Below are 72,089 nucleotides of genomic sequence, written 5' to 3' on the forward strand. Positions count from 1 at the left end.
GTTTATTTTTGTGTATGGTGTTTGGGAGTGTTCTAATTCCATTCTTTTACATGTCGCTGTCCAGTTTTCCCAGCACCACTTATTGAAGATGCTGTCTTCTCTCCATTGTATATTCTTGCCTCCTTTTTCACAGATAAGGTGATCATATGTGCATGTGTTTATCTCTGGCTTTTCTATTCTGTTCCATTGATCTATATTTCTGTTTTTGTGCTAGTACCATAATGTCTTGATTACTGTAGCTTTGTAGTATAGTCTGTAAGCTGGGGGCCTGATTCCTCCAGCTTGATTTTTCTTTTTCAAGTTTCCTTTGGCTATTTGGGGTCTTCTGTGTTTCCATACAAATTGTGAATTTTTTTGTTCTAGTTCTTTGAAAAATGCCATTGGTAGTTTGATAGGGATTGCACTGAATCTCTATATTGCTTTGGGTAGCATAGACCTATTCAAAATGTTGAATCTTCCAATCCAAGAACATGGTATATCTCTCCATCTGTTTGTACCATCTTTAATTTCTTTCTCAGTGTCTTATAATTTTCTGCATACACGTCTTTTGTCTCCTTTGGTAGGTTTATTCCTAGGTATTTTATTCTCTTTGTTGCAATGGTCTATGGAGTGTTTTCTAAATTTCTCTTTCAGATTTTTCATCATTAATGTACAGTAATGCAAGAGATTTCTGTGCATTAACTTTGTATCCTGCTACTTTACCAAATTCATTGATTAGCTCTAGAGTTTTCTGGTAGCATTTTTAGGATTCTCTATATATAGTATCATGTCATCTGCAAACAGTGACAGCTTTACTTCTTCTCTGCCAATTTAGATTCCCTTTATTTATTTTCTTCTTTGATTGCTGTGGCTAAAACTTCCTAAACTATGTTGAATAATAGTGGTGAGAGTGGAAAACTTTGTCTTCTTCCGGATCTTAGAGGAAATGTTTTCAGGTTTTCACCATTGAGAATGATGTTGGCTGTGCGTTTGTCATATATGGCCTTTATTATGTTGAGGAAAGGTTCCTCTATGCCTACTTTCTGCAGGGCTTTTATTATAAATCAGTGTTGACTTTTGTCAAAAGCTTTCTCTGCATCTATTGAGATGATCATATGGTTTTTCTCCTTCAATTTGTTAATATGGTGTATCACGTTGATTGATTTATGTATACTGAAGAATCTTTGCATTCCTGGGATAAACCCCACTTGACTATGGTGTATGATCCTTTTAATGTGCTGTTAGATTCTGTTTGCTAGTATTTTGTTGAGGATTTTTGCATCTCTGTTCTTCAGTGATATTGAGCTATAGTTTTCTTTCTTTGTGACATCTTTGTCTGGTTTTGGTATCAGGGTGATTGTGGCCTCATAGAATGGGTTTGGGAGTGTTCCTCCCTCTGCTATATTTTGGAAGAGTTTGAGAAGGATAGGTGTTAGTTTTTCTCTAAATGTTTGATAGATTTTGCTTGTGAAGCCATCTGGTCCTGGGCTTTAGTTTGCAAATTTTTAATCACAGTCTCAATTTCAGTGCTTGTGGTTGGTCTTTTATATTTTCTATTTCTTCCTGGTTCAGTTTCAGAAGGTTGTGTTTTTCAAATATTTGTCCATTTCTTCCATGTTGTCCTTTTTATTGGCATATTGTTGCTTGTAGTAATCTCTCACGATCCTTTGTATTTCTGCAGTGTCAGTTGTTACTTCTCCTTTTTTCATTTCTAACTCTTTTGATTTATGTCTTCTCCCATTTTTTCTTGATGAGTCTGGCTAATGGTTTATCAATTTTGTTTTTCTTCTCAAACAACCAGGTTTTAGTTTTATTGATCTTTACTATTGTTTCCTTCATTTCTGTTTTATTTATTTCTGATCTAATCTTTATGATTTCTTTCCTTCTGCTAACTTTGGGGTTTTTTTATTCTTCTTCTTCTAATTGCTTTAGGTGTAAGGTTAGGTTGTTTATTTGAGATATTTCTTGTTTCTTGAGTTAGGATTTTATTGCTATAACCTTCCCTCTTAGAACTGCTTTTGCTGCATCCCATAGGTTTTGGATCGTCATGTTTTCATTGTCATTTGTTTCTAGGAATTTTTTGATTTCCTCTTTGATTTCTTCAGTGATCTCTTGATTATTTAGTAGTGTATTGTTTAGCCTCCATGTGTTTTTATATTTAATAGATTTTTTCCTGCAATTGATATCTTGTCTCATAGCGTTGTGGTTGGAAAGGATACCTGATATGATTTCAATTTTCTTAAATTTACCAAGACTTGATTTGCGACCCAATATATGATCTATCCTGGAGATTGTTTCATGAGCACTTGAGAAGAAAGTGTATTCTGTTGTTTCTGGATGGATGTCGTATAAATGTCAAGTCCATCTTGTTTAATGTATTATTTAAAGCTTGTGCTTCCTTAGTTCTTTTCATTTTGGATGATCTGTCTATTTTTGAAAGTGGGGTGTTGAAGTCCCATACTGTGATTTTGTCACTGTCAATTTCCCCTTTTAATGGCTGTTAGCATTCGCCTTATGTATTGAGGTGCTCCTATTTTGGGTGCATAAATATTTACAATTGTTATATCTTCTTCTTGTATTTCTCCCTTGATGATTATGTTGTGTCCTTCTTTGTCTCTTGTAATAGTGTTTATTTTAAAGTCTATATTGTCTGATATGAGAGTTGCTACTCCAGCTCTCTTTTCATTTCCATTAGCATGTAATATCTTTTTCCATCTCCTCATTTTCAGTCTGTGTGTCTCCCTACGTCTGAAGTAGGTCTCTTGTCGACAGCATATATAGGCGTCTTGTTTTTGTATCCACTCATCCAGTCTAAGTCTTTTTGTTGGAGAATTTAATCCATTTACATTTAAGGTAGTTATCAATATGTGTGTTCATATTACCATTTTGTTAATAGTCTGGGGTTTGTTATTGTAGTTCTTCTCCTTCTCTTTTTTTTTCCTGCCTAGAGAAGTTCCTTTAACATTTGATGTAAAGCTGGTTTGGTGGTGCTGAATCCTCTTAGTTTTTGCTTTTCTGTAAAGGTTTTAATTTTTCCATCAAATCTGAATGAGGTCCTTGCTAAGTAGAGTCATCTTCATTGTAGGTTTTTCCCTTTCATCACTTTAAATATATCCTGCCACTCCCTTATGGGCTACAGAGTTTCTGCTGGAAGATCAGCTGTTAACTTTATGGGGCTTCCCTTGTTTGTTATTTGATGTTTTTCCCTTGCTGCTATTAATATTTTTTCTTTGTGTTTAATTTTTCATAGTTTGATTAATATGTGTCTTGGCGTGTTTCTCTTTGGATTTATCCTGTATGGTACTCTCTGTGTTTCCTGGACTTGATTAACTATTTCCTTTCCCATCTTAGGGAATTTTTCAACTCTAATCTCTTTATATATTTTCTCAATCCCTTTTTATTCTCTTTTTCTTCTTGCACCCCTATAATTTGAATGTTGGTGTGTTTAATGTTGTCCAAGACATCTCTGAGGCTGTCCTCAATTCTCTTCATTCTTTTTCCTTTATTCTCCCCTGTGGTAGTTATTTCCACTATTTTATCTTCCAGGTCACTTATCCGTTCTTCTGCCTCAGTTATTCTGCTATTGATTCCTTCTAGAGAATTTTTAATTTCATTTATTGTTTTGTTCATCATTGATTGTTTGCTCTTTAGTTCATCTAGGTCCTTGTTAAAGGTTTCTTGTATTTTCTCCATTGTATTTTCAAGATTTTCGATCATCTTTACTATCATTACTCTGAATTCTTTTTCAGGTATCCTGACTATTTCCTCTTCACTTGTTTGGTCTGGTGGGTTTTTACCTTTCTCCTTCATCTGCTTTGTGTTTCTCTGTCTTCTCATTTTGCTTAACTTACTGTGTTTGGTGTCTCCTTTTTGCAGGCTGCTGGTTTGTAGTTCCCGTTGTTTTTGGTGTCTGCCCCCAGTGGCTCAGGTTGCTTCAGTGGGTTGTTTAGGCTCCTGGTGTAGGGGATTGGTGCCTGTGTTCTGGTGGATGAGGCTGGATCTTGTCTTTGTAGTGGGCAATACAGAGTCTGGAGGTTTGTTTTGGGGTGTCTGTAACCTTATTATGATTTTAGGCAGCCTCTGTGCTAATTGGTTGTGTTGTGTTCCTGTCTTGCTAGTTGTTTGTCTTAGGGTGTCTAGCACTGTAGCTTGTATGTCATTGAGTGGAGCTGGGTCTTAGTGTTGAGATGGAGATTTCTCTGAGAGAGCTTTTGCCATTTGATATTACATGGAGTTTGGAGGTCTCTGGTGGACCAATGTCCTGAACTCGGCTCTCCCACCTCAGAGGCACAGACCTGACACCAAACCAGAGCACGAAGACACTTTAAGCAAGTCTGACGTCTTCTTCCAGCATTCAGTAGGTATTCTGTCATAGTTATTCCACATGTAGATGTATTTCTGATATATTTGTGGGGAGGAAGGTGATCTCCACTTCTACTCCTCAGCCATCTTGAAAGTCCAATGTAAGCATTTATCAGTATACTGCTTTTGGTGTATCACATAAATTTTGGTATTTTCCCCATTTTCATTTGTTGCAAGATATTTTTTTGATTTCTTTTGATTTTATCTTAACTGACTGAAGTTTGTTTTTTGATTTCCAGATATCTGTGAATTTTCCAGTTTCCTCCTGTTATTGATTTCTAGTTTCATTACCCTGTATTTGGAATATGTGCTTGGTATGATAAAATCTTTTTAAATTGTGGAGAATTTTTTGTGTTCTATCATATAATCTATTCTGGAGAATGTTTTATATTTACTTGAGAAGAATATGTGTTCTGTTTCTATTGGAATGAATGTTCTTTACATGTCTATTGGTTCCACTTCACCCCAAATGTAGATGGAGTCCAATGTTTTCTTATTGATTATCTGTTTGGATGATCTATTCATTTTTGAAAGTGGGGTATCAACGTCCCCTACTAACATTGTGTTCTAGTCTATCATTGCCTTCAGATCTATTAATATTTCCTTGATATATTTAACCTTTCTGATGTTGGTTACATATATATTTACAACTGTTATATCCTTTTTATGAATTGACCCCTTAAATAATGATCATTAAAAAATGATCATCTTTGTCTCCTCTTAGTTTTTGGCTTTAAGTCAACTTTATCTGATATAAGCATAGCACAACATTTGTCTAGAATACCTGTTTTCTATCCCTTCACTAAGCCTATGTGTACCTTTGGAGCAGAATTGAGTCTCTGTTGGCAGAATACACTTGGTTATATTTTTTTAATCCATTTAGCCAATCTATGACTTTTGATCAGAGCATTTAGTCCATTTACACTTAAAGTAATTACTGACAAATACCCTGGCACTACTGTCAAATTCCTGTGGTGGCAGTCACCCAAGCCACTGGCATGTCAAAGGCAGAGAGCAGCCACGGTGGCTGCACCTCCTGGAGTGTCCTGTGGTGCCCAGCCCCATGCAAAATCTTGGACTGCCACCAGGTCCTGCCCACCATCAGCTGCAGAGGGTGAAGTGTCGCTCCAGGACCTTTCTTTAGGTGTTACCACTGTGCACTTGGATTTCCATTCTGGATAGGCAAAGGAAGAAGAGAAAGGCTCACATGAGCAGGAAGGGCTAGAAAGAAGAGGGCAGAGAGCAGAAGCAAGAACTACAGTCTTACAACCTGTGGAACAGAAACCACATCACAGAAATTTAGACAAAATGAGACAGCAGAGGAATATATCCCAGATGAAGGAACAAGATAACGCCCCAGAACAACACCTAAGTGAAGTGGAGATAGGCAACCTGCTCGAAAAAGAATTCAGGATAATGATAGTGAAGATGATCCAAGATATCAGAAAAAGAATGGAGGAAAGTATTGGGAAGATGCAAGAAATGTTTAACAAAGACTTAGAAGAACTAAAAAACAAATAAACAGGGATGAATGATACAATAACTGAAATGAAAAATACACTAGAAGGAATCAATAGCAGAATAACTGAGGAAGAAGAATGGATAAGTGGAAGACAGAATGGTGGAAATCACTGCCACAGAAAAGAATAAAGAAAAAAAAAGACTGAAAAGAAATGAAGACAGCCTAAGAGACGTCTGGGAAAACATTAAATGCACCAACATTTGCATTATCAGGGTCCCAGTAGGTGACGAGTGAGAGAAAGGACGTTACAAAATACTTGAAGAGATAATAGCTGAAAATTTCTGCAACATGGGAAAGGAAACAGTCACCCAAGCTCAGGAAGTGCAGAGAATCTCAGGCAGGATAAGCCCAAGGAGGAACACACAGAGACACATTTTAAGCAAACTGACAAAAATTAAAGACAAAGAAAAAACAGTAAAAGCAACAATTAACATATAAGGGAATTCCCATAAGGTTATCAGCTGATTTCTCAGCAGAAACTCTGAAGGTTAGAAGGGAGTGGCATGATATATTTAAAGTGATGAAAGGGAAGACCTACAACCTACAAGAATACTCCACCTAGCAAGCCTCTCATTCAGATTTGATGGAGAAATCAAAAGTTTGCTGACAAGGAAAAGTTAAGAGAATTCAGCACCACAAGACCAGCTTTGCAAAAAACGCTAAAGGACTTTCTCAAAGCGGAAAAAAAAGGTCACAACTAGAAACAGGAAAGTTACAAATAGAAAAGCTCACCAGTAAATGCAAACATAAAGTAAAGTTAGGAAATCATCCACACACTAATATGATATCAAAACCAGCAATTATGAGAAGAGCAGAGCAGAAATTCAAGATATTGTAAATGAATTTGAAATTAAAAGATTAGGAACTTAAAACTATCTTGTTTATATATAGACTGCTATATCAAAACCTCATGGTAACTGCAAACAGAAAATCTACAATAGATACACACACAAAAGAAAAAGGAATCCAAACACAACACTAAAGTTAATCTTCAATTCACATGAGAATAGAACAAAAGAGGAGGGAAGAAAAAAACTTACAAAAACAAATCCTAAACAATTAACAAATTGCAATAAGAACATACATGCCAATATTTACCTTAAATGTAAACAGATTAAATGCTCCAACCAAAAGACATAGCCTGGCTGAATGGAAACAAAAACAAGACCTGTATATATGCTGCCTACGAGAGCCCTACTTCAGATCTAGGAACACATACAGAATGAAAGTGAGGGGATGGGAAAAGTTATTTCATGCAAATGGAAATCAAAAGAAAGCTGGAGTAGCAATCCTCATAACAGACCAAATAGACATTAAAATAGAGACTGTTACAAGAGACAAAGAAGGACACTACATAACAATCAAGGGAACAATCCAAGAGGAAGATATATTTGTAAATATATATATGCATCCAACATAGGAGCAAGTCAATATATAGGGCAAATACTAACAGCTATAAAGGGAGAAACCGACAGCAACACAATAATAGTGGGGGACTTTTTTTTTTTTAAAGATTTATTTATTGATTGATTGATTGCTATGTTGGGTCTTCGTTTCTGTGCTAGGGCTTTCTCTAGTTGTGGCAAGCAGAGGCCACTCTTCATCGCGGTGCGCGGGCCTCTCACTGTCGTGGCCTCTCTTGTTGCGGAGCACAGGATCCAGACGCGCAGGCTCAGTAATTGTGGCTCACGGGCTTAGTTGCTCCGCGGCATGTGGGATCCTCCCAGACCAGGGCTCAAACCCGTGTCTCCTGCATTAGCAGGCAGATTCTCAACCACTGCGCCACCAGGGAAGCCCAATAGTGGGGGACTTTAACACCCCACTTTCATCAATGGACAGATCATCCAGACAGAAAATCAACAAGGAAACACAGGCCTTAATTGACACATTAAACCAGATGGACTTAATTGATATTTATAGAGCATTCTATCCAAGAGCAACTGAATACACGTTCTTTTCAAGTTCACATGGAACATTCTCCAGGATTGATCACATGCTGGGTCACAAAGCGAGCCTCAGTAAATTTAAGAAAATTGAAATCATATCAAGAATCTTTTCTGCTCACAGTGCTATGAGATTAAAAATCAACTACAAGAAAAAAATTATAAAAAACACAAGCACGTGGAGGATAAACAATATGTAATAAACAACCAATGAATCACTGAAGAAATGAATAGAGGAAATTGAAAGAAACCTAGAGAGAAATGAAAATGAAAGCACAACAATCCAAAACCTATGGGTCACAGCAAAAGCAGTTCTAAGAAGGAAGTTTTTTGTTTTGTTTTTAATGTATTTATTTTATTTTATTTTTGGTTGCATTTGGTCTTCGTTGCTGCATGTGGGCTTTTCTCTGTGGCGAGTGGGGGCTACTCTTCATTGTGGTGTGTGGGCTTCTCATTGCGGTGGCTTCTCTTGTTGCGGAGCATGGGCTCTAGGCGTGTGGGCTTCAGTAGTTGTGGCACGTGGGCTTAGTCGCTCCATGGCATGTGGGATCTTCCCCGACAAAAGCTCGAACCCATGTCCCCTGAAATGGCAGGCAGATTCTTAACCACTGCTCCACCAGGGAAACCCAAGAAGGGAGTTTATAGCAACACATTCTTACCTCAGGAAACAAGAAAAATCACAAGTAAACAATGTAGCCATACACCTGAAGCAACTAGAGAAAGAAGAACCAACAAAACCCAAAGTTAGCAGAAGGAAAGAAATCATAAAGATCAGAGCAGAAATAAATGAAATTGAAATGAAGAGAACAATAGAAAAATGTCAATGAAACTAAAAACTGGTTATTTGAAAACATAAACAAAACTGAGAAAGCTCTAGCCAGACTCATCAAGAAAAATAGGGAGAGGGCTCAAATCAGTAAAATTAGAAATGAAAAAGGAGAAGTTACAATAGACTCCACAGAAATACAAAGGACCATAAGAAAGTACTACAAGTAACTATATGCCAATAAAATGGACAACCTGGAAGGAATGGACAAATTTTTAGAAAGGTAAAATCTCCCAAAACTGAACCTGAAAGAAATAGAAAATATGAACATACCAATCACAAAACTGAAATTGGAACTGTGATTTTAAAAATCCCAAGTAACAAAAGTCCAGGACCAGATGGCTTGACTGGCAAATTCTATCAAACATTTAGAGAAGAGATAACACCTATCCTTCTGAAACTCTTCCAAAGGAAGGAATTCTTCCAAACTCATTCCATGAGGCTGTCATCAACCTGATTCCAAAACCAGACAAAGATATCACAAAAAAAATAAAATTACTAGTCAATGTCACTGATGAACATAGATGCAAATATTCTCAACAAAATATTGGCAAACCGAATCCAACAAAATATTAAAAGGATCATACACCATGATCAAGTGAGATTTATTCCAGGTATGCAAATATTTTTCAATATCTGCAAACCAGTCATTGTGATATGCCACATCTACAAATTGAAGAATAAAATCCATGTAATCATCCTAATAGACACAGAAAAAGCTTTTGACAAAATTCAACACCCATTTATGATAAAAACTCTCCAGAAAGTAGGCATAGAGGGATCATACCTCAATATTATAAAGGCCATATACAACAAACCCATAGCAAACATTATTCTCAATGGTGAAAAGCTGAAAGCATTTCCTCTAAGATCAGGAAAATGACAAGGATATCCACTCTCACCACTATTATTCAACATAGTTTTGGAAGTCCTAGCCACAGCAAGCAGAGAAGAAAAAGAAATAAAAGGAATACAAATTGGAAAAGAAGTAAAATTGTCACTGCTTGCAGATGTCATGATACTATACATAGAAAATCCTAAAGATGCTACCAGAAAAGTACTAGAGCTAATCAATCATTTTGGTAAAGTTGCAGGATACAAAGTTAATACACAGAAATCATTTGCATTCCTATACACTAACAATGAAAGATCTGAAACAGAAATCAAGGAAACAATCCCATTTACCATTGTATCAAAAAGAATAAAATACCTAGGAATAAACCTGCCTAAGGAGGCAAAAGACCTGTTCCCAGAAAACTATAATATACTGATGAAAGAAATCAAAGATGACACAGAGAGATGGAGAGATATACCATATTCTTGGGTTGGAAGAATCAATACTGTCAAAATGACTATATTACCCAAGGCAATGTACAAATTCAAAGTAATTCCTATCAAATTACTAAAGGCATTTTTCACAGAGCTAGAGCAAAAATATCTTAGAATTCCTATGGAGACACATAAGACCCTGGATAGCCAAAACAATCTTGAGAACTTAAATTGGAGCTGGAGAAATCAGGCTTCCTGACTTCAGACTATACTTCCAAGCTACAGTCCTCAAAAGAGTATGGTATTGGCACAAAGACAGAAATATAGATCAATGGAACAGGATAGAAACCCCAGAAATAAACCCACACACCTATGTCCAGTTAATGTATGACAAGTGAGGCAAGACTATAAAATGGAGGATGGACAGTCCCTTCATTAAATGGTGCTGAGAAAACTGCACAGCTATATGTAAAGGAATGAAATTAGCGCATTCTTTAACACCTTACACAAAAATAAACTCAAAATGGATTAAAGATCTAAATGTAAGACCAGATACTATAAAACTCTTTGAGGAAAACATAGGCAGACCACTCTTTGACATAAGTCGCAGCAATACGTTTTTCAATCCATCTCGAAAAGTATCGAAAATAAAAGCAAAATTAAACAAATGGGACCTAATTAAACTAAAAGCTTTTGTACAGCAAAGGAAACCATAAACAATACGAAAAGACAACCCACAGAATGGGAGAAAATATTTGCACACAATGAACAACCAGGGATTAGTCTTCATAATTTACAAACAGCTCGTGTATCTCAATATCCAAAAAACAAACAACCCAATCAAAAAAATGGGCAGAAGATGTAAATGAACATTTCTCCAAAGAAGACATACAGATGGTTAAAATGCACATGGAAAGATGCTCAATATTGCTAATTATTAGAGAAATGCAAATCACACTTACAGTGAGGTATCATCTCATACCAGTCAGAATGGCCATCATCAAAAAATCTACAAACTGTAAATGCTGGAGAGGGTGTGGAGAAAAGGAAACCCTTCTACACTTCTGCAGGGAATGTTAATTTGTACAGCCACTATGGAGAACTCTATGGATTTTCCATAAAAATGTAAAAATAGAGCTACTCTATGATCCAGCAATCCCACTCCTGGGCATATATCCAGAGAAATCCATGGTTCGAAAATATACATGAACCCTAGTGTTCATTGCAGCACTCTTTCCAATAGCCATGACATGGAAGCAGCCTAAATGTCCATCAACACAGGATTGGTTAAAGAAGGTGTGATACATATATACAAGGGAATATTACTCAGCCATTAAAAAGAATGAAATAATGTCCATCTCAGGATGGACCTGAGATTATCATACTTAGTGAAGTAAGTCAGACAGAGAAAGACAAATGTCATATGATATTGCTTATATGAGGAATCTAAATAACGATGCAAATGAACTTATTTATAAAACAGAAGCGGACTCACAGACTTAGAGAACAAACATATGTTAACAGGGGGGAAGGGTGAGGAGGGAGGTAAAGATTCGGAGTTTGTGATTGGCATGTACACACTGCTATATTGAAAATAAAATGCCTTTCCATAAAAAGTAAAGTAGTTATTGATAGGTTAAGGACTTAGTATTGTGACCTTGTTAAATTTTTTAGCTGCTTTTTAGTTCATTTTTTCCTTTTTTCCTCTCTTGCTTCCTTCTTTTGAGAATTAATAGCTTTTCATAGTGTTATACTCTGATTTTTTTTCTGTTTATCTTTTCTGTGTTTACTATAGGTTTTTTTTTTTAATTAATTAGTTTATTTATTTTTGGCTGTGTTGGGTCTCCGTTTCTGTGCGAGGGCTTTCTCTAGTTGCGGCAAGCAGGGGCCACTCTTCATCGCGGTGCGCGGGCCTCTCACTGTCACGGCCTCTCTTGTTGCAGAGCACAGGCTCCAGACGCGCAGGCTCAGTAATTGTGGCTCACGGGCTCAGTTGCTCCGCGGCATGTGGGATCCTCCCAGACCAGGGCTTGAACCCATGTCCCCTGCATTGGCAGGCAGATTCTCAACCACTGTGCCACCAGGGAAGCCCCTACTATAGGTTTTTTTTTCCATGTGTTTGTGGTTAAGTGGAGTCTTACTTAAACATCTTGTGGATATGACAGTCTATTTTAAGCTTATGACAAAATAACTTCAATTGCATACAAAAACTTATCCTTTTCTAAGCCCCTAGATATTTTATTTTTGATGCTGCAATTTATATCTTTTTACATTGTGTATCTATTAATGAATTTTTATAGTATAGCTATTTTTAAATACTGTTGTCCTTAACCTTTTTTCTAGAGGTAAGTAGTCAACACTACACTATATTACAGTATTAGAGAATTATGTGTATTACTATATACTTATTTGTATATGTTTTTATATTACTAATTAGCACCTTCTCGTTTCAGCTGGAAGAACTCCTTTCAGCATTTCTTTTAAAGCAGGTCTAGTGGTGACTGACTAACTCATATTTTATTTGTATTGGTAAGTCTTTATCTCTTCTTCGTTTCTGAAGGACAACTTTGCTGGATAGAATATTCTTGGTTTGCAGTTTTTTTTTCAGGAATTTGAATATATTATCCTATTTTTATTGTCCTCTAAGCTCTCTGCTGAGAAGTCTGCTGCTAGAATTATGGGGGTTTCTTTGTATGAGATAATTTTTTGTCTTGCTCTTTTAAAAATTATCTGTTTGTCTTTGACTTAAGACAGTTTTTATTAATTTGTCTTGGAGAAGATAATTATGGCTTGAAATTTTGGGGTGACCTATTAGCTTCATGAAATTCGACACCCAAATCTCTTCAGTTTGGGGAAGTTCTAAGCCATTTTTATTTAAATAAGTTTTCTACCCCTTTCTCCATCTCTTCTCCAACTGAGACTCCAACGATGTGTAGACTGTTTCTCTTAATTATGTTCCATAAGCCCCTTAGGGTTTTTTCATTCCTTTTCTTGCTTTTTTTCTTTTTGCTCCTCTGACGATAATTTCAAATGACTTGTTTTCAAACTCACTGATTCTTTCTTCTGCTTTTACAGTCTGATATTGTTACTCTCTATTGAATTTTTCATTATTGTTCACCTCCAAAATTTGTTTGGTTTTCTTTTATATTTTCTATGTCTTTGTTGAACTTCTTATTTTGTTCTTCTATTGTTTTCCTGATTTTGTTACATTGTTCACCTCTGTTCTCCTGTATCTTTCTGACTACCTTTAGAACAATTACTTTTTATTCCTTTTGGGCAATTCCTGTGTCTACATTTCTTTGGGGTTACTTACTGAAAGTTTACTGTGTTCCTTTGGTGATGACATGTTACCCTGATTCTTTGTGATCCATGTAGGCTTGCATTTGTGTCTGCACATTTGAAGAAGCAGTCACCTCTTCCAGATTTTATGGGATGACTTTGGTAACAAAAACCTTCACCTGCATTTGGGGGTACACTGGAGATTTCAGCATGTTGTGTCTTTTCTTGTCTAATGGTGCAGGGTGCCAAGTGCAGGGATGTGTGGCAGCTGCAGGTCTAGTGGAGTATATTGTCTTGTCAGTTCAGGCTGTTGGGCTCGACAGAACTGACAACTACTTTTTCTTTGCCAAGAACTGTGAATGGTAGGCAGGGGCTACAAGGGCTATTGGGATTCTCAGCAGCTATTCCAAGTGCAGTGGCTAGGGACCAGGGAAGACATTAGTGGTGGCTGGAGCTGGTGGGGTGCACACACACATCTGTGTGAGCCAGCTGATGTTTCCTGTGTAGGGTGGGAGCTGATGCAGACACAAATGTAGTTGTGGGGATCAGGACAAGCAGCAAGATCTGAGGTTAACTGTTAAGTGCACTGGCAGTTGCTGGGTCTTTGGTTGTCAGCATGCATTACTGTGGCTGCTGGACCTTGCCACGGGGACATGGCAGCAGAGGTTAATATCAAGAGTTAGGCCAGGGGTATGCAGGTGTGTAGCTGGTGGGGATAGCTACATGTGAGCCCAGGGTGCAGGCCAGTGAAAGAAAACAGAATTGATTCTGGGGCCACAAATAGCTGTGGGCCCTTGGCAGTTCTCATGCACTAACATGGCTGCAGGATCTCGCCATGGGTATGAACACTGCAATGGAGGGTGATGATGTGCTTTAGGCTGTTAGTGTACAGCTGCACATCTGGAGGGGCTAGCCGCAAGCATGTGTATGGTGATGGGAGTCAGCTGTGGGAGTCTAAGCTCATGTTGTGAATTTGTGAAGCAGCAGGTGCTTAGAGTGGCTACTGGTATTAGTCACTGGCTCTGGCATGGGGAGGATAGAGCAGGGACGGAGTCAGGTGGTTGGCAACTGCAAACATAAATACCTGCGAGGTGAAAACTGGGGAAATTTGTAGAGTATTTGTGGTGGCTGTGCTGGTCATTGGTTTCTTCAGTGTAAAAGCAGCTGAAGGGGTCTTCTGCAGAACAGGTCACTGAGAACCACGTTCATTCCTGCTGCATGGCTGATACTGGTAGCTTCTGCTTTTCTTCTTTCATCTTAGCTATGCCTATATGTGTCAGCTTTTCAAGTCTCTGGATAGTGTGAAAGCAAAGTTAGTTCTTGCAGCGTCCTGAAAGGCTGGGGAAGCTGTTCGCTCACTCCACTCTCCTTTTTCCCATCAGAGGAACTCTTTCTACCTGGGGAGTTACCTCTTGGTGATGAGCAATGCTGGCTTGGGGGATTGGGATGATGCAGGCAAAATAAAGCTGTTCTTCCTTTCCTTTTTACATGGTTATTCTCAGGATTTTTGTTTCACTGTGTGTTGGAAATTCCTAAGTGGGTTCCAGTCCTCTCCCAGAGCTAATTTTGTTCATGAACAGCTGTCTGTTCATCTTTGTGAGGAGATGAAGTCTGTGGTCTCCTACACTGCCATCATGGTGACGTCTTGTGTATAGTACAATATATCATGTTTATTCACAGACCCAAATATATTTATCTTCTCTGTACCATATAAAAACAAGATGGCAAAAGTATATAAACTTAACCTTAGGTTCAGTAATTAGTGTTTCAGTAGTTTATCATACTTAGATATGACTCAGACACTTAATGAATAACTATTACTTGACTTAGCATAACCCTACAGATGCAAATGAGCAAAAATATTTTGGAAAATGTTTTTAGGCAGACATACTATAACACCTACCAAAGCCATACATCTTCTAAAGTTATTTCCCTGTTACCTTTTTTAAACCTTATTTTGGTAAGAAACCCAGGGAGAATAAAAATGTATGCTAACATCATACTTAATGCTGATAAGTCAGAAGATACAGCTGTTTGGATTAAACCAACAGTACTAAATTAACCTTATTTTCAAAAGATTTTTCATAACTCATGTCAACCTGAAAAACATTTGGGTTTTTTCTTATATTTCTGGTAGTTTTAGGAGTATTTAATTATTTATGCTCTCATTTATCTCTAAGTAGATTTTAATAGGACTCTTTTAAGGAATTTTATAAATTACTTGGGTAATACCATCTGAAGGTAAAAAAATACAGCATATACATAACATAAATAGATACATACACATAGAGAAAAACAGATGCAAAAAGAGATGTTAGAGCTTTCATTTAAAATTTTTGATAATACATCAGGCAACATAGAAATACAAAACTGGTTCATATAAAATAATTGACTCTCATCTTTTTTTATGATGTATATTTTCTGTAACTTTTTTTTAAACATCTTTATTGAAGTATAATTGCTTTACAATGGTGTGTTAGTTTCTGCTTTATAACAAAGTGAATCAGTTATACATATACATATGTCCCCATATCTCTTTCCTCTTGCATCTCCCTCCCTCCCACCCTCCCTATCCCACCCCTCTAGGTGGTCACAAAGCATCACTCTATATTTTTATCTGAATTGTCTTTCTAGCTGAAAGGGGACAAGTTAAGGTTAACTGATTAATATGAGGGCTAATGCTTTTTACTCACAATTTTGAGAAGACTTTTAAGATGATTTTGTCATGATATGTAATTTTTATGGAGTCTACACACTACCTTTTAGGCTGAAGAGATATCTAGAGGCTATCTGGATGTCACCAAAGTATTCTGAGTGGACAAAATATTCAGTCTGTTTCCACTCATCCCTATTCCTTTTACTTTTCAGCCTCAGGTAGTTGCTTTTGGTGGACCTTGAGCCTATTGAGAGGCCCTAAATGAGCAGGAGGCCAAATTTTAAGTGACTGAAAGGAGCTAAGCAGCTGAATAGGGAAGGGAAAGCCTGGCAGGGATGGATGGATAGATAGATGGAGAGGGTAGGGATTTGAAGGGGGACATGTCAAAGGATTCAAGGGAATTGGAAGGGAGATTGAAGGTGGTAAGAGAAAGAAGGAGGAGCAGAAGCAATGGGAACAGAGAGGTCTTAGAAGAGACATTTTGGGGAGATTGCAAAATTCCTTAGGAGGCCAAAAACTTCCAAATTATCCTCAACAAAATCATGCCAACAAGAAAGAGGTGGACAGAGTTGGCAGAACATATAGCCAGCAGGGACTCAAGAAAGGGGTTTCAATTAACTGAGAAGTTCCCATTGGTGAAGCAGTATCAAATAGAGAGAACAGAGTGGTTTCACAAAGAGTCAGGAAAAAAAATCCAACCCAGGAAGGAGGGAGAGAGCCCCACTCAAAACAAGGAGCTTAGGGAAATGCCTTCCAGTCCAGGAGTCAGGGAATGAACCCCAATCAAAACAAGGAGCCACAAGAAGAACTTGCGGCCCAGAGAGTTGAAGAATAATCCCCAATCAATAAGAGAGCCTGGAAGAAAGACTTTTAGCCCAGCAGGTATCTTTTAAACAAAGAAGCCTGGGATTGTAACCCAGCTTCTTACAGAGCTCCTAGGACTCTAATGCAACCTCTGTTTGTCTGGGACTCTACCTCAACTTCTAGAGTATACTCAGAATCTTAAGAATCAAAAACTGTCCTTACCAGCTTCAACAGATGTTTGTCCAGAGCAATGGTTGAGGAGTCGGATTGACCAATGGATACCCAACCAATCAGTCAGAAGTGAAGCCAAAGGCTGTGAAGGTACACACTTAGAGTTCTGAGTGAGAGATCTGGGGGTCCAATGATAAATCTGATCCTATACAAGTTTGGGCACCATAACTGTTAAAGAAAAATATTATTCATGGCTCTTGTTATAGACGGGAAGAAAAACTTCATTAAAAGAAGGACTATTGTGATAAGTATAGGGACCACTGCAATGGGGTCTTGCAGTCAGTGGGGTAGAGAAATCAGGCTCAACTCTGAATACAACAAGGAAAACTGTGAATTTTAAGCCAAGGAACATGGTGATGGTGATGGTGGGAGGGGGGCGGTCTGTGAATGTAAAATCACTAAGAAGAAACATCAGGGTTAAGGAGAGGATTCTGGCTAAACTGACCTAACAGGGTTCTTGTTGAAGGCAGGCCAGGGTGATCAGACATCATCTCGGGGATGATGCAGGAAGAGGAACCCACTTAGATATTGAGGGCAATCAGATATGAAGAATGGGATTCTGGCTAAACTTACTTAGCAAAATTCTTGCTAACATTGACAACGTGAAGATAATTATGAAAGCCCAAAAGTCAGGGCCTAGTTGAGAAGAGATTTCAAAAGAGCCTGGGTAGAGTTTGGTCAAAGAGAGAAGCAAGTCAAAAAAGAGTGCCACGATAAAGATGAAGCTACAGGTAGAATTTCCTTGTCAAAACTATGAAAGATGAAAAGTCTATTAATTAGAGATAAACAGCACTGTGCTGACACACATTTAACCCACGTGAAGTGTAGTATAATGGTTTCCAAACTGCAGTACCAATGGTAGACTGTTAGGTGATCATAGATGATCTAAGGCATAAGGTGTCTCAAAGATATCAGAACAGTTGCCTATGTGTCACTAGATGGTTCGTTACTCTGGGAAATAATTTAATAGTTAAATGCATCTTCTAAAGAAAAAAAACGTAGTATAGGTAATATAAGAGTATGGAAAAATCATGAAAGGTGTACATGAATGAATTAAGGATGGGAATCAGTGTTGTACCAGAAAAAATACTATTATATACATTTTTGGGATACATATGTAGTGAAATTAGAAACATTAGTAGAAAGGGCACACACTGACTTCAGTTCAGGGTCAAAGGGAAAAAAATGGGTAAGGGACACAATAAGGGCTACAAATGTATCTCAAACATTTTATTTTCTTTTGAAAAAATGAAGGAAAAAAGGAGAAGCAACAGCAGTGGCACCTTGGCACAGGAATCAGGAAATACTCATGTAAGGCCTCACTCATTGGATATTACTATGACCTCTGAAACGTTTCCTCTCTCTGGACCTGTTTAATACTCAGTACAAATAAGGAGTTAGACTAGATAATCTCAAAGGCCCAAACAGCTCTAGAATTCTATTGTTCTGTTCTCACCAAGGGTCCTTGTTTGTGTATGCTTAATGCCTTAATTTCCATGTACCCAGTTAATAATAATACTCTTCTATATATCTAACTAACAAACTGACATTTTATCTACCAGTTCAGAATGAGACAGGGAATTGAAGAGAAAGCAAAAAGGAAACATATTATCAAAATATAAACATTGAAACAACTTGGAATGTTGAGGGAAATGGCCTGTGGCATAAGAAGAAGGAAATAGTAGTAAATCGTGCAAGAGTAGTAAACGGTGAAGCTGAAAAGGGAGAAAGGACCCAGGTCATCAAGAGCTTTAGATGCCAAGCTGAAAAGATGGTCCTCATTCAAGAGGGGGGCATTTTATGAGTGTCCTGAGGCAGAGTCCTCCTGGGGCACACTCTCACCTAGAAATGTTACTGAGTCTAAGCTCATTCTGCTCGCCAAACGACAGGCCAATAAGTCGGGTGTTGAGGCAAGGAATAGCAACTTTATTCAGAAAGCTGGGCATCCGAGATGATGGAGGACTAGTGTCCTAGAGTACCATCTTGTCAGGATCTGGATGCTAATTTCTTTCATAGAACAGAGAGGGGAAGCGGTGAGGAAGTAAAGTAAAAAGGCCATAAGTCTTGCAAAATATCTCTTGGTTTTGGCCAGCCTAGGAGAGGGGATGTGATGATTTCTTTTTTTCTGCAGACATTCACAGGAGGGCAGGGTCAGGGTATTTCCCTGTGAGCTGAACAAAGGCACTTTAGTTTAACATTCAGGCAGAGGGGCAGGGTTCCCCAAGGCAGGCCATTATGAATGCCTATAGCTGTAGACAGAACAAAAGCAATGGAAAGCAAACGTCAAAGTAAAAGAAACAGATCCAACATGGAGTCAGATTTTGTTCTTCCCTGCTACAGAAACTGAATTCACACCCTGCACTTTCTCTTTTCTCTGTTTTGCCACACCATCTATTATTAGAGGCCATTTCAATAGAGTTAAAACTTTTCCACAATTGGACAAATGTGAAGCAATGTGTTCTAACTACTTCATTATATCTCAATCACAAGAGCAGGCAGGACCACATATCTAAGACCAAAAAATGCAAATTACCACATACTGGCCCTATAAAAGCTTTAGGACAATATAGGAAAGAGAAAAGCAGGCCTAGGTTAGTTTTAAAGTACCATGTAAACCAGGTACTTCAAAAACAATCACAGGCTTTGTTCCAATAAGTCCCCCTAGGGAGCTCTATCTTAAAAAACAAAACAAAAGCAAAAACCACTCTGAGATGCACAGCAGGTTTGTGCCCAAAGATATTCTGCACAGTTACATACAATGGTACTGCCTTGGGATAGCTCAACATGAAGGAAGTCGCAAGGTAAACCAAGATATACCCATGTGATGGAATGTCACGTGGACATAGTAAATCCCCTCCACCATGAGTTCTGAATACTTTGCAGAGTGGGGGTAGCGGGAGCCTTGGCTATAATGTGGAAAAGGGAGAACTTGACTATTTGTTGGATTAAACAATGAGGTAACCAGATACACTAGCCTTTTAAATGTGCCTTTCCTCTGCAAAGACTGTTCAGAAGCCAGTTGCCTTACCCTGACTGCTCTGCTCTTCTCCCAAGGTTTTGGCAGGCCTTGAGGTCCTATCTTCCGATAGGCTCTTTCCTCATGCCAGCACAGTGAACAAATCTGAAAATGCAGTGGTGCTTGGATGGGGGCCACCTGCACCCCTTCACTAAGGAATCAGAACCTGGGTGAAGTTTGGGCCTCTAAGGGGGAGAAGGGTCACAAAACATCCTGATGAAGGTGAAGCAGAATGGTGTGCACCTGTGAATGTGTGCTTATTAAGGGGTAAGGGCCACACTTTCCTTGGATGTTTTAAAGGAGCTCCTACTCCCAAACAGTTTAAAAAAAGTACAAAGAATATATTTGCCCTTGCACCAATAGGGTGGAATTTGGGGGAAGTGGGTGAGGACTAATAAACTCACTCTGATATTGACCTTTCCAGGCTTTTTTCCAATTCAGAATCACCGGAACCTCCAGCCATGGGACGTGGTCCATAGACTCGACCCCTTCCCCAGGCTGAGAGATTGTCCACCCGAAATAGGCCTTCAACTGGGAACGTGGGCTCTATTGTGTTGTAAATCACTTAGTTTAGGGGGAATGGCCAGACCTAGATGCTAGAGACACATGGTCTGATTGGCTGAGCTGCAGCTTGAGCACAGGTTGATTGGTCTGCTCCTGAATGAACAAACAAAATTAGACATATAGATACAGAGAACAGATTAGTGGTTACCATAGGGGAAGGGGGATGGGGGAAGACGAAATTGGTAAAGGGGTCAACTGTATGGTGACAAATGAAAACTAAAGTTTTTGTGGTGATCAGGCTATAGTGTATAAAGAAGCTGAAATATAGTATTGTATACATGAAACTTATACAATGTTATAAACCAATGTTAATTTAAAGAAATTTAGAGGTAGCCAAAAGAAAAAAAAAAAAACACGTGATCAAGTAACGTTATTCAACAATACAAAGAATTCCTAAAACTCACCAATAAGACAGCAAACAACTTGATTAAAAAATGAGCCAAAAATTTATCAGACACAACACCAACAATGATATACACATGACAAAGAAGCATATGAAAAAATGCTCCACGTCATATGTCATCAGGGAAATATAAATTTAAGCAACAATCAGATACCATGCACACCTATTAGCATGACCAAACTCCAGAACACTGAAAGTAGCTAATGCTGGCTAGGATATGGAGAGCAACAGGAACACTAATTCATTGCTTATTGGAATGCAAAATTGTACCACTGCTTTTGTCGACAGTTTGTGATTTCTTACAAAACAAATCCAACTCTTTCCTACAGTTCAGCAATTGCACCCGTGGTATTTACTCAAAGAATTGAAAACTTATATCCACACAAAAGGATGCACAAGGATGATTATGGCAGCTTTATTTATAATTGCCAAAACTTGAAGCACCCAGGATGTCTTTCAGTAGGTAAATGGATTTATAAACGGTGGTACATCCAAACAATGGAATATTATTCAGCAATAAAAATAAATGAGCTATCGTGCCATGAAAAGACATGGAAGAAACTTAAATGCATATTACTAAGTGAAAAAAGCCAATCTGAGTAGGCTACATATTGTATGATTCCAACTACATGATACTCAGAATAAAGCAAATCTATGGAGTCAGTAAAAAGATCAATGGTTGTCAAGAGTCTGTCATGGGGAGAGGAGGGATGAATAGGTGGAGCACAGAGGATTTTAGTGCAGTGTAAATACTCTGTACAATAATATAATGATGTACACATGTCCTTATACATTTGTCCAAACCCACAGAATGTAAAACACCTGGAGAGAATCCTAGTGTAAATTATGGATTATAATGGGTCAATTTAGGTTCATAAGTTGTGACAAATGCACCACGTTGGTGAGTGAACTTGTTGATGAATGAGTCTATGCAAGTGTTGAGGTGGGGATATATGGGCACTCTGTACTTTATACTTAATTTTTCTGTGAACCTAAAACTGCTCTAAAAAAATAAAGCCTTTACATAAAAATAACTTTTTAGGGCTTCCCTGGTGGCGCAGTGGTTAAGAATCTGCCTGCCAATGCAGGGGACACGGGTTCGAGCCCTGATCTGGGAAGATCCCACATGCCGCGGAGCAACCAAGCCCGTGAGCCACAACTACTGAGCTTGCGTGTCTGGAGCTTGTGCTCCGCAACGGGAGAGACAACGACAGTGAGAGGCCCGCGCACCGCGATGAAGAGAGGCCCCCGCTCGCCGCAACTGGAGAAAGCCCTCGCACAGAAACGAAGACCCAACACAGCCAAATATAAATAAATAAATAAATGAATAAATAAATTTATTAAAAAAAAAAAAAAAAATAACTTTTTAAAGGGGAAGGATATCCTGTCACATGCTACTATATGAATGAACCTTGAGGACATTATGTTAAGTGAAATATGCCAATCACATCACAAAAATACAAATACCATATGATTATACTTATATAGGTATCTAGAGTTGTCAATCTTATAGAAACACAAAGTGAAACGGTGTCTGCCAGTGGCTCAGGATACAGGTAAATGAATTATTTTTTAATGTGCATAGAATTTTAGTTTTGCAAGATGAAAAGGATTTTGGAGATTGATTGCACAATATGAATATACTTAACACTACTAAACTGTACAGTTAGAAATGATGAAATAGTTAATTTTATGTTGTGCATATTTTACCACAATTAAAAAGGAAAGGCATTGTGATACATTGCTACAACATGGATGAAACTTGAGGGGTTATGCCAAGCAATATAAGCTATACACAAAAAGAAAAATATTGTATGATTCTACTGATATTAGGTACTTAGAGTAAGTCAATTCATAGAAACAGAAAGTAAAATGGTGCTTTTCAGGAGCTGGGTGGGAGGCAGGGATAGGGAGTTATTGCTTTATGAATACAGAGTTTCAGTTTGGGAAGATGAAAAATGTTGGGGGATGGGCAGTGATGATGATTGCATATTAAGTATATACAAATGTACAATTAAAAATTGTTACAGACTTCCCTGGCGGTCCAGTGGTTGAGATTCTGTGCTTCCACTGTGGAGTGCACAGGTTCAATCCCTGGTTGGGGAACTAAGATCCCGTATGCTGTGTGGGGCGGTCAAGAAAAATAAAGAATAAGGCTCGGCCCAGGGATGCCTTCCCGGGAAACAATCCAGGACTCTCCAGACTAGAAGCGTGAGAAAATATAAAAGGGACTCCGAGGAGGAGTGAGGAGGCTTGTGAAGCAGCATAAAGGTATCAGCCTGTCAAGACCTTCAAGATGGCAGAGAAGTAAGACGTGGAGATCACCTTTCTCCCCACAAATACAACAGAAACACATCTACATGTGGATACACTCCTACAGAACACCTACTGAACGCTGGCAGAAGACCTCAGACTTCCCAAAAGGAACAGACGCCCTCAGGCGACTTACATGTAAGGGCAGGGCCAAATCCAAAGCTGAACCCCAGGAGCTGTGTGAAGAAAGAAGAGAAAGGGAAATTTCTCCCAGCAGCCTCAGGAGCAGCAGATTAAATCTCCACAAACTTGATGTACCCTGAATCTCTGGAATACATGAATAGACAACGAATCATCCCAAAGTTAAGGTGGTGGATTTGGGGAGCAACTATAGACTTGAGGTTTGTTTTCTGCATCTAATTTGTTTCTGGTTTTATGTTTATCTTAGTTTAGAGTTTATTATCATTGGTAGATTTGTTTATTGATTTGGTTGCTCTCTTCCTCCTTTATTTATTTATTTTTTATATAGATATATATACATTTTTTCTCTTTTTGTGAGTGGGTAGGTGTATGCTTCTTTCTGATTTTGTTTGTAGAGCTTTGCTTTCACCATTTGTCCTAGGGTTCAGTCTGTCCGTTATTTGTTTTTTTAAAACATAGTTTTCAGCGCTTGTTAAAATTGGTGGATTTGTTTTTTGGTTTGGTGAATCTCTTCTTTATCTCCTTCTTTTCTTTTTTCTTTTTTTATTACTTTTTAATTTTTTAATTTTTAATATTTTTTATTTTTATTTTAATTATCTTATTTATTTTATTCTATTTCTTTCTTTCTTTCTTTTTTTCTCCATTTTCTTCTGACTGTGTGGCTGACAGGGTCTTGGTGCTTTGGCTGGGTGTCAGGCCTGTGCCTCTCAGGTGGGAGAGCAGAGTTCAGGACATTGGCGAACCAGAGACCTCCCGGCTCCACATAATAGCAAACAGCAAAAGCTCTCCCAAAGGTCTCCATCTCAACACTAAGACCCAACTCCACTCAACGAACAGCAAGCTACAGTGCAGGACAACCTATGCCAAACAACTACCAAGACAGGAACACAACCCAACCCATTAGAAGAGAGGCTGCCTAAAATCATAATAAGGTCAGAGACACCCCAAAACACACCACCAGACGTGGTCCTGCCCACCAGAAAGACAAGATCCAGCTTCATCCACCAGAACACAGATACTACTCCCTTCCACCAGGAAGCCTAAACAACCCACTGAAACAAAGTTACCCACTGAGGGCAGACACCAAAAACAATGAGAACTACGAACCTGCAGCCTGCAAAAAGGAGACCACAAACAGAGTAAGTTTAGCAAAATGAGAATACAGAGACACACAGCAGATGAAGGAGCAAGGTAAAAACCCACAGACTAAACAAATGAAGAGGAAATAGGCAGGCTACCTGAAGAAGAATTCAGAGAAATGATAGTAAAGATGATCCAAAATCTTGGAAATACAATGGAAAAAATACAAGAAACGTATAACAAGGACCTAGAAGAACTAAAGAACAATCGAACAATGATGAACAACACAATAAATAAAATTAAACATTCTCTAGAAGGAATCAATAGCAGAATAACTGAGGCAGAAGAAGGGATAAGTAACCTGGAAGATAAAATAGTTGAAATAACTACTGCAGAGCAGAATAAAGAAAAAAAAATGAAAAGATTTGAGGACACACTTAGAGACATTTGGGACAACATTAAAGGCAAGAACATTCGAATTATAGGGGTCCCAGAAGAAGAAGAGAAAAAGAAAGGGACTGAGAAAATATTTGAAGAGATTACAGTTGAAAACTTCCCTAATATGGGAAAGAATATAGTTAATCAAGTCCTGGAAGCACAGAGAGTCCCATACAGGATAAACCGAAGGAGAAACACGCCAAGACACATATTAATCACACTATCAAAAATTAAACACAAAGAAAAAATAGTAAAAACAGCATGGGAAAAACAAAAAATAACATACAAGGGAATCCCCATAAGGTTAACAGCTGATCTTTCAGCAGAAACTCTACAAGCCAGAATGAGTGGCAGGACATATGTAAAGTGATGAAGGAGAAAAACCTACAACCAAGATTACTCTACCAAGCAAAGATCTCATTCAGATTTGATGGAGAAATTAAAACCTTTACAGACAAGCAAAAGCTAAGAGAATTCAGCACCACGAAACCAGCTTTGCAACAAATGCTAAAGGAACTTCTCTAGGCAGGAAACACAAGAGAAGGAAAAGACCTACAATAACAAACACAAAACAATTAAGAAAATGGTAACAGGAATGTACATAAAGATAATTACCTTAAATGTAAATGGATTAAATACTCCAACCAAACGACATAGGCAGGCTGAATGGACACAAAAACAAGACCCTTACATATGCTGTCCAAAAGAGACCCACTTCAGACCTAGGGACACATACAGACTGAAAGTGAGGGGATGGAAAAAGATATTCCATGCAAATGGAAATCAAAAGAAAGCTGGAATAGCAATTCTCATATGAGACAAAATAGACTTTAAAATAAAGAATACTAAAAGAGACAAAGAAGGACACTACAAAATGATCAAGGGATCAATCCAAGAAGAAGATATAACAACTGTAAATATTTATGCACCCAACATAGGAACACCTCAATACATAAGGCAAATGCTAACAGCCATAAAATGGGAAATCAACAGTAACACAATCATAGTAGAGGACTTTAACACCCCATATTCAGCAAAGGACAGAACATCCAAAATGACAAATAAAAAAGGAAACACAAGGTTTAAATTATACATCAAACACGATGGATTAAATTGATATTTATAGGACATTACATCCCAAAATAACACAATACACATTCTTCTCAAGTTCTCATGGAACATTCTCCAAGATCGATCATAACTTGGGTCACAAATCAAGCTTTGGTAAATTTAAGAAAATTGAAATCATATCAAGTATCTTTTCTGACCACAGTACTATAAGACTAGGTATCAATTACAGGAAAAAATCTGTAAAAAAAATACAAACACAAGGAAGCTAAACAATACACTACTTAATAACCAAGAGATCACTGAAGAACTCAAAGAGGAAATCAAAAAATACCGAGAAACAAATGACAATGAAAAGACGACGACCCAAAACCTATGGGATGCAGCAAAACAGTTCTAAGAGGGAAGTTTATAGCAATACAATCCTACCTCAAGAAACAAGAAACATCTCAAATGAACAACCTAACCTTACACCTAAAGCAATTAGAGAAAGAAGAACCAAAAAACCACAAAGTTAGCAGAAGGAAAGAAATCATAAAGATCAGATTGTAAATAAATTAAAAAGAAATGAAGGAAACAATAGCAAAAATGAATAAAACTAAAAGCTGGTTCTTTAAGAACATAAACAAATTTGATAAACCATTAGCCACACTCATGAAGAAAAAAAGGGAGAAGACTCAGATCAATGGATTTAGAAATGAAAAAGGAGAAGTAACAACTGACACTGCAGAAATACAAAGGGTCATGAAAGATTACTAGAAGTAACTATATGCCAATAAAATGGACCAACCTGGAAGAAATGGACAAATTCTAAGAAAAGCACAAACTTTCGAGACTGAACCAGCAAGAAATAGAAAATATAAACCGACCAAACACAAGTATTGAAATTGAGACTGTGATTAAGTATCTTCAAGAAACAAAAGCCCAGGGCCAGGTGGCTGGACAGGTGAATTCCTTCTAACATTTAGAGAAGAGCTAACACCTATACATCTTAAAATCTTCCAAAATATAGCACAGGGAGGAACACTCCCAAACTCATTCTATGAGGCCACCATCACCCTGATAAAAAAAAACAGACAAAGATGTCACAAAGAAAGAAAACTACAGGCCAATATCATTGATGAACAAAGATGCAAAAATCCTAAACAAAATACTAGCAAACAGAGTCCAACAGGACATTAAAAGGATCATACATCATGATGAGGTGGCATTTATCCAAGGAATACAAGGATTTTTCAAAATACGCAAATCAATCAATGTGATAAACCATATTAACAAATTGAAAAAGAAAAACCATATGATCATCTCAATAGATGCAGAAAAAGCTTTTGACACAATTCAACACCTATTTATGATAAAAACCCTCCAGAATGTAGGCATAGCGGGAAATTACCTCAACATATTAAACGCCATATTTGACAAACCCCCAGCCAACATCATTCTCAATGGTGAAAAACCGAACAATTTCCTCTAAGATAAAGGACAAGACAAGGTTGTCCACTCTCACAACTATTACTCAACAGAGTTGTGGAAGTTTTAGCCACAGCAATCAGAGAAGAAAAATAAATAAAAGGAATCCAAATTGGAAAAGAAGAAGTAAAGCTGTCACTCTTTGCAGATGACATGATACAATACATAGAGAATCCTAAAGATGCTACCAGAAAACTGCTAGAGCTAATCAATGAATTTGGTAAAGTAGCAGGACACAAAATTACTGCACAGAAATCTCTTGCATTCCTATACACTAATGATGAAATATCTGTAAGAAAAATTAAGGAAACACTCCCATTTACCATTGCAACAAAAAGAATAAAATATCTAGGAATAAACCTACCTAAGGAAACAAAAGACCTGTTTGCAGAAAATTATAAGACACTGATGAAAGAAATTAAAGATGCTACAAACACACGGAGAGATATAACATGTTCTTGGATTGGAAGAATTAACAATGTGAAAATGACTATATTACCCAAAGCAATCTACAGATTCAATGCAGTCCCTAAGAAACTAACAATGGCATTTTTTACAGAACTAGAACAAAAATTTTCACAATTTATATGGAAACACAAAAGATGCCGAATAGCCAAAGCAATCTTGAGAAAGAAAAACGGAATTGGAGGAATCAGGCTCCCCGACTTTAGACTATACTACAAAGCTAGAGTAATGAAGACAGCATGGTTCTGGCAAAAAAACAGAAATATAGATCAATGGAACAGGATTGAAAGCCCAGAGATAAACCCACACACATATGGTCACCTTATCTTTGATAAAGGAAGAAAGAATATACAGTGGAGGAAAGACAGCCTCTTCTATATCTGGTGCTGGGAAAACTGGACAGCTACATGTAAAAGAATGAAATTAGAACACTCCCTAACACCATACACAAAAATAAACTCAAAATGGATTAAAGACCTAAATGTAAGGCCAGACACTATCAAACTCTTAGCAGAAAACATAGGCAGAACACTCTATGACATAAATCACAGCAAGATCCTTTTTGACCCACCTCATAGAGAAATGGAAATTAAAACAAAAATAAACGACGGGACCTAACGAAACTTAAAAGCTTTTGCACAGCAAAGGAAACCATAAACAAGACGAAAAGACCACCCTCAGAATGGGAGAAAATATTTGCAAATGAAGCAACTGACAAAGCATTATTCTCCAAAATTTACTAGCAGCTCATACAGCTTAATATCAAAAAAAAACCCAATCCAAAAATCGGCAGTAGATCTTAATAGACATTTCTCCAGAGAAGGTATACAGATTGCCAGCAAACACATGAAAGGATGCTCCACATCACTAATCATTAGAGAAATGCTAATCAAAACTACAATGTGGTACCACCTCACACCATTCAGAATGGCCGTCATCAAAAAATCTACAAGCAATAAATTCTGGAGAGGGTTTGGAGAAAAGGGAACCCTCTTGCACTGTTGGTGGCAATGTAAATTGATACAGCCACTATGGAGAACAGTATGGAGGTTTCTTAAAAAGCTAAAAATAAAACTACCATATGACCCAGCAATCCCGCTACTGGGCATATGCCCTGAGAAAACCATAATTCAAAAAGAGTCATGTACCACAATGTTCATTGCAGCTCTATTTACAATAACCAGGACATGGAAGCAACCTAAGTGTCCATCGACAGATGAATGGATAAAGAAGTGGCACATATATGCAATGGAATATTACTCAGCTGTAAAAAGAAATGAAACTGAGTTATTTGTAGTTAGATGGATGGACCTAGAGTCTGTCATGCAGAGTGAAGTAAGTCAGAAAGAAAAAAACAAATACAGTATGCTAACACATATATATAGAATCTAAAAAAAAGGGAAAAAAAGTTCTGAAGAGCCTGGGGGCAGGACAGGAATAAAGATGCAGATGTAGAGAATGGACTATAGGACATGGAGAGGGGGCAGGGTAAGCTGGGACGAAGTGAGAGAGTACCATGGACTCATATATAATACCAAATGTAAAATAGATAGCTTGTAGAAGCAGCCACATAGCTCAGGGATATCAGCTCAGTGCTTTGTGACCACCTAGATGGGTGGGGTAGGGAGGGTGGTAGGGAGATGCAAGAGGGAGGAGATATGGGGATATTTATATATGTATAGCTGATTCACTTTGTTATAAAGGAGAAACTAACACACCATTGTAAAGCAATTATAGTCCAATAAAGATGTTAAAAAATGAAAAATAAATTTAAAAATTAAAACTTGTTCAATGGTAAATTTTATATTTTGTATGTTTTACTGAAATTCAAATAACCCTTCGGTGTATTTTTGTTTTTATTTCCATTTCTCTATGAGGTGGGTCAAAAAGGATCTTGCTGTGATTTATGTCATAGAGTGTTCTGCCTATGTTTTCCGCTAAGAGTTTGATAGTGTCTGGCCTTACATTTAGGTCTTTAATCCATTTTGAGTTTATTTTTGTGTTTGGTGTTACGGAGTGTTCTAATTTCATTCTTTTACATGTAGCTGTCCAGTTTTCCCAGCACCACTTATTGAAGACGCTGTCTTTTCTCCACTGTATAGTCTTGCCTCCTTTATCAAAGATAAGGTGACCATATGTGTGTGGGTTTATCTCTGGGCTTTCAGTCCTGTTCCATTGATCTATATTTCTGTTTTTGTGCCAGTACCATACTGTCTTGATTACTGTAGCTTTGTAGTATAGTCTGAAGTCAGGGAGCCTGATTCCTCCAGCTCTGTTTTTGTTTCTCAAGATTGCTTTGGCTATTCGGGGTCTTCTGTGTTTCCATGCAAATTGTGACATTTTCTGTTCTACTTCTGTGAAAAATGCCAGTGGTAGTTTGATAGGAATTGCATTGAATCTGTAGATTGCTTTGGGTAGTATAGTTTTTTTCACAATGTTGATTCTTCCAATCCAAGAACATGGTATATCTCTCCATCTGGTGTAAAGTCTAAATTCTGTCATACAATTTACACAGTTCCAAATGATCTCTTCTTTCTACCTATTGCTCCTGCCTGATCTCTCACCACTCCATCTACTTTCTAGTTTAGCTATATTGTCTTTATTTGTTCAAGTAGTAAATGTTTCTTGCCTTTGGGCTTTCCCATTTTGTTGTCTTTGATTCACACCCTCTTTACCCTTCTCTCTCTCTTTGTTTGGGCGGGTGGGGTCCTAATTACTACTCATCATTCTTCAGCTTTAAATATTACTTTTAATCTGCCTTGTGTCTCTTCCTTTTTGGAATTGTCCTTTCCTGATTCAGTATGACTCTGGTGAGGTTGTCAATCAAGGAGCCTCACCTTCCTCTCCATAGTGGTGAGAATATAATCTTAGGCTGGCCAATCAGAGCGCCCATTCTGGTGGATAGTGATTCGTCCCTAAATTGGTATGTGATCCAACCAGGTTCAAACTGAGTACTTTTTGAGCTACTGATATGGGGAGTTGGAAAAAAAACTGCCTCTCATTCTGAGTGTGTGAGCTTAATGCAATGTAATCCTCATGGTACTGAGGTGCCATGTCTCTCAATATGAAGAGAAAGGCTGATAATGAAGTAACCAAAGGAGTGCTGAACTGAGAGATGAGGAAAGATCTCTGAGGGCAACTTGAGCACATGAATCCAACCTTGCTTTATAAACTTGTTTAATTAACTGCCTTTCCTCTTAGACTGCAAGCTATTGGTTTGCCAAAAGGTTCGTTCAGGTTTTTTGATACATTGACTACCATCTTACTCATCATTATATTTCCAGTATTTTGTGCAGCACTTGTCACATCATAAATATTTAATCAACATATTTTGAAAACCTGAATTATTGTTATCTATGGGGTTATGCTCTTTGCACAATAATATAAATACTCACCAAAGTATTTTTTCTAATATTTTAGTGATTTGATGTATTTAATTTAAATTTATGGTATGGGGGGGAGAACTAATTTGTTATTTTTTCCCATATGATCAGCCACATATTCTTTACACAATTTTATAAATGATTCAGCCATTCTTCACTAAACTGAAATGCCACCTTTAAAGTCCTATATAAGCCTGTGTCCATTTCTGCGGTTTATACCCTGTTATATTCACTTGTGTACATATTTCTACATCAGTAATACATTGTTTTAATTATTGTATCATTATCTTATTTTTTACTGTACATAAAGATCTCCCAAAAAGTAACTTTAATTTTTTCTCTGATTTCTGAAAAATTCATGAACTATGTGAAAGGAGGGTGGGAGGGAGGGAGATGCAAGAGGGAAGAGATATGGGGATATATGTATATGTATAACTAATTCACTTTGTTATAAAGCAGAAACTAACACACCATTGTAAAGCAATTATACTCCAATAAAGATGTTAAAAAAATTGCTGACTTAAGTTTTCCCATTCTCCTTTTATTTTTCATCATACTCTTTATTAATGCTTTTAATTAAGATACCCTATTTGTTTAATACTGAGTATCTTAGAAGTAAATTGGAAAATAGCAAATAGTAAGCACGGCAGCTATCTTGATCAGGAAAACAGTTAAGATGTAGAAGAATAAGGAATACCATATAATAAATAAAAAAACATAGAAATGTTGACAGTAAAGTAAAGAGAAGGTGCCTGGAATTTAATTATTTTTCATATTTTTCCCCTTATCCCCTCCCCACCCCCACTCTCCTGATATTTTCACACTATGAAGAATGAGTGAATGGCCATATGTAGGAAGAAGGTCATACTTTGATACCAATTTTAGTGATATTTTGTATTTGGAATTATTATGAAACTTTTACTGAAAATTCACGATTTACTAGATCATAGTCATATAGAACTAATAGCAAATGAGAGAAAAAATTTATTGGAACATTAATGAATTTATAGTAATTCAAAGTTATACAGCAAGAACTGAATGTCACCAAAAGAGACCATTGACTGGCAGCTGCAGGACCATCTCACAGGCATTATTTTCTTTGGTGAGTTCACCATGATCCAGTCCAGGGCCTTCAATCTTAGAGGTCTACAGCTTGATATGGGTCATGTCCCAGAATCCATCCAAATCAGGGGGTGAAATTTCGCTAATTATATCATAAGACTGAAAGATATAAAAAGAGAAAGACAATTAATTCATTTATATTAAGAAATGCAATTATCATACAAATTAGATATATCTGTTGAGAAGGTAACATCCCAATTTTCCTTCTAGGCAGATTACAAGGGAAGCAAAATTATTAGAGCATTTCTTCATAAACATTAAATCAAAGTCATAAGATGTTGATAACTGGCATCTTGCTTTATACCTGATGTATTTTCCTGCACAATGAAGATTTATCTGTTGCATAGACCAGATGTTTCCATTACCCAAGGCATTTTTCCCTTAGAAAAGTTTTAAGGTGTCTACCTCTGTGTTTCTTATTTTTCTAGACTTCCATAATTGATCAACTGGCCCCATTCTGCCCCCACTACCCCTCAACACATTCTTATATTCTCCAGAAAATCTATATTTATTTACACAAATAATACATGACTATATTTGAACTGTATATAATTCAAACAACATAGACAAAATTACCCTTGCCACCAAACCTTTACTTTTCTTCATTTCTGTCTCTAGAAGAAAACACAAATGTCAGTTTTTTCTAGATCCTTTTCTATGCATTTAAATGTACATATGGATAATACTTACAGTAATATACAATTTTAAAGAAGAGCATTTGAATATGAATTAGATCATGCCATACCTACAATTCTGCAATTTGTTTTAATCCACTTAATAAAATATCAATGATTTTTCATTATCAAAATAGATCTATCCCCATATTTCAACAGCCTCACAATATTACATTGCATGATAGAATAATTTATTTAGTTTTTCCTCTGTTAAAAGGTATTTAGGGGCTTCCCTGGTGGCGCAGTGGTTGAGAATCTGCCTGCCGATGCAGGGGACGCGGGTTCGAGCCCTGGTCTGGGAAGATCCCACGTGCTGTGGAGCGGCTGGGCCCGTGAGCCACAATTACTGAGCCTGTGCGTCTGGAGCCTATGCTCCACAACAAGAGGGCCGTGATGGTGAGGGGCCCGCGCACCGCGATGAAGAGTGGCCCCCACTTGCCACAACTAGAGAAAGCCCTCACACAGAAGCGGGGACCCAGCACAGCCATAAATAAATAAATAAATAAATAAATAAATAAAAAAAAAAGGTATTTAGTATCTTTGCAACTTTTCTTTATAACAAAAAAGTATAATTTGTTCATATATAAGAATGTTTCCATAGGTTCTGTAAATGAAATATGTGTTAGAGTACACAGTTTAAAGTTTTAATGCTGCTAATATACAATAAAAATATACACTCTCATAGACAGTGTATATATCACCACATCCTTCCTAAAATTGAAGATTATGTAAAGTTTTGATTGTTGCAAATATGATGAGCTAAGAATGGTATCTTGAATTGTACTTCCATGATTAATAATGAAGTTAAGTTCATTGATTAACATTACTGGTCATTAAGATTTTGTCTTCTAAGAACTGTCATTCCTTGAACATTTTTCAAACAAGTTATTTGTATTTCTGTATTATATATAAAAGTGTTTTAAGGACTTGAATCAAGATGGCAGAGTAGGAGGATGTGGAACTCACCTCCCCCCATGAACACATCAAAAGTACACCTACATGTGGAAAAATTCTCACTGAAAACTAACTGGAGACTAGCAGAAAGACTCCTATACAACCAAGGTTGTAAGAAAGATACATGCAGGGTATGAAGGGAAGAGAAACAATCAGGTTGGGACCAGTGCTTCTTGGAGAAGACTCAGAGGAAATGGGAGATTACATGGGCATAGACCCTCTCTGGGGAGTGCACAGTTGAAGCTACATATTGGATGACCCGCCTTCAGAGTCTGACAAAGGGAATAGCCCCTTGGCTGGTTGGAGGCTCAGTGAGACTAACAGGAGGGCTGTGGGAAGCCTAGACTCTCTTTGTGAAGAGCACTCGAATGCTTGCTTGCTCCCAAAGCTGAGCAGAAAGGTTGGATTGGAACCATGTAGCTGGCTAAGACATTTCCTGTGACCAACCTAATGTGTGCCCTAGCCTGAATCAAGTGAACACTCTGGCCCCATTTGTTTCACACTGCAGCTCCACACTAAAGCAAAAGCAGCTAGAAATGAAGGAAAAGCTCAGCCATAAGATGCCACAATGACTCCAACACTAAACAGTGTCTGAGCAGGGACTGGGCAGCCATTACTGCTGATAGCACAGACAGCACATCACAGGAAGACCAGATCTCTGACAGTGGCCAGACTGCCACACTCTGTGCCCTGACACTTGCCCAAAACCCACACCATTACCTCTTGCTCCAGCATTGCTCTTCTCTGGGGCTAAAGGAGCCACTGCTGAGAAACAGAAGAACACACACTTAAAGGGAACTGAGGCACCTCAGACTCGACCCTTAGGGCTTCTGTTCCAGCAACTTGAGACCTGACTGACCCCCAATAGGGTGGTGACAGTCACTGAGCAGAGGGGAAGTCCCTCCTCACACCTGCTTCCTGCCCTAGGCCCTGAATCTCCAGCCCCTTCTCCTCCTATGGTGATAGATGCTAGCACACCTTGTGGAAACATGTGACTTGTGTTCATGTCAAATCTAGCTTTACCACCAAAGCCACTGGTCACAAACAGACTGTATCAGGATGTTCACACATAAGGACCCCCCTTTAAGACCGCCATAGATAACTGTTTTACCTAATTTCATAGAGACAAAGAAAAATAAGCAAATTGAGAAGACAGAGGAATTTTTCTCAATTGAAAGAGAAAGAAATAAAACCCTGAAAAAACAACTAATGAAACAGAAATAAACAACTTACTAGCTAAAGAATTCAAAGCATTAGTAATAAGAATGCTAATTGAATTATGTAAAGAATAGATGAACACAATGAAAGTTTTAACAAAGAAACAGAAAATATAAAAAAAGAATCAGTCAGAAGTAAAGAATAAAATAATTGAAATGAAAAACACACAAGAAAGAATGAACAGCAGACTAGGTGATACAGAAGAATACATAAGTGATCTGAAAGATAGAATAATGGAAACCACCAAGCACAACAGGTAAAAAGAAAAACAAATTTTAAAAAATGAAAACTGTTTAAGGGATCTTTGCGATAACATCAAACGTACAGGCATTCACATTATAGGGGTCCCAGAAGAGAAGAGATAGAGAAGGAGGTTAAAAATTCATTTAATAAAATTATGACAGAAAATTTCCCAAGCCTGAAGAAGGAAAGATATCCAGTTATAGGAAGAACAAAGAGTCCCAAATAAGATTGAACCCAAACAGACCCAAAGCAAGACATAATCATAATTAAAATGGCTGAAGTCAAAGATAAAGAAATAATTCTAGGTCATGGAGAGGAAAAGACTGCCGGATGACCCTAGTGCTAGAATCGGGCAGCTGGAGGCCCCTCCCTCCTTCCTGTCCTTGGAATATGCATCCACTTGCCATCCCTACACTAGGAGCCGCCCCAAGGGTGCAGTCCTCAGAGGGTGATGTGTTGCTGAGACCATCTGGATGGTCTGACTGAACCCAATTAAAGTCTTTATATACATTTTAAAATTCTGGCAGCCAGTGTGGAGGTCTGTTCATCTTGCAGTACCCAAGACAAGCCTCACATGTACTGTCCAAGTGACCTAGAAAAAGGCTGCACTGAAGGCCAGCAAGATGGCAGAGTAGAGAACATGAGCTCACCTCTTCTTATTAAAACACCAAAACCACAACTAACTGCTGAACAACCATCTAAAACAAACCAAAAAGAAACAAACAAACAAACAACAACAACAACAAAAAAAAAAAACACTGGAACCTACCAAAAAAGATACCTTATATCCAAAGACAAAAGAGAAGCCACAGCAAGACAGAGTGAAAGTCCTGAGCCTCACATCAGGATTCACAGCCTGGGAGTCTGACAGAAGAAGGAGGAGACCCCAGAGAATCTGGCTTTGAAGGCCAGTGGGGTTTGATTGCCGGAATTCCACAGGACAGGAGGAAAGAAAAACTGCACTCTTGGAGGGGGCACACAAGGTCCCATGTGCACCAGGACCCATGGAAAAAATAAGTGACCTCATAAGATACTGGGCCAGACCTACCTGCTAGTATTGCAGAGTCTGCTGTGGAGGTCGGGGGGGCTGTGGCTCAATGCAGGGACAAAGCAGCAGCAGTTCTGGCAAGTGTCCATTGGTGTGAGCCCTCCTGGAAGCCACCATTTCCTACCCAAGACCTAACCCCACCAAACAACCTGTAGGCTCCAGTGCTGGGATGCCTCAGGCCAAACAACCAACAGGGAGGGGACACAGCCCCACACATCAGCAGACAAGCTGCTTAAAGTCTTCCTGAGAAGAGCCCTGCCTACCAGAGGGACAGGACTCAGCTCCACCCACCAGGAGAAAGGAACCAAACCCTCCCACGAGGAAGCCTGCAAAAGCGTCTTAGACAGCCTCATATACTAGAGAGCACACAACAGAAGCAAGAAGAACTACACTCCTGCAGCTGGTGGAACTGACATCACAATCACAGAAAGGTAGGCAAAATGAGACATCAGAGGACTGCATCCCAGATGAAGGACAAAGATAAAACCCCAGAAAAACAAGTGAGTGAAGTGGACATAGGCAATCTAACTGAAAAATAATTCAGAGTAATGATAGTGAAGATGATCCAAGATCTTGTAAAAAGAATGGAGGCACAGATCGAGAAGATACAAGAAATGTTTAACAAAGATGTGGAAGCACGAAAAACAAACAGAGATGAACAATACAATAATAAATATTTAAAATACACTAGAAGGAATCAATAGCAGAGTAACTGAGGCAGAAGAATGGATAAGTGAGCTGGAAGACAGAATGGTGGAAATCACTGCTATGGAACAGAATAAAGAAAAAAGAATGAGAAGAAATCACAACAGTCTAAGAGACCTCTGGGACAACATTAAGTGCAACAAACATTCACATTATAGGAATCCCAGAAGGAGAAGAGAGAGAGGAAGGACCTGAGAAAATATTTGAAGAGATAATGGCTGAAAACTTCCCCAAGGTGGGAAAGAAAATAGCCACCTAAGTCCAGGAAGTGAAAAGAGTCCCAGGCAGGATAAACCCAAGAAGGAACATGCTGAGACACATAGTAATCTAACTGACAAAAATTAAAGACAAAGGAAAAATATTAAAAGCAACAAGGGAAAAGCAACAAATAACATACAGGAGAATCCCCATAAAGTAATCAGCTGATTTCTCAGCAGAAACTCTGCAGGACAGAAGGGAGTGGCATGATATTTTTAAAGTGATGAAAGGGAAGAAACTACAACCAAGAATATTCCACTTAGCAGGGATCTAATTCAGATTTCAGAGAAATCAAAAGCTGTACAGACAAGGAACACCTAAGATAATTCAGCATCACCAGACCAGCTTGGCAACAAATGCTAAAGGAACTTCTCTAAGTGGAAAAGAAAAGGCCACAAATAAAAACAAGAAAATTATGAATGGGAAAGTTGACGGGTAAAGGCAAATATAAAATAAAGGTAAGAAATCATTTACACACAATTATGATATCAGAACAAGAAATTGTGAAAAGAGGAGAGTAAAAATGCAGGATATTGGAAATACAATTAAAATTAAAAGACCAGCCACTTGGGAAATCCCTGGTGGCACAGTGGTTAAGAATCTGCTTGCCAATGCATGGGACATGGGTTTGAACCCTGGTCCGGGAAGATCTCACATGTCGTGGAGCAACTAAGCCTGTGCACCACAACTACTGAGTCTGCCCTCTAGAGCCTGAAACCACAACTACTGAGCCCACATGCCACAACTACAGAAGCTCCTGCATCTAGAGCCCATGCTCTACAGCAAAGACAAGCCACTGCAATGAGAAGCCCATGCACCTCAATGAAGAGTAGCCTCCACTAGCAGCAACTAGAGAAAGCCCACACACAGCCACAAAGACCAAATGCAGCCAAAAATTAATTGATTAATTTTTTTAAACAAGACCAGCAAGTTAAAACAATAATTTTATATACAGACTGCTATATCAATAACCCATGGTAACTGCAAAATGAAAACCTACAATAGATACAAGCACAAAAAAGAAATAGGATTGCAAAGACAACACTAAAGTTAATCATCAAATCAAAAGAGATGAGAGCAAAAGAAGAAGGGAAGAAAAAAGGCCTACAAAAAGAAATCCAAAACAATTGACAAAATTGAAATAGGAACATACATATCAATAATTACCTTAAATATAAATTGATTAAATGCTCCAATCAAATGACATAGACTGGCTGAATGGATACAAAAACAAGACCTGTATATATGCTGTCTACATGAGACCCAATTCAGATCTAGGGATATATACAAACTGAATGTGAGGGATGGAAAAATGTATTCTATGCAAATGGAAATCAAAAGAAACCTAGAGTAGGAACACTCACATCAGACAAAATGGATTGTTACAAGAGACAAAGAAGGAAACTACATAACAATCAAGGGATCAACCCAAGAAGAAGATAAAACAATTGTAAATATATATGCACCCAACATAGGAGCACCCCAATACATAAGGCAAATACTAAGAGCCATTAAAGGAGAAATCAACAGTAACACATCATCAGTGGGGTCTTTAACACCACACTTTCATCAAGGGAAGTTCATCCAGACAGATCAATTAGGAAACACAGGCCTTAAATGACACGTTAGACCAGATGGGCTTAATTGATATTTATAGGACATTCAATCCAAAAGCAGCAGAATACACTTTCTTTTCAAACTCACACTGAACATTCTACAGGACACGTCACATCTTGGGTCACAAATCAAGCCTCAGTAAATTTAAGAAAATTGAAATCATATCAAGCATCTTTTCTGACCACAATGCTATGAGATTAAAAACCAAATACAAGAGAAAAAAAACTGAAGAAATCATGAATACGTGGAGGCTAAACAGTACACTACTAAACACCTAAAGGATCACTGAAGAAATCACAGGAAATGAAAAATATATAGAGAAAAAAGAAAATGAAAGCACAACGATCCAAAACCTATGGGATATGGCAAAAGCAGTTCTAAGAGGGAAATTTATATCAATAAAATTTTACCCAGGAAACAAGAAAAATTAGAAATAAACAACCTAACTGCACACTTAAAGCAACTAGGGAAAGAAGAAGAAACAAAACCCAAAATTAGTAAAATGAAAGGAAGCATAAAGATCAGAGCAGAAATAAATGAAATAGAGATGAAGAAAACAATAACAAAAATCAAAGAAACTGAAAGCTGATTCTTCGAAAACATAAACAAAATTGATAAACCTTTAGCCAGACTCATCAAGAAAAAAGGGAGAAGGCTCAAATCAATAAAATTAGAAGACGAGCTTCAAGATGGTGGAAGAGTAAGACATGGAGATCACCTTCCTCCCCACAAAAACATCAGAAATACATCTACATGTGGAACAACTCCTACAGAACACTTACTGAACGCTGGCAGAAGACCTCAGACCTCCCAAAATGCAATAAACTCCACACGTACCTGGGTAGGGCAAAAAGAAAAAGAAAAAACAGAGACAAAAGAATAGGGACGGGACCTGTACCAGTGGGAGGGAGCTGTGAAGGAGGAAAGGTTTCCACACACTAGGAAGGCTTTTCACAGGCGGAAACTGTGGGTGGCAGAGGGGGAAGCTTCGGAGCCATGGAGGAGAGCACAGCAACAGGGGTGCAGAGGGCAAAGCAGAGAGACTCCCACACAGAGGATTGGTATCAACCAGCACTCAACAGCTCGAGAGCCTCGTCTGCTAACCTGCCAGGACGGTGGGGGGTGGGAGCTGAGGCTCCGGCTTCGGAGGTCGGATCCCAGGGAGAGGACTGGGGTTGGCTGCATGAACACAGCCTGAAGGGGGCTAGTGCACCAAAGCTAGCCATGAGGGAGTCCGGGAAAAAGTCTGGAGCTGCCAAAGAGGCAAGAGACTTTTTCTTGCCTCTTTGTTTCCTGGTACGGGAGAAGAGGGGATAAAGAGCGCTGTTTAAAGGAGCTCCAGAAATGGGCGCAAGCCATGGCTATCAGCGCAGAACACAGAGACAGGAATGAGATGCTAAGGCTGCTGCTACAGACACTAAGAAAACTGTGTGCAAGCACAGGTCACTATCCACACTGCCCCTCCCGGGAAACTGTGCAGCCCACCACTGCCAGGGTCCCGTGACCCAGGGACAACTTCCCCAGGAGAACACATGGCACACCTAAGGCTGTTGCAACGTCACACTGGCCTCTGCCGCCACAGGCTTGCCCCACATTCCATACCCTCCCTCCCCCTGGCCTGAGTGAGCCAGAGCCCCCTAATCAGCTGCTACTTTAACCCCATCCTGTCTGAGCGAAAAACAGACGCCCTCAGGCGACCTACACACAGAGGCAGGGCCAAATAAAAAGCTGAACCCCAGGAGCTGTGCAAAAAAAGAAGAGAAAGGGAAATTTCTCCCACCAGCCTCAGGAGCAGCGGATTAAATCTCCACAATCAACTTGATGTACCCTGCATCTGTGGAATACCTGAATAGACAACGAATCATCCCAAATTGAGGAGCTGGATTTTGGGAGCAATGACATGTATATTTTTTTCCATTTTATCTTTTTGTGAGTGTGTATGTGTATGTTTCCGTGTGTCATTTTATCTGTATAGCTTTGCTTTAACCATTTGTCCTAGGGTTCTGTCTGTCCTTTTTTTTTTTTTTTTGGTTTAGTTTTTAGCACTTGTTATCATTGTTGGATGTGTTTTTTGGTTTGTTTGCTGTCCTCTTTCCTTCTTTCTTTCTTTTCATTTATTACTTTTTTAAAAAATTTTTTAATCATTATTTTTTCTTTTTATTTTAATAACTTTATTTTATTTTATCTTCTTTATTTATTTTATTTTTTCCCTTTTATTCTGAGCTGTGTGGATGACAGGCTTTTGGTGCTCCACCCAGGCGTCAGGGCTGTGCATCTGAGGTGAGAGAGCCAAGTTCAGGACATTGGTCCACAATAGACCTCCCAGCTCCATGTAATATGAAACAGTGAAAATCTCCCAGAGATCACCATTTCAATACCAAGACCCAGCTTGACTCAACGACCAGTAAGTTACAGTGCTGGACACCCTATGCCAAATAACTAGAAAGACAGGAACAAAACCACATCCATTAGCAGAGAGGCTGCCTAAAATCATAATAAGGCCACAGACACCCCAAAACACACCACCAGACGTGGACCTGCCCACCAGAAAGACAAGATCCAGCCTCATCCATCAGAACACAGGCACTAGTCCCCTCCACCAGGAAGCCTACACAACCAACTGAACCAACCTTAACCACTGGGGGAAAATACCAAAAACAACGGGAACTACGAAAGAGCAGCCTGCGAAAAGGAGACCCCCAAACACAGTAAGTTAAGCAAAATGAGAAGACAGAGAAACACACAGCAGATGAAGGAGCAAGGCAAAAACCAAACAGACCTAACAAATGAAGAGGAAATAGGCAAGCTACGTGAAAAAGAATTCAGAATAATGAGAGTAAAGAGGATCCAAAATCTTGGAAATAGAATAGACAAAAATGAAAGAAACATTTAACAAGGATGTAGAAGAACTAAAGAAGAACCAAGTGACAATGAAAAACACAATGAATGACATTAAAAATACTCTAGAAGGGATCAATACCAGAATAACTGAGGCAGAAGAACGGATAAGTGACCTGGAAGATAAAATAGTGGAAATAACTACTGCAGAGCAGAATAAAGAAAAAAGAATGAAAAGAACTGAGGACAGTCTCAGAGACCTCTGGGACAATATTAAACGCACCAACATTCCAATTATAAGGGTTCTAGAAGAAGAAGAGAAAAAGAAAGGGACTGAGAAAATATTTGAAGAGATTAGAGTTGAAAACTCCCTTAATATGGGAAAGGAAATAGTTAATCAAGTCCTGGAAGCACAGAGAGTCCCATACAGGATAAACCCAAGGAGAAACACACCAAGACACATATTAATCAAACTATCAAAAATTAAATATAAAGAAAACATATTAAAAGCAACAAGGGAAAAACAACAAATAACACACAAGGGAATCTCCATAAGGTTAACAGCTGATCTTTCAGCAGAAACTCTGCAAGCCAGAAGGGGGTGGCAGGACATATTTAAAGTGATGAAGGAGAAAAACCTACAACCAAGATTGCTCTACTCAGAAAGGATCTCATTCAGATTTGAAGGAGAAATTAAAATCTTTACAGACAAGCAATAGCTGAGAGAGTTCAGCACCACCAAATCAGCTCTACAACAAATGCTAAAGGAACTTCTCTAGGCAGGAAACACAAGAGAAAGAAAACACCTAAAATAACAAACCCAAAACATTTAAGAAAATGGGAATAGGAATATACATATCGATAATTACCTTAAATGTAAATGGATTAAATGCTTCCACCAAAAGAAACAGACTGGCTGAATGGATACAAAAACAAGACCACTATATGTGCTGTCTACAAGAGAACCACTTCAGAACTAGGGACACATACAGACTGAAAGTGAAGGGATGGAGAAAGATATTCCATGCAAATGGAAATCAAACGAAAGCTGGAGTAGCAATTCCCATATCAGACAAAATAGACTTTAAAATAAAGACTATTACAAGAGACAAAGAAGGACACTATATAATGATCATGGGATCGATCCAAGAAGAAGATATAACAATTGTAAATATTTATGCACCCAACATAGGAGCACCTCAATAAATAAGGCAAATACTAACAGCCATAAAAGGGGAAATCGACAGTAACACAATCATAGTAGGGTACTTTAACATCCCACTTTCACCAATGGACAGATCATCCAAACTGAAAATAAATAAGGAAACACAGCTTTAAATGATACATTAAACAAGATGGACTTAAGTGATATTTATAGGACATTCCACCCCAAATCAACAGAATACACATTTTTCTCAAGTGCTCAAGGAACATTCTCCAGGATAGATCATATCTTGGATCACAAAGCAAGCCTTGGTAAATTTATGAAAATTGAAATCATATCAAGTATCTTTTCTGACCACAATGCTATGAGACTAGATATCAATTACAGGAAGATATCTGTAAAACATAAAAACAAATGGAGGCTACACAATACACTACTTAATAACGAAGTGATCACTGAAGAAATAAAAGGGGAAATCAAAAAATACCTAGAAACAAATGACAATGGAGACACGACGACCCAAAACCTATGGGATGCAGCAAAAGCAGTTCTAAGAGGGAAGTTTATAGCAATACAAGCATACCTCAAAAAAGAGGAAACATCTCAAATAAACAACCTAACCTTGCAACTAAAGAAATTAGAGAAAGAAGAACAAAAAAAACCCCAAGGGTAGCAGAAAGAAAGAAATCATAAAAATCAGATCAGAAATAAATGAACGAAGGAAACAATAGCAAATATCAATAAAACTAAAAGCTAGTTCTTGAGAAGATAAACACAGTTGATAAACCATTAGCCAGACTCATCAGGAGAAAAAGGGAGAAGACTCAAATCAATAGAATTAGAAATGAAAAAGGAGAAGTAACCACTGACACTGCAGAAATACAAACGATCATGAGAGATTACTACAAGCAACTCTATGCCAATAAAATGGACAACCTGGAAGAAATGGACAAATTCTTAGAAATGCACAACCTGCCGAGACTGAACCAGGAAGAAATAGAAAATATGAACAGAACAATCACAAGCACTGTAATTGAAACTGTGATTAAAAATCTTCCAACAAACAAAAGCCCAGGACCAGATGGCTTCACAGGCGAATTCTACAAAACATTTAGAGAAGAGCTAAGACCTATCCTTCTCAAACTCTTCTGAAATATTGCAGAGAGAGGAAAACTCCCAAACGTATTCTACGAGGCCACCATCACCCTCATACCAAAACCAGACAAAGATGTCACAAAGAAAGAAAACTACAGGCCAATATCACTGATGAACATAGATGCAAAAATCCTCAACAAAATACTAGCAAACAGAATCCAACAGCACATTACAAGGATCATACACCATGATCAAGTGGGGTTTATTCCAGGAATGCAAGGATTCTTCAATATATGCAAATCAATCAACGTGATACACCATATTAACAAACTGAAGGAGAAAAACCATATGATCATCTCAATAGATGCAGAGAAAGCTTTCGACAAAATTCAACACCCATTTCTGATAAAAGCCCTGCAGAAAGTAGGCATAGAGGGAACTTTCCTCAACATAATAAAGGTCATATATGACAAACCCACAGCCAACATCATCTTAATGGTGAAAAACTGAAACAATTTCCACTAAGATAAGGAACAAGACAATGTTGCCCACTCTCACCACTATTATTCAACATAGTTTTGGAGGGTTTAGCCACAGCAATCAGAGAAGAAAAAGAAATAAAAGGAATCCAAATCGGAATAGAAGAAGTAAAGCTGTCACTGTGTGCAGATGACATGACACTATACATAGAGAATCCTAAAGATGCCACCAGAAAACTACTACAGCTAATCAAGGAATTTGGTAAAGTAGCATGATACAAAATTAATGCACAGAAATCTCTTGCATTCCTATACACTAATGATGATAAATCTAAAAGTGAAATTAAGAACACACTCCCATTTACCATTGCAACAAAAGGAATAAAATATCTAGGAATAAACCTATCTAAGGAAACAAAAGAACTGTATGAAAAAAATTATAAGACACTGATGAAAGAAATTAAAGATGATACAAATAGATGGAGAGATATACCATGTTCTTGGATTGGAAGAATCAACATTGTGAAAATGACTCTACTACCCAAAGCAATCTACAGATTCAATGCAATCCCTACCAAACTACCTCTGGCATTTTTCACAGAACTAGAACAAAAAATTTCACAATTTGTATGGAAACACAAAAGACCCCAAATAGCCAAAGCAATCTCGAGAACGAAAAATGGAGCTGGAGGAATCAGGCTCCCTGACTTCAGACTATACTACAAAGTTACAGTAATCAAGACAGTATGGTGCTGGCACAAAAACAGAAACATAGGTCGATGGAAGAGGATAGAAATCCCAGAGATAAACCCACGCACATATGGTCACCGTATCTTTGATAAAGGAGGCAAGCATATGCAGTGGAGAAAAGACAGCCTCTTCAATAAGTGGTGCTCAGAAAAGTGGACAGGTACATGTAAAAGTATGAAATTAGAACACTCCCTAACACCATACACAAAAATAAACGCCAAAGGATTAAAGACCTAAATGTAAGGCCAGACACTACCAAACTCTTAGAGGAAAACATAGGCGAACACTCAATGACATAAATCACAGCAAGATCCTTTATGACCCAGCTCCTAGAGAAATGGAAATAAAGACAAAAATAAACAAATGGGACCTAATGAAACTTAAAAGCTTTTGCACAGCAAAGGAAGCCATAAACAAGACCAAAAGACAACCATCAGAATGGGAGAAAATATTTGCAAATGAAGCAACTGACAAAGGATTAATCTCCAAGATTTACAAGCATCACATGCAGCTCAATAACAAAAAAACGAACACCCCAATCCAAAAATGGGCAGAAGACCTAAATAGACATTTCTCCAAAGAAGATATACAGATTGCCAGCAGACACATGAAAGAATGCTCAACATCATTAATCATTAGAGAAATGCAAATCAAAACTACAATGAGATATCATCTCACACTGGTCAGAATGGCCATCATGAAAATATCTAGAAACAATAAATGCTGGAGAGGTTGTGGAGCAAGGGGAACCCTCTTGCACTGTTGGTGGGAATGTAAATTGATACAGCCACTATGGAGAGCAGTATGGAGGTTCCTTAAAAAACTAAAAATAGAACTACCTTATGACCCAACAATCCCACTACTCGACATATACCCTGAGAAAACCATAATTCAAAAATAGTCATGTACCAAAATGTTCATTGTAGCTCTATTTACAATATCCAGGACATGGAAACAACCTAAATGTCCATCATCGGATGAATGGATAAAGAAGATGTGGCACATAGATACAATGGAATATTACTCAGCCATAAAAAGAAACCAAATGGAGTTATTTGTAGTGAGGGGGATGGAGTTAGAGTCTGTCATACAGAGTGAAGTAAGTCAGAAAGAGAAAAACAAATACAGTACGCAAACACATATATATGGAATCTAAGGGGGGAAAAAAGGTCATGAAGAACCTAGTGGCAAGATGGGAATAAAGACACAGACCTACTAGAGAATGGACTTGAGGATATGGGGAGGGGGAAGGGTAAGATATGACAAAGTTAGAGACTGGCATGGACATATATACACTATCAAACCTTAAATAGATAGCTAGTGGGAAGCAACCACATAGCACAGGGAGATCAGGTCTGTGCTTTGTGACCACCTAGAGGGGTGGGATAGGGAAGGTGGGAGGGAGGGAGCTGCAAGAGGGAAGAGATATGGGAACATATGTATATGTATAACTGATTCACTCCATTATAAAGCAGAAACTAACACACCATTGTAAACCAATTATACTCCAATAAAGATTTTTTTAAAAATAAAGTAAAATAAACAAATGGGACCTAATGAAACTTAAAAGCTTTTACACAGCAAAGGAAACCATAAACAAGACCAAAAGACAACCCTCAGAATGAGAGAAAATATTTGCAAATGAAACAACTGACAAAGGATTAATCTCCAAAATTTACAAGCAGCTCTTGCAACTCAATAACAAAAAAACAAACAACCCAATCCAAAAATGGGCAGAAGACCTAAATAGACATTTCTCCAAAGAAGATATACAGATTGCCAAAAAACACATGAAAGAACGCTCAACATCATTAATCATTAGAGAAATGCAAATTAAAACTACAATGAGATATCATCTCACACGGGTCAGAATGGCCATCATCAAAAAATCTAGAAACAATAAATGCTGGAAAGGGTGTGGAGAAAAGGGAACACTCTTGCACTGTTGGTGGGAATGTAAACTGATAGAGCCACTATGGAGAACAGTATGGAGGTTCCTTAAAAAACTAAACATAGAACTACCATACGACCCAGCAATGCCACTACTCGGCATATACCCTGAGAAAACCATAATTCAAAAAGAGTCATATACCAAAATGTTTATTGCAGCTCCATTTACAATAGCCAGGACATAGAAGCAACCTAAGTGTCCATCATCAGATGAATGGATAAAGAAGATGTGGCACATATATACAATGGAATATTACTCAGCCATAAAAAGAAACGAAATGGAGTTATTTGTAGTGAGGTGGATGGAGTTAGAGTCTGTCATACAGAGTGAAGTAAGTCAGAAAGAGAAAAACAAATAGAGTATGGTAACACATGTATATGTAATCTAAGGGGGGAAAAAAAGGTCATGAAGAACCTAGTGGCTAGACGGGAATAAACACACAGACCTACTAGAGAATGGACTTGAGGATATAGGGAGGGGGAAGGGTAAGATGTGACAAAATGAGAGAGTGGCATGTACATATATACACTACCAAACCTAAAATAGATAGCTAGTGGGAAGCAACTGCATAGCACAGGGAGATCAGCTCTGTGCTTTGTGACCACCCAGAGGGGTGGGATATGGAGAGTGGGAGGGAGGGAGATGCAAGAGGGAAGAGATATGGGAACATATGTATATGTATAACTCATTCACTTTGTTATAAAGCAGAAACTAACACACCATTGTAAAGCAATTATACTCCAATAAAGATGTTAAAAAAATAGAGATAGGGGTCCAGTTTCATTCTTTTGAATGTGGATGTCCAGTTTTAACAACATCATTTATTGAAGAGATTATACTTTCTCTGTGTGTGTTCTTGGCATCCCTGTCAAAGCTCAATTGACTGTATATACATGGGCTTATTTCTGGGTTCTTTTTTCCGTTCCACCAGTGTAGGTGCCAATTTTTTCACTGCCATACCGTTTTGATTACTATAGCTGTGTAATATAATTTAAATTCCGGAAGTGTGATCCCTCTAGCCTTATTCTTCTTTCTTAACCTTGTTTTGGCTATTGAGGTTCTCTTGTGATTCCATGTAAATTTTAGGGTAGTACTTTCTATTTCTGTAATAATGCAATTGGGATTTTTATAGGAATTGCATTGAAACAGTACATTGCTTTGAATACTATGGACATTTAAACAATATGCATTTTTCCAATAGAAGAAAATTGGATATTGTTCTACTTATTTGTGTCATCTTCAACTTCTTCTACCAGTGTCATTATTTTCAGTGTACAAGTTTCACATACTTGGTAAAATTTATTCCTAAGTATTTTAGTTCTTTTGATACTATTATAAATGGAATTGTTTTCTTAACTTCTGTTTCAGGAAGTTCAACGTTAAGGTATATAAATGCAACTGATTTTAGTATTTGACTTTATATCCTGCAACCTTACTGAATTTGTTTATTAGATCTAATAGTTTTCTGATGGAAACTTTAGGGCTTCTTACATATAAGACTATGTCATCTGCAAACAAAGATAATTTTACTTCTTCCTATCTTATTTGGTTGTCTTTGATTTCTTTCTCTTTCCTAACTGTGGTGACTAGGATTTCCAGTAGCATGTTGAATAGAGGTGGTGGGAGTGAGCACCCATTTCTAGTTGCTAATTGAAAAGACAATTTTCACCATTGTGTATGATGTTAGCTGTGGGGTTGTCATACATGGTTTTTATTAAGTTGAGGTAACCCCCCTTCTATATGTAACTTGTTGAGAATTTTTATCACAAAAGGATGTTGACTTTTGTCAAATGCTTTTCCTGCATCTATTAAGATGATCATGATTTTTAACCTTCATTCTATTAATGTGGTATATCAAATTGACTCATTTTCATATAATAAAACATCTTTGCCTCCCAGGGATAAATCCCACTAGATAATGGTGTGTAATACATTTTATGTGATGTTGAATTCATTTTGCTAGTATTATCTTGAGGATATTTCCATCTATGTTCTTCAAGGATTTTGATCTGAAATTTTCATTTCTTGTAGTTACTTAAAATGGCTTTGGTATTAAAATAATTGTGGCCTCCAAAAATGAATTTGTAAGTGTTCACTCCTCTTTAATTTTTTGGATGAGTTTGATAAGAATTGACATTACCACCTTTCTAAAAGTTTGGTAAAACTCACTATTGAGGGGCCTCCCTGGTGGTGCAGTGGTTAAGAATCCGCCTGCCAATGCAGGGGACATGGGTTCGATCCCTGGCCCGGGAAGATCCCACATGCCACGGAGCAACTAAGCCTGTGTGCCACAACTACTGAGCCTGTGCTCTAGAGCCCGCATGCCACAACTACTGAAGCCCATGTGCCTACAGCCCATGTGACACAACAAGAGAAGCCCCTGCTCTCCACAACTAGAGAAAGCCCACATGCAGCAATAAAGACCCAACATAGCCAAAAATAAAAACAAATAAATAAATAAATTTATTTTTTAAAAAAATTAAGAAAAAAACACTATTGAGTTATCAGGTTCTGGGGCTTTCCTTGCTGGAAGGTTTTTGATTATTGATTCATTCTTCTTACCCATTATTTGTTTGCTCATATTTTATATTTCTTTATGATTCAGTCTTGGTATGTTGCATGTTTCTGGTAATATATCCATTTTTCTATGTTTTTTTTAAAGCCTTTTTTTAAAAATTTTATTTATTTATTTATTTATGGCAGTGTTGGGTCTTCGTTTCTGTGCGAGGGCTTTCTCTAGTTGCGGCAAGTGGGGGCCACTCTTCATCGCGGTGCGCGGGCCTCTGACTATCGTGGCCTCTCTTGTTGCGCAGCACAGGCTCACAGATGCGCAGGCTCAGCAATTGTGGCTCATGGGCCTAGTCGCTCCGCGGCATGTGGGATCCTCCCAGACCAGGGCTCGAACCCATGTCCCCTGCATTGGCAGGCAGACTCTCAACCACTGCGCCACCAGGGAAGCCCCATTTTCTATGTTATCTAATGTCTTGGCATATAATTTTTCATACTAGTTTCTTATGTATTTCTACTATATCAATTGTAATATCTCCAGTTTCATTTATTTTATTTGATTATTCTCTTTTTGTCTCAGTCAGTTTAGCTAAAATTTTGTTAATTTCTTTTTCTTTTAAAAAATAAGCTGTTATATTCATTAATCTTTTCTGTTACATTTCTATTTTATTGTTATAAAATAGCTGCTATTACAGCTCAAATGTTTATTATTTCCTTTCTTCTGCTAACTTTGGGCTTAGTCTGTTCTTTTGCTGGTTCCTTGAGATGTAAGGTTAGTTCTCTTGAGATCTTTATTTTTCTTAATGTAATTGTTTATCACTCTAACTTTCCTCGTAGAACTGCAATTGCTGAATCCCATAAGTTTTAGTATGTTGCTTTTCTATTTTCTTCTCGATACTTTTCATCTCTCTTTTTATTTTTTCTTTTATCCATTGATTTTTTAGGAGTCTATTGTTTAATTTTGACATCTTGATGAATACTCTTGTTTTCCTCCTGTTATTGATTTATAATTTCATAATATTGTGGTTGGAAAACATACCTGATATGACTTCAGTCTTTATAAATTTGTTAAAACTTACTTTGTGAATAATATATGATCCATCCATGAGAATGTTTCTTGTGTGTTCTGCTGCTATGGGATGGAATGTTCCTATGTGTCTTCTAGGTCCATTTAGTCTAATGTGTACTTCAGATCCATTATTTTCATGTTAACTTTCTGTCTGGATGATCTATCCATTATTGAAAGTGGAGTATTGAAGCACCTTACTATTATTGCATTGCTGTCTAATTTTGCCTTCTGTTCTGTTAATAGATATTTAATATATTTAGGTGCTCCAAAGTTGAATGAATATATGTTTACAGTTATTATACCCTCTTGATGAATTAATCATTTTATTATTATATGGTGGCATTTGTCTCTTTTCACAGCTTTTATTTAAATTGTATTTTATCTGATATAAGTAAATCGACCCTTAACTCTATTGGTGTTCATTTACATGGAATATCTTTCCCATACCTTCACTTTCAGTCTATGTGTTTCCTTAAACCTTAAGTGAGTTCTGTAGCAGCAAACACTTGAGTCTCACATTTTTACCCACTCAGCCATTCTATGATTTTGATTGAAGAATTCAAACTATTTACATTGAAAGTAATTACTGGTACCTAAGGAATTACTTTGTAATTTTTAAATTGTTTTCTGATTCTTTTGTAGTTCCTTTGTTTCTCTCTTGCCATCTCCTTTGTGAATTGATAATTTTTGTAAGAGTATGGTTTGATTCTTTTCTCTTTGTCTTTTGTGTTTTATAATTTTTGTAAGAGTATGGTTTGATTATTTTCTCTTTGTCTTTTGTGTATCTATTGGTTTATAGGTCTTATACTATACAATACTATACTATACTATACTATACTATACTATACTATACTATACTAAAGTTTTAGCTTTCTGGTTACTGTGTAGCTTTCATAATATGTCTTACAGCTTTAATAGTCTATTTTAAACTGATAAGAACTTAACAACTGTTCCATATAAGAGGTTTCCACATCTTCTCACCTTAACGCCACATTTTATGTTGTTGGTGTCACGATTTATATAATTTAAACTTTTTTCCTTCCCTTTACTTTTAATTATGATATAATTGACATACAACATTACATGAGTTTCAGATTTACAAAAGAATGATTCAATATTTGTAAATATTTTGAAATGATCATGACAAGAAGTCTGATTAACATCAATCAGAATGCATAGCTACATTTTTTTTCTTGTGATGAGGACTTTTAAGATCTACTCTCTTAACAACTTTCAAATATGCAATCAAGTACTATTAACTGTAGTCATAATGATGTAGTATACATCCCCATGACTTGTTTTATATTTGGATGTTTGTACCTTTGTACTCCCTTCACCCACATAACCCACCCTCCACCTCTGGCAACCACCAATCTGTTCTCTATGAGCTTCTTCTTTTTTGTGTTTTTTTTTACATTCCACATATAAGTAAGATTGTATGATATTTTTCTTTCCCTTTCTGAATTATTTCACTTAGCATAATGTCCTCAAGGTCCATCTGTATTATCTCAAGTGGCAAGATTTCATTTTTATTTATGGCTAAATTGTATATGTATTATACCTTCTTTGTTCATTCATATATTGATGTTGTTGACCTGAAACAGACTGCCAATATCTCTCCAACAAATATAGGTTTATGCCTTCGTTCCCAGGGACTGAAGGGAGGAGAGGACCTGATTTAGAATCAAGACTCGGGTCGAGAGAAGATGGCGGAAGAGTAAAACGCGGAGATCACCTTCCTTCCCACAGATACATTAGAAATACATCTACACGTGGAACTTCTCCTACGGAACACCCACTGAACGCTGGCAGAAAACGTCAGACCGCCCAAAAGGCAAGAAACTCCCCACATACTTGGGTAGGGCAAAAGAAAAAAGAAATAACAGAGACAAAAGAATAGGGACGGCACCTGCACCAGTGGGAGGGAGCCGTGAAGGAGGAAAGGTTTCCAAACTAGGAAGCCCCTTCACGGGCAGAGACTGTGGGTGGCGGAGGGGGGAAGCTTCGGAGCCACGGAGGAGACCACAGCCACAGAGGTGCGGAGGGCAAAGTGGAGAGACTCCCGCACAGAGGCTCGGCGCCGAGCAGCACTCAACAGCCCGAGAGGCTTGTCTGCTCACCCGCCGGGGCGGGCAGGGCTGGGAACTGAGGCTCGGGCTTCGGTCGGATCCCAGGGAGAGGACTGGGGTTGGTGGCGTGAACACAGCCTGAAGGGGTTAGCGCACCACAGCTAGCCGGGAGAGAGTCCGGGGAAAAGTCTGCAGCTGCCGAACAGGCAAGAGACTTTTTCGTGCCTCTTTGTTTCACGGCGCGCAAGGAGAGGGGATTCAGAGCGCTGCCTAAATGAACTCCAGAGACGGGCGCAAGCCGCGGTGATCAGCGCAGGCCCCAGAGACGGGCATGAGACGCTAAGGCTGCTGCTGCCGCCTCCAAAAAGCCTGTGTGCGAGCACAGGTAACTCTCCACACCGCCCCTCCCGGGAGCCGGTGCAGCCCGCCACTGCCAGGGTCCCGTGATCCGGGGACAACTTCCCCAGGAGAACGCACGGCACGCCTCGGGCTGCTGCAACGTCACGCCGGCCTCTGCCGCCTCAGGCTCGCCCCGCCTCCAACGTACCACTCCCTCCCCCTGCCTGAGTGACCCAGAGCCCCCGAAGCAGCTGCTCCTTTAACCCCGTTCTGTCTGGGCGGGGAACAGACGCCCTCAGGCGACCAACATGCAGAGGCGGGTCCAAATCCAAAGCTGAACCCTGGGAGCTGTGCGAACAAAGAAGAGAAAGGGAAATCTCTCCCAGCAGCCTCAGAAGCAGCGGATTAAAACTCCACAAACAACTTGATGTGCCTGCATCTGCTGAATGCCTGAATAGACAATGAATCACCCCAAATTCAGGAGGTGGACTTTGGGAGCAGGATATATTAATTTTTCCCCTTTTCCTTTTTTTGTGAGTGTATATGTATATGCTTCTGGGTGAGATTTTGTCTGTATAGCTTTGCTTTATAATAGCTTTATTTTACTTCACTATATTATATCCTCTTTCTTTCTATTTTTTATCCCTTTTACTCTGAGCTGTGTGGATCAAAGGCTCTTGGTGCTCCAGCCAGGCATCAGGGCTGTGCCTCTGAGGTGGGAGAGCAAACTTCAGGACACTGGTCCACAAGAGACCTCCCAGCTCCACATAATACCAAATGGTGAAAATCTCAGAGATCTCAATCTCAACATCAAGACCCAGCTTCACTCAATGACCACCAAGCTACAGTGCTGGGCACCCTATGCCAAACAACTAGTAAGACAGGAACACAGCCCCATCCATTAGCAGAGAGGCTGCCTAAAATCATAATAAGGCCACTGACACCCCAAAATACACCACCAGACGTGGACGTGCCCACGAGGAAGACAAGATCCAGCCTCATCCACCAGAACACAGGCACTAGTCCCCTCCACCAGGAAGCCTACACAACCCACTGAACCAAACTTAGCCACTGGGGACAGATACCAAAAACAACGGGAACTACGAACATGCAGCCTGTGAAAAGGAGACCCCAAACACAGTAAGATAAGCAAAATGAGATGACAGAAAAACACACAGCAGATGAAGGAGCAGGGTCAAAACACACCAGACCTAACAAATGAAGAGGAAATAGCTAGTCTACCTGAAAAAGAATTCAGAATAATGATAGTAAGGATGATCCAAAATCTTGGAAATAGAATAGACAAAATGCAAGAAACATTTAAAAAGGACGTAGAAGAACTAAAGAGGAACCAAGCAATGATGAAAAACACAATAAATGAAATTAAAAATACTCTAAATGGGATCAATAGCAGAATAACTGAGGCAGAAGAAAGGATAAGTGACATGGAAGATAAAATGGTGGAAATAAATACTGCAAACCAGGATAAAGAAAAAAGAATGAAAAGAACTGAGGACAGTCTCAGAGACCTCTGGGACAACATTAAACGCACCAACATTCGAATTATAGGGGTCCCAGAAGAAGAAGAGAAAAAGAAAGGGACTGAGAAAATATTTGAAGACATTATAGTTGAAAACTTCCCTAATATGGGAAAGGAAATAGTTAATCAAGTCCTGGAAGCACAGAGAGTCCCATACAGGATAAATCCAAGGAGAAATACGCCAAGGCACATATTAATCAAACTATCAAAAATTAAATATAAAGAAAACATAGTAAAAGCAGCAACAGAAAAACAACAAATAACACACAAGAGAATCCCCATAAGGTTAACAGCTGATCTTTCAGCAGAAACTCTGCAAGCCAGAAGAGAGTGGCAGGATATACTTAAAGTGATGAAGGAGAAAAACCTACAAGCCAGATTACTCTACCCAGCAAGGATCTCATTCAGATTTGATGGAGAAATTAAAATCTTTACAGACAAGCAATAGCTGAGAGAGTTCAGCACAAACAAACCAGCTTTACAACAAATGCTAAAGGAACTTCTCTAGGCAAGAAACACAAGAGAAGGAAAACACCTACAATAACAAACCCAGATCATTTAAGAAAATGGGAATAGGAACATACATATCGAAAATTACCTTAAATGTAAATGGATTAAATGCTCCCACCAAAAGATACAGACTGGCTGAATGGATACAAAAACAAGACCCATATATATGCTGACTACAAGAGACCCACTTCAGACCTAGAGACACATACAGACTAAAAGTGAGGGGATGGAAAAAGATATTCCATGCAAATGGAAATCAAAAGAAAGCTGGAGTAGCAATTCTCATATCAGAGAAAACAGACTTTAAAATAAAGACTATTACAAGAGACAAAGAAGGACACTATATAATGATCAAGGGATCGATCCAAGAGGAAGGTATAACAATTGTAAATATTTATGCACCCAACATAGGAGCACCTCAATACATAAGGCAAATACTAACAGCCATAAAAGGGGAAATCAACAGCAACACAATCGTAGTAGGGAACTTTAACACCCCACTTTCACCAATGGACAGAACATCCAAAATGAAAATAAATAAGGAAACACAAGCTTTAAATGATACATTAAATAAGATGGACTTAATTGATATTTATAGGACATTCCACCCAAAAACAACAGAATACACATTTTTATGAAGTGCTCATGGAACATTCTCGAGGATAGATCATATCTTGGGTCACAAATCAAGCCTTGGTAAATTTAAGAAAATTGAAATCGTATCAAGTATCTTTTCCAAGCACAACGCTATGAGACTAGATATCAATTACAGGAAAAGATCTGTAAAAAATACAAACAAATGGAGGCTACACAATACACTACTTAATACGGAAGTGATCACTGAAGAAATCAAAGGGGAAATCAAAAAATACCTAGAAACAAATGACAATGGAGACACGACGACCCAAAACCTATGGGATGCAGCAAAAGCAGTTCTAAGAGGGAAGTGTATAGCAATACAAGCCTACCTCAAGAAACAGGAAACATCTGGAATAAACAACCTAACCTTGCACCTGAAGCAGTTAGAGAAAGAAGAACAAAAAAACCCCAAAGCTAGCAGAAGGAAAGAAATCATAAAGATCAGGTCAGAAATAAATGAAAAAGAAATGAAGGAAACAATAGCAAAAATCAATGAAACTAAAAGCTGGTTCTTTGAGAAGATAAACAAAATTGATAAACCATTAGCCAGACTCATCAAGAGTAAAAGGGAGAAGACTCAAATCAATAGAATTAGAAATGAAAAAGGAGAAATAACCACTGACACTGCAGAAATACAAAAGATCATGAGAGATTACTACAAGCAACTCTATGCCAATAAAATGGACAACCTGGAAGAAATGGACAGAGTCTTAGAAATGCACAACCTGCCGAGACTGAACCAGGAAGAAATAGAAAATATGAACAGACCAATCACAAGCACTGAAATTGAAACTGTGATTAAAAATCTTCCAACAAACAAAAGCCCAGGACCAGATGGCTTCACTGGCGAAATCTATCAAACATTTAGAGAAGAGTTAACACCTATCCTTCTCAAACTCTTCCAAAATATTGCAGAGGGAGGAACACTCCCAAACTCATTCTACGAGGCCACCATCACCCTGATACCAAAACCAGACAAAGATGTCACAAAGAAAGAAAACTACAGGCCAATATCACTGATGAACATAGATGCAAAAATCCTCAACAAAATACTGGCAAACAGAATCCAACAGCATATTAAAAGGATCATACACGATGATCAAGTGGGGTTTATCCCAGGAATGCAAGGATTCTTCAATATACGCAAATCAATCAACGTGATACACCAAATTAACAAATTGAAGGAGAAAAACCATATGATCATCTCAATAGATGCAGAGAAAGCTTTCAACAAAATTCAACACCCATTTCTGATAAAAGCCCTGCAGAAAGTAGGCATAGAGGGAACTTTCCTCAACATAATAAAGGCCATATATGACAAACCCACAGCCAACATTGTCCTCAATGGTGAAAAACTGAAACCATTTCCACTAAGATCAGGAACAAGACAAGGTTGCCCACTCTCACCACTATTATTCAACATAGTTTTGGAAGTGTTAGCCACAGCAATCAGAGAAGAAAAAGAAATAAAAGGAATCCAAATCGGAAAAGAAGAAGGAAAGCTGTCACTGTTTGCAGATGACATGATACTATACATAGAGAATCCTAAAGATGCTACCAGAAAACTACTAGAGCTAATCAATGAATTTGGTAAAGTAGCAGGATACAAAATTAATGCACAGAAATCTCTTGCATTTCTATACACTAATGACGAAAAATCTGAAAGTGAAATTAAGAAAACACTCCCGTTTACCATTGCAACAAAAAGAATAAAATATCTAGGAATAAACCTACCTAAGGAGACAAAAGACCTCTATGCAGAAAATTATAAGACACTGATGAAAGAAATTAAAGATGATACAAATAGATGGAGAGATATACCATGTTCTTGGATTGGAAGAATCAACATTGTGAAAATGACTCTACTACCCAAAGCAATCTACAGATTCAATGCAATCCCTACCAAACTACCTCTGGCATTTTTCACAGAACAAGAACAAAAATTTCACAATTTTTGTGGAAACAGAAAAGATCCCGAATAGACAAAGCAATCTTGAGAACGAAAAATGGAGCTGGGGGAATCAGGCTCCCTGACTTCAGACTATATTACAAAGCTACAGTAATCAAGACAGTTTGGTACTGGCACAAAAACAGAAATATAGATCAATGGAACAGGATAGAAAGCCCAGAGATAAACCCACACACATATGGTCACCTTATCTTTGATAAAGGAGGCAAGCATATACAGTGGAGAAAAGACAGCCTCTTCAATTAGTGGTGCTGGGAAAATTGGACAGATACATGTAAAAGTATGAAATTAGAACAGTCCCTGACACCATGCACAAAAATAAACTCTAAATGGATTAAAGACCTAAGTGTAAGGCCAGACACTATCAAACTCTTAGAGGAAAACATAGGCAGAACACTCTATGACATAAATCACAGCAAGATTCTTTTTGACCCTGCTCCCAGAGAAATGGAAATAAAAACACAAACAAACAAGTGGGACCTAATGAAACTTAAATGCTTTTGCACAGGAAAGGAAACCATAAACAAGACCAAAAGACAACCCTCAGAATGGGAGAAAATATTTGCAAATGAAGCAACTGACAAAGGATTAATCTCCAAGATTTACAAGCAGCTCATGAAGCTCAATAACAAAAAAACGAACAACCCAATCCAAAAATGGGCAGAAGACCTAAATAGACATTTCTCCAAAGAAGATATACAGATTGCCAGCAGACACATGAAAGAATGCTCAACATCATTAATCATTAGAGAAATGCAAATCAAAACTACAATGAGATATCATCTCACACCGGTCAGAATGGCCATCATCAAAAAATCTAGAAACAATAAATGCTGGAAAGGGTGTGGAGGAAAGAGAACACTCTTGCACTGTTGGTGGGAATGTAAATTGATACAGCCACTATGGGGAACAGTATGGAGGTTCCTTAAAAAACTACAATTAGCTCTACCATATGACCCAGCAATCCCAGTACTGGCCATATACCCTGAGAAAACCATAGTTCAAAAAGAATCATGTACCAAAATGTTCATTGCAGCTCTGTTTACAATAGCCAGGACATGGAAGCAACCTAAGTGTCCTTCATCGGATGAATGGATAAAGAAGATGTGGCACATAGATACAATGGAATATTACTCAGCCATAAAAAGAAATGAAATGGAGGTATTTGTAATGAGGTGGATGGAGTTAGAGTCTGTCATACAGAGTGAAGTAAGTCAGAAAGAGAAAAACGAATACAGTATGCTAACACATATATATGGAATCTAAGGGGAAAAAAAAAGGCCATGAAGAACCTAGTGGCAAGACGGGAATAAAGACACAGACCTACTAGAGAATGGACTTGAGGATTTGGGGAGGGGGAGGGGAGAGATGTGACAGGGTGAGAGAGTGTCATGGACATATATACACTACCAAATGTAAAATAGATAGCTAGTGGGAAGCAGCCGCATAGCACATGGAGATCAGCTCGGTGCTTTGTGACTACCTAGAGGGGTGTGATGGGGAGGGTGGGAGGGAGGGAGATGCAAGGGGGAAGAGATATGGGAACATATGTATATGTATAACTGATTCACTTTGTTATAAAGCAGAAACTAACACACCATTGTAAAGCAATTATACTTCAATAAAGATGTTTATAAAAAAAGAAAAAGATAGGTTTATTCAGGACCACTAGAGAATAGCAGTTCAGAGAGTGCAACCATGATGATTCACAAGTACTTTCCTGCATGCCAATGGAAGGAAAATGATTTTATAGAGAGGAAAAGGAAGTTGGGAGGGCTACAGTAAACAAAGAGCCCTTGAATTTTCATTGACTGAGACCTTGAAAGGAACGAAGGGGAGTCTTTCTTCTTCCTGTTGGGCTCTACTATCATCGTAGGGTGTGAGAGGTCCCCCTTCTGGTCACCCAACTCTATTTAAATGGGGTTTCTGTTTACTAATTTTTTACATTTCCCCTTTTGATCAAGATCTTTCTCTGAAAGCATCACTGATCAAGAGTTGAGTTTTCTAGTTTCAGCAGCTTTTTGTCCCTTAATGTCAGAAAAGACCTTTCCTGGGTGTAGTGTCTCACATCAGAGGGAAAGTGCTGACTGGAAACCTATTAAGGTCACATTTGAGTGACAAGGAGGGGTAGGAGAGAGAACACCCAGGCATTTTTATCTAAAGAAGTCCATATTTATCAAAATCCTAGACATTGGAGATCATCTGAAACATTATGGCATCATCAAAGATTTGGTGACAAGTTTCCAACAGGCCTGATGTTTATTTATTTATTTGTTTAACATCTTTATTGGAGTATAATTGCTTTACAACAGTATCTTAGTTTCTGCTGTATAACAAAGTGAATCAGCTTGGCCTGGTGTTTAGAACTTTATGTCTTCCAGAACAGCCAACAAGATGTGTGAGAAATAAGGACTCTCAGTATAACCCTGAGGCATTACTGTCCAGGAGAATTGTTTTTCCTCTGAAGTGAAGGCAGAAAACTATTGGGTACTTTCCTCAGCTGGAATAGTAAAGAATATACTGCATAAATCTATTATGGTAAATAATTTATTTCCAGTAAGAATGAACTAAAGTTAATAGTAATGTATGAGGATTACAAATTACAGCTTTCTTGGGAAAGCTGTCTCATCAAATGTCATTTGCTTCAGTTCTGGGAAATCTTTACTTTCAGGTCACCAGAGTATCTGCAGGGACAGCCAGGGTTCATGAAGCCTATAATTTTGTCAGTTGATCAATGGTTTAGCGGAGGTACAGAGGTGAGCAGTGGGAATTTTAGTCTCTAGTAGGACTGGGTTGCTATTTGGTCCAAACTAGAGCTTTTGCTTTTTATCAAGCCAACAGTTTTTGCATTTGCAATCTTGTTTTTCCTTTTCTGAGGCTAATTTTTGGGCCTCTCTAGCCAGTTTTTCTAAATTATCATTTGAGGTAATATCCCTTTGGAGGTTTGGCTGCTGTTGGTCCCTTTAAGGGCAGTATTCCATGCAGAAATATTGTTACCAAGGCTATTGCTCCAGAATCATACCACTGTCCCTCCCTCAAATAGAAACCAATTACTCTTATCTAAGTTTCAGGAGGAAGATGCAAAGAGAAAAAAACAAGAACTGGTAGAACCAACTAGGCCCAAGATGACAGAGTATTTAACTTCCAGTAGAACTTGAGCCTCATTTTACGCTTATTGCAGTGCATTAACATGCTAAATGACGCACCCACCAGCTCCATGACAGTTGACTATTACCATGACAACAACTGGAAAAACCCATAGAAGGACTGAAAAGGAGAGTTGCATCAGCTCTGGGTCCAAACCACACCCCTGTTCTCAGCTAACTCATAAATATTCCTCCCATTCTTTCTAGTTCCCTCCCTTTTACCCCCACCCTTCTATATATTTTGGTCTCAGCCCAAATTGGGTTGAGAAGTTGATTTGTGAACTAGGTTCCTGCTTCTCCATTCTTTGGCCATTGAATAAGTCTTGTGATGTTCCATTCTCAGCATTAGTTTCATTATTGGCTGGGCGAGTCTTATCAGAACAAGAACCTCCCTGGCCAAGACAGGGAGTCTCATCTTAGGCTAAGACCCCGGCATAGGTCTTGTCGACCAATTCAGTGACAATATCAGCAAGGTGATTTCCCTTTCGTCCAGAGTGTCAGGTTTAGAATGACCCTGAATCTTAGTAATAGCTAAAGCAGCAGGTAAAAGAATTGCATTCAACAATACCTGAACATAAGGGCCATTTTTAATGATATATTCACAAGAAGCAAGAAAGCCACATCGTTTACATAACATTTCAAAATCATAAGCTACTCTGAAAGCATATCTACTATCAGTATAAATTTTGGCAGTTTTATCCTTGGCTAAAGTACAAGTCCAAGTAAGAGGGTATAATTTAGCCTGTTGGCATGAAGTAACCATAGGTAAAGATGCTGCCTCGAGAACACCAAAAGGAGTTTTAATGGCATACCCAGCACAATATTTGCCATTGTCGCCTTTTAAATAATAACTATTGGTAAACAATGAGAAGTTATTGTTACCCAATGGAATTTCCTGTCAAACATTATGAGGAGTCAGGAAATGGACCATCAGTGTTAAACAGTTGTGAAGGAATACATTGGTGATGTAGGGGAGAAGAATAACTGGGTTAAGGTTCCTACAATGTAAAAGAGTTATGTGAAGGGCAGGTAACAAAAGGACTTCAAAGGAGGTGAAGCAGCTACCTGAGAAATGTTGAGTCTGATTAGATTTCAGGAGAACTTCTGCTGCAAGAGGTACGAAAAAGGTTAAAGAGGAATTCACAGTTTTCTCATTGACCTTAGCCAAAAAAGCAATGACTGTAATGCCTCTAATACAAAAGGGGTATCCCTGTGCCACAAGATCCAGATGCTGGCTATAATACTCTATGGGTCTACGGTGGACCCTCTGTTCATAGGTGAGTACCCCAAGGGCATTCACTACCTTTTCATATACACAAAGGAAAATGGAATATGAAAATTGGGATACCCAAGTTTAGGTGGGTTCATCAAATTCTACTTTTAGGCCTTGAAAGCTTCATGATCCAGTTCTCCTATAAAATTGGGTCGAGGTTGTTACTGTTGAGTAAAATGTATGGAGGTTTGGCCATAAGAGAAATTGTAATCCAATATCAGCAATAACTAACCAGAGAAAACCTTGGTGGTGGTGCTTAATTTTGGGTCTTGGAAAAATTAGGGCACCATAAAGTCTATCTGGATCTAGCTGGAGCCCTTCTTCTGACATCAGAAGCCCTTTCTGAGGACTTCAATCCTCAGAGGCAGGCTTTCAGATAGCTTTCCCAAACCTGGGTTTGGGAACACTGCAACTTTTCTTTGGCAGCATTATTACACTTTAAGGTTAAAAGCTTCAGCAAGTGGATGCTGTATTTCTGTGAGGAGGCTTGAGAAAGAAAGCAAAGAAGCAAATCATCTACATATTAAAACAAAGTGTAGCCTCTAGGGAACTATATGTCTTCCAGAACAGCCAACAAGATGTGTGAGAAATAAGGACTCTCAGTATAACCCTGAGGCATTACTGTCCAGGAGAATTGTTTTTCCTCCGAAGTTAAGGCAAAAAGCTATTGGGTACCTTCATCAGCTAGAATAGTAAAGAATATACTGCATAAATCCATTACGGTAAAGCACTTACTTCCAGTAAGAATGAACTAAAGTTTATAGTAATGTATGAGGATTACAAATTATAGGAATAACAATGTTGTTAACAGCTTACAGGTCCTAAACAAACTTCAAACCTTAGCTCTTAGGTTATCTCACCTGTAAATTAAGAGAGTTACAGGAGCAAGTGCAAGGAATAATGAGAATTTCAACCTTGTAAACTTCTTTTATTGCTTTATAAAGAAGGGTTGCTTTACTTATAGATTAATTCTGGGAAGAGATGATTGAGGGTTCTAATTGAATTTCAAAGCGAGGTTCTCTGTGATTTTTGTGAAAATCAGTTGGATACTTTGCCAATAAGGAAAGTGAAAACTGATTAAATGGTGACAAATGATCAGTGTTTCCACACAAAAAAATCCCAAATAAATAACCTAACATTACATATAAAGAAAAAGAAGAACAAACAGAACACAAAGTTAGTAGAAGGAAATAACTCATAAAGATCAGAGCAGATATAAATGAAATAGACATGAAGAGAACTATAGAAAAGAGCAAGAAACTAAAACCTGGTTCTCTGAAAACATAAACAAAATTGATAAACCTCTAGTCACACTCATCAAGAAAAAAAGGGAGAAGGCTCAAATAAATAAAATTAGAAACGGAAAAGAAAAAATTACAATGGACACCACAGAAATAAAAAGGATCATAAGAGACTACTACAAGCAACTGTAGGCCAACAAATAGACAACCCAGAAGAAATGGACAAATTCTTAGAAAGGTACAACCTTCCAAGACTGAACCAGGAAAAATTACAAAATATGAACAGACCAATCACAAGTACTGAAATTGAAACTGTGATTTAAAAACTTCCAACATGGGGCTTCTCTGGTGGTGCAGTGGTTGAGAGTCTGCCTGCCAATGCAGGGGACACGGGTTCGAGCCCTGGTCTAGGAAGATCCCACATGCCGTGGAGCAACTAGGCCCGTGAGCCACAACTGCTGAGCCTGCACGTCTGGAGCCTGTGCCCCGCAACAAGAGAGGCCGCGACGGTGAAAGGCCCACACACCGCAATGAAGAGTGGCCCCCGCTTGCCGCAACTAGAGAAAGCCCTCGCACAGAAACGAAGACCAACACAGCCAAAAATAAATAAATGAATAAATAAATTTATTTAAAAAAAAAAAAAAAACTTCCAACAAACAGAAGTCCAGGACCAGATGGCTTCACAGGCAAATTCTATCAAACATTTAGAAAAGAGGTAACACCTATCCTTCTGAAACTATTCCAAAATTCTGCAGAGAAAAAAACACACCCAAACACATTCTATGAGGTCACCATCACACTGATATGAAAACCAAAGATACCACAAAAAAAGAAAATTACAGGCCAATATCACTAATGAACATAGATGCAAAAACCCTCAGTAAAATACTAGCAAACCGAATCCAGAAACACATTAAAAGGATCATACACGAAGATCAAGTGGGATTTTTCCCAGGGATGCAAGGATTTTTCAGTATATCCACGAATCAATATATATCCACAAATCTATCCACAAATATCCACAAATCAATCAGTGTGATACATCACATCAACAAGTTGAAGAATAAAAACCATATGATCATCTCAATAGATGCAAAAAACAGCTTTTGACAAAATTCAACACCCATTTATGATTAAAAACTCTCCAGATGTGAGCATAGAGGGAACCTACCTCAACATAATAAAGGCCAAACCCACAACTAATATCATTCTCAAAGGTGAAAGGCTGAAAGCATTTCCTCTAAGATCAGGATGAAGATAAAGATGTCCACTCTCAACAGTTTTATTCAACATAACGTTGGAAGTCATAGCCATGGCAATCAGAGAAGAAAAATAAATAAAAGGAATCCAAATTAGAAAAGAAGTACAACTGTCACTGTTTGCAGATCACATACTATACATAGAAAATCCTAAAGATGCTACCAGAAAACTACCAGAGTTCATCAATGAATTTGGTGATATTACAGGATACAAAGTTAATACACAGAAATCTCTTGTATTTCTATAAACTAACAACGAAAGATCAGAAAGAGAAATTAAAGAAACAATCCCATTTACCATTACGTCAAAAAGAATAAAATATGTAGGAAAAAACCTACCTAAAGACACAAAAGAACTGTACTCCAAAAACAATAAGATGCTGAAGAAAGAAATTGAAGATGACATAAACAGATGGAAACATATACCATGTTCTTTGATTGGAAGAATAAATATAGTCAAAATGACTATACTACACAAGGCAATCTGCAGATTCAATGCAATCCTTATCAAATTACAAATGGCATTTTTCAAGAACTAGAACAAAAAATCTTAAAATTTGTATAAAGACACGAAAGACCTCTGATAGCTAAAGCAATCTTGAGAAAGAAAAACAGAGCATGAGGAATCAGGCACACTGACTTCAGACTATACTAGAAAGCTACAGTCATCTAAACAGTATGGTACTGGCAGAAAAACAAAAATATAGGTCAATGGAACAGGATAGAAAGCCCAGAAGTAAACCCACACACCTATGGTCAATTAAGCTATGACAAAGGAGCAAAACTATACAATGGGGAAAAGACAATCTCTTCAATAAATAGTGCTGGGAAAACTGGAGGGCTAGAAGTAAAGAAATGAAAGTAGAACACTCTTTAACAGGATTCAGAAAAATAAACTCAAAATGGATTAAAGACCTAAAGGTAAGGCCAGATACTGTAAACTCTAGGAAGCAAACATAGGCAAAACACACTTAGACATAAATCGAAGCAAGATCTTTTCCGATCCACCTCCTATAATAATGGAAATAAAAACAAAAGGAAACAAATGGGATCTAACTAAACTCAAAAGCTTTTGCACAGCAAAGGAAATCATAAACAAACTAAAAAGACAACCCACAAAATTGGACAAAATATCTGCAAATGAAGTGACCAAAAAGGGATTAATCCACAAAATATACAAACAGCTCATGCAGCTCAATACCTAAAAACAAAAAACTCAATCAAACAATGAGCAGAAGATCTAAATAGACATTTCTCCAAAGACGACATACAGATGTCCAAAAAGCACATAAAAAGATGCACAACATTGCTAACTATTAGAGAAATACAAATCAAAACTACAATAAGGTATCACTTCACACTGGGCAAAATGACCATCATCAAACTTCTAAAAACGATAAATGCTGGAGAGGGTATGGAAGGGAAACCCCCTACACTGTAAATTGATACAACCACTATGGAGAACATTATGGAGGTTCCCCTAAAAATTAAAAATAGAGCTACCATGTGATCCAGCAATCCCAATCCTGGGCATATATCTGGAGAAAACCATACTTTAAAATGATACATGTACCCCATGGTCACTGCAGCACCATTTACAATAGCCAAGTCATGGAAGCAACCTAAATGTCCATTGACAGAGGACTGGATAAAGAAGATGTGGTACATATATGCAATGGAATATTACTCAGCCATACAAAGAATGAAATAATGCCATTTGCAGGAACTTGGATGGAACAAGAGATTATCATATGAGATGAAGTCAGACAGAGGAAGACAAATATCATATGATATGATTTATAATGTGAATTCTTTAAAAAAAAAATACAAATGAACTTATTTACAAAGCAGAAACAGACTCACAGACGTTGAAAACAGACTTATGGTTACCAAAGAGGAGACATGGGAGAAAGGGATAAATTATGAGTTTTGGATTGATATATACACACTACTCTATAAAATAGATAATAAGGACCTACTGCATATCATAGAGAACTCTATTCAAAATTCTGTAAGAAACTATATGAGAAAAGAATCTGAAAAGAATGGATACATGTATAACTAAACCACTTTCCAGTGAGCCTGAAACTAATAGAGCATTGTAAATCAAATATACTCTAACAGAAAATAATAAATTAAAATTAACAAAAAGATCAGTATTTCCAGAATCAGCTCTAATGATACAAACTGAAAACAATGCACACATAAAAGTTGAGGATGCTTTATATGACAAATTTTCTGAGGACTGAAGCTTGGAGGCAGCTTTTCACATAGCTCTGAGGAACTACTCCTAGGGGTAAGGATGTAGCCAAAATATACAGGAGATTTTCCAAAAAAGATGAGGTAGCAAAAAAATCAAAACATTATTCTGAAGTAAAGAAAAGCAGATATCACAAGTTAAGGAATTTAGGGATTTTCTATGTGGGGAAGATGCAAGAGTCTGGGCTAATTGAAATCTTACACTTGACTCAGATCTTACATATCTGGGCCAGTATCCTATTTTTCCTCATCCTGAAATATCAGGTCATACCATAGTGGGTAACAACTGTACCTGAGGGTTGCAACAGGAATCCCATATCTTTACCTTCTGATATTCCACAAAGATCCCAAAAGGGCTACAACAATAGTGGCTTAATAGCTGGAAGAGGGAACAAAAAGGAACAAGGAAGGAAAGAGATATGGCCTCTTGTGGCCTCTTAAAGGAAGAAACATCAGCCAAGGTAAAGTCTCAGCCATTCAGGCAAGGGGCTGAACCCTGTATAGAGAGAGGCCTGTTTTGCGATGCTGAAGTGCCCAACTGGGAAGTGGAAAGACAGTAGGGGGCAAGGAGGAAGAACAGGCAAAAAGGAAGGAAGGGCAACCATCTGGTCCACTGAGAATGGCACAGTGGGTGCAAGTGCGGGGGCCTGCCCAGGCGTGCTTTCCTGAATGTAACCCTGTGTGGAAATGTGCGGGGGGTGTGGGGGCGTGCCCGAGTGAGTTCAGTAACGTTAAGCCTTGGCGAACACAGGGAAAGGTGTAAAGCAATTCTGAGAGTAGGGAATCCACCATTTGCTAGCCCCAATCCCTGCCTCCTTTCTCCCTGCATTTTCCGCAAGTAAGTGTCTGATGTGCTCTGATGTTTAATGCCTGGGAAAGATCCCCTTAGGCCCTACCTGACAGGTAGGTGGTGACTTTTGTTTTCGCGGGATGTTTTCCATGTGTTTGGTTTTTCTCACAAATTTCAAAGGTTGGCTATTTCCTGGGACAGTTTGGCGTACAAGAATGTCCGAAAGAGTCACTCCACGCCTCAATTCTAAGAGTCCTTAAGATACTTCAGAGCGTGGGAAATCCCTGGGACATGGAAGTGCTTACCTTTGGAGTTCCCTGATGTTTGGTCTACACACCTAGGAAGACTTTAGAGAAGAAAAGAAAGGAAACGTTGAGGAAACTGTAAAGAGCCTCAAGATCACCTTCCACATTGGTTTCACGCCAGGCTCTGGGTGGCAAGGGCATGACATCCTTAAACACTCCACCACGGTGACCACCTGCATTCCTTTGCATCTGCGGACACAAAATGTCACCGGCCTTTTCAGTAAACAAAGGTTGTTGCCCTTCCATCAGCCTCAGACACTGCAGCTGCCCCCAAAGATGGCCCCCAAGAGACATAAAGAAGGAGAAAAGCAGGATACTGGCACTCGATAGTTCAGATGCATATCTAGGAATGATTTCAATGGGCCCAGATTAGTGCATCTTCCATACTTAGAAAAGTGATCAAATCTCTGACTTGAGATGTCTGGGTGTGGTTTTGTTGTTGTAGTTGTTGTTGTTGGTGGTGCTGTGTTTGTTTCATTGTTTTGTTTTTTGTTTTTGTGATTAGCAGCAATCTTTTGATATTCCCCAACATGTTTCTATTTTTTCCTCCATTTTTGAACAAAAACTCCTAAATGACCTGGCTCCTTCCACACTTACCTCTTCAGAACCTTACCTCCGAGCTATGTGAGTGGCTGTGGCCCTGGCTGTAGTCCTCACTAAGGTCCCAAATTAAAGGTACCTCTCAGCTTTTACGTTGTGCCTTTTTCTTCTCTCCACGCATCCCAGGCTTCTCTCCACGCATCCCAGGCTTCTCTGGATAAAGACTCTGATTCCTCGTTTTGAGCGTCTGCCTGGAAAGGCATCATTCCCTTAAGGTGTTGAGTGGTTCTTCAGAAGTGGTTTGTGAGATATGTGCAAGTGCGTGTGTGCGTGTCCGTGTGAGTGCGTGAGTGCGTGAGTGTGTGTGTGTGTGTTTAAAGGGAATCCATAATTTCCCCTGCAAGATCTCACGGGTCTTCCAGGGTGAACAATAGGCTACTGTCAAGGGTTAGGGTGAGAAGCAGAGAGATCTCCATGCCAAACCAACCGACCAAGCTCCCGTCTGACACATGACCCTCCAAACACCAAGCCCCAGCACCCCTACCCCTCCTCCCTAAACTCCACCCTCTCCCTAAGGATAAAAATTCACGGGGGCACCTGGAAAAATTGAGCACGATATGTGGACGGGCTCCTGGTGCAGAACTGAAGCCTGACAGCCTTGCTAGCAAGGCCTGTGGGAAGAAAGACCCCGGTGGTGGCGAACTGGCGGACAAATGTAAGGGAGGCCAAGTGGCCTTCCCGAAGTAGACCCACCGGGTGCAACAAATCCCATCCCCAAAAGTCCCACCCCAGGGCACAAAGTAGTAATCAGGGGTTCCACGGAGGGAGGCAGCCTGGTGGCCTGTTCCGAACACTTGTGACTCCTGTACAGAATGGTTCACAACCTTCGGGACCTCCCCAGGATCTGCCTGACACTCAACGGCTGGATCTTTGTCCCAGTGAAGCATTCAACTTCAGGAGAACAGACGTGGCTCCGTAGGAAGAGATGCGGTGCAGACAAGCAAGATGCCAGGAAGAGTCTGAAGATGCGAAGAAGAAATTGCAAGCCCCCTGGTTGGATTTCTGCAGGGTCGTTGTAAGAATTCACAGTGAACCAGAGCAACTAGGGAGTCAAGAACTGCCTAGCTACAATTGCGGGTTTGGCCCAAAGAGGCCAAGTTGGTGACGGGCGCAGCTGAAGTTGAGATGGGTGCTCTGTGAGCTGGATTACTGATGGTGATGAGGATATTGGGATACTGGTGCGTCTGTGGCTGCTGCTGTTGCTGTTGCTACTGCTAGTCCTGCGGCTGTTGATGATGATGTTGATGATGATGATTATGATGGGGAGAAGAAGTAGGAGGAGGAGGAAAGTTATCTGATTGTTTCCCCACCTCCACTCCACACTGTACACTGTCTGGAAGCTAAAGGCAGACCAGGAAGGATTGTTGGGGGCAGGGAAAGGGGTGACTGCAATTTCTGGCGGCAGCGTGCCATCCCGCGGAATGTGTTATGTGAAAAGCCCAGGCAGCAGAGACCTATCTTCTGCCCTGTGCAGGGATCAGCGGGGCTATGCAGGGTATCCTTTGCTCTGTCCAAGGCATAGGAGGTCTCCACCACGGGATTGCAGAGGCCTGAGAAGGGCCTGTGCCTGCCAGTGGGACCCTGGAGAGAAAAGAAGAAGCTCTGGGAGCCCCGGACACAGCAGGCAGCTAACAGAGAGAACTGCCCAGGGAGCACAGCTTACCCTGTCACCCATTTTGGGAGTGGGTCCAGAGGAATTCTGCAAATTTTCGATGGTGGTCCTGCTACGGAGTGCCGGGGTGCCCTGCCTGCAGCGGCATAGGTATCAAGTGGTCCCTTTCCTCACCGGGAGCTGAGGGGCTTAGAGGTTCTGAGGCCAGGGCCAGTTGCACTAGGCACTGCCAGGGTCAGACATCTCGGGGTGGTCCTGGGGTTTCTGAGCGGCTTCCGCAGCTGCGGATCCAGGGTCCAGTCTCTGCGGAGAACACAGATGGAGGAAAGGACAAGAGCCCACTGGCCAGGTGCACCCTAGGACAGCACAACCAGAGAACCACCATCTCCCGCCGTCCCCACTGGGCCAGTTGCTTCCAGCTCTCTGGCTGTCTCCAGCCCTTGAGACCTGGTAACTGGCTTTGACAGGAACCATCTCCTCTTGGTGGCAGTATGGCTCCATCAATGCCAACTAAGCGCCTAACCCTGCCCCCACCACAACATCAGGCCTTCGAATTCCTCCCCTTCTTAGGTAAAACCAAAAGCAAAACCAAACCAACACACACAGTCCCATGAAGGAGGAGAGAAAAGGAAAGAAAGCAGCCACCCAACGGCACCCAAGTGGACCAGCAACTGCACAGGACAAAAGGACCAGTGGCCACGAGGCTGGACACCCTGCAGTCCTTTCCACTTCCTTTCCTCCAACCCCCTTTTTCTTGACTCCTGCTCTTGGGAGAAGTAAAGGCAAAGGTTATACCAAGCGATGAGGCTGGGTGAGCTTGCCTGAGGGTTTAAATCACAGGATTTCTCCTTGACCAAGTGGCGGCCACCATGCTGGTGGCAAACACCACGCTGGCTGCCAAGTCACTTTGTTGCAGGACTCTGCTTCCCTTTCAAGGCCTGGAGCTTCAGCTTCAGGCCACCACCTCGGCATGGCTCAACAGAGCAGACAGAAGTGGGTGTCGAACCTTGACGCTCCCACAAAATGCGCTGGCAATGACTGACGCTGGGCAGGCTGGACTTGACCTCACACAGGAACCTTGCAAGACCAACAAAGATCACATAGTCACAGGACCCCACACAGGGCCAAGATTCTCTGGAGGATGGGCACAGACTCTGCTGCCGCTTGGAGACCCCACTTATCTGGCTGAACAAGGGAGGATTCAGATTTACCCTAGTAGCTTGGGACCACCAGCTGACAGACGAATATTTCGTGGAACACAGAATGGCTGCGTTTCCATTTGTGAGAGCCCCTCAGGGAATGCGTGTTTCAACGATTCTCTGAGTACTTGCTATGGGCAGAGGGTGGGGTTGGAGTGGGGAGAGACTGGTGCAAAGGTATATAGGAAAGCACAGGTGACAGCGTGTGTCAGTATGTTTGAGGTTCTGTGAGGGTGCGCTGTGTGTGGCGGGGTAGGAAGATAGGGTGTGTGTGTGTGTGTGTGTGTCACTGTGTGTGTGTGTAAACGAGCCCGTGCTCTCACACCTGTCTAAGGTCCTTGCCTGACCGTGGGCATGTGTTGCCGAGGGTATCCGGGTGTGCGTGCTTGGGTGCCTGGTCTTGTGAGCAGTGGCCAGCACAAAACTGCCTGGG

This window comes from Balaenoptera borealis (assembly GCF_965194805.1).
Source record: "Balaenoptera borealis genome assembly, chromosome: X".
In the NCBI taxonomy this organism is placed as follows: domain Eukaryota; kingdom Metazoa; phylum Chordata; class Mammalia; order Artiodactyla; family Balaenopteridae; genus Balaenoptera; species Balaenoptera borealis.